This window comes from Arachis hypogaea, chromosome 15 (genome assembly GCF_003086295.3).
Source record: "Arachis hypogaea cultivar Tifrunner chromosome 15, arahy.Tifrunner.gnm2.J5K5, whole genome shotgun sequence".
Classification (NCBI taxonomy): domain Eukaryota; kingdom Viridiplantae; phylum Streptophyta; class Magnoliopsida; order Fabales; family Fabaceae; genus Arachis; species Arachis hypogaea.
Window position 1 is genome coordinate 5703690 of NC_092050.1, and position 71150 is coordinate 5774839.

The window sequence follows — 71150 nt, forward strand, 5'->3', positions numbered from 1 at the left end:
ACAAATTAAATAATAGTAATTAATTAAGAAGAAATAATGAAATAAATGTGAAGCTTACAGAGAATGATAATTCCAGCAAGCCATGTTCCAGATTTGGTTCTGATAGCAGGACGGCCATGCAAATCCACACTCCCATCAAGAGTCAATTCTTCTTGCTCCTCATCATCATTCAACTTTCCCTTAATATATAGACACACCTTTTAATTAAGTTTCTTAAGAATCAATTGAAATAATGTTATGCTTTTTCTATATGAAACTTAGACTCACCTCTAACTCTAAGCAAGCCATTGATATGATTGATATGATGATCACAAACAAGTTTAGTTTGATTAAAAAAAAAATGCAGGGGAATGAAGAGTGAGGGGGCAGGGAGGAAGGTATGGTATTAGTTGATTGTAGTAATGTTACATAAGAAAATGAAAGAGTGTGATGCTATAAATAGGGGAAGTATGGATCTCATGGACGGCCCAGATTTCGTGTTGTGATACAGTGGGGACATCCACTCTACACAATCACATGGAACATATAACAATAAAAAAATTTGGTTCAAACGGTCTAAAATTATTTGTTAAAATAATATGTATAATTTTAAATAGGTTTAATTATTCTGTTAGTTTTTATAATTTTGTAAAATTTTTAATTAAGTTTTTATACTTTTTTTTAATTGGATATCTGTACCATTTTTTTTCAATTGAGTCTCTACATTTTTTTCTTTTTATTTGAGTCTCTGCACCAATTTTTTGTTTAATTGGGTTTCTAATTACTACCAAGAGGGACCTAATTGAAAAAAATTAGTGCAGAAACCCAATTAAAAGAAAAAAAAGTATCGGGACCTAATTGAAAATTTTGCAAAATTATAGAGACCAATAGAATAATTAAACCTTTTAAATATAATAAATATAATATTATAAAATTATGGATGTTATATTAAAACAAATTTAAATATTGTCTTCATAATATTATCAATATATAATCATCCAAAACTCCGTAAACTTTTTTTATCTGATTTGCAATTAGACAAATTATTTTTGTTTTCATGCCCCAATAGAAATACTAAGTTATGATAATTTTAGTACTTGATGTAACGTCTTCTTTCAATTTTTTTTTAAGAATAAAATATGTTGACATGATCTTGCATTATCCCTAACCTAGCTAGGTCTATATATATATAATTGAAAAAAATGTGAACCAACCAACCGATAATAAAACCTATCAATGGAGAATTGGAGATGAAATTTATTTGGTTTTGATATATATATACACAGGGGATTGATTTATTATTTTCTTAATTAATAAGTTCTTGGTCTATATAGTGAAAAACACAAAAAATACACCATCTTTAATTTTTCTTTTCATTTTTATTCATCGGTCATTCTCTTTATATCTTCTCCATAATAATCAAATCATGATGCAAGCTAGTAGGTGAGAGAATTCAGAATTGTGATGTAGGATGCATATGTTCGCTAATTTGATATTCTTGATAGTTTTCAACAGCTTCATTTTCACATTTTTAATTTGAAGCTTGATGTACTCATTAATTAACCATACATATAAACATCATTAATAAGTATCTGGTGCAATATAAATTCAAGGAGTATGGAATAATAATCAAACCAAGAGAATATATTTCATGCGAATATTGATCTAGCAAGTTTGTCATATATATTTAATTAAACAAATTTTTTCCACCACAAAATAAAAGAAAAAAAATTCTAATGGTTATTTGTATTATTCCAGGTATCTAGGGTTAATATTATTTATCCGTTTGTAGCTTACATGCCTAATACGAATAATATATATATTATGTGTGTGTGTGAGATGTATGTGCTTACTTAGAGTGAGCTCACAAGAATCACAATAAAATGGATGAATAGTGCAATATTCCCGAGAATAAATAATAAACATACATATATATGTATAATCACATTTTTCTGCTATGATTTTGTTTGTTGTAATATCTTTAGCTCTATTATTATAGGGATATGATTCCAATATTCGGCATATATATGCTTAATTATTAAATTCCTCGACAAAAATTAAACAAGCTAAGGGGTTTAGAATTGGAAGTTATTTCTTCCCCTAGTGGGGAACAATAATGCATAGCACCGATTGAGCATAATATTGAAAATTGATTATATATGAATATATGTTGACCTAATAATCGATATCCCCTCAAGCTGTTGGGACCTTATTTGACACCTCGTAAATTAGAGGTGTACATGATTCGATTTGGTTTGAAGATATGCTTTAGATTCAAATATTTTGAGATTAATTTAGTGTGAATTTACTGGATTAAGATTGAATAAGAAGCTTAAAAATAGGTCCGGTTATTATTTAAGATTGAGTTTAAGTCAAGGTGAATTCGGCTTCACCCGATCCATGTGCATCTTGGAGAGACTAAAAAATGTATATATATTTTAAATTAATTTTAATATTATGTTATATTAATTATAAGTTTATTATTTTATTTTTAATCATATTTGTTGAATTAAGAAATAGATCAAAGAAGCATGAAATTAGAATATAGACAAATTCAAGTTTAAGTATGATTGTCAGCTTCTTTTAGAATAAGTATTTTTTTTCTTCTTTATAAATGAGTGAATCATAATTTTTTGACATAAAATTTATTAAGATTCGGACTTTACTCGATTGAGATCCGATTTTAGTATGATCTGAAAGTAGTGTGATTTCGTTGGATTTATGATTGAATAAGAATCTCAAAAATAGATTGAAAGTCATTATTTAAAGTCAGATCCAGATCAATGCAAACTCAATTTTCACCCAATCCGATATACACCCTTATCGTAAATTAAAGAACTATTAACTAGATTGAGTTGTCATTTTATTTGTCTAATAAACAAAATTTAGGAGTTTGAATTTCATTTTATATATATAACTATTCATTAATTAACGATAAACTCCTAAAAAAAACTCAATCCACGATAGAGTAATATCTTGCCTGCTAAATTGATATATATTTTACTAAATTATTTACTTAATAAAACTTTATTGATATATAATGTATAATTGATTGCATCACTTGCTTGATCATATATTCATATTACGAATAGAAGAATGATTTTTTACCATCTAAATCCACATTTTGTGTTGAAATCCTTATTGAATAAATAAATATTTATCACAAATAATAAATATTGAGTCTTTCCCTAATTGTATCCACTAACATATTCACGTTTAAAATATAAATAAAGAAAATTATTCTTGTTAACAAAAGTATATATGGCCGTCAAGTAACCACAACAATATACAAGGATATGGCACATGCAATGTGTCGTTATGGAGTTACTTTCATATATAAAGTTCAAGTAAAACCCAAAAATATCTTGGAGCTACTAACATTATTGTTGTGATTAATTATGAGGTTGATGTGTAACGGCGTGTGTTAATTAAACAAAACCGAACAAAATTGCGCTACAAAAGACTTTCCATTTCAAGAATTAACCGAAATTAAATATAATCAATTATTATTAATAAGGAAGTTCAAGAAAGCAAAGCAAGGCCAAAAAACTGTTCTCATGAATCATGATTAGTGTTAAATTCCTATCAAATCCTAAAAATAATGTGGTAGTGTCATGGATGCACCAATTGCATATCAAACAACGAAAGAGAATTAGCCCAAAAGAGCTGGCGGGATCAAATGAAGCACAAACTCATGAGAAGGAATGAAGAAGCGTCTACGGCAGTTTTTGCTAGCTGCTTCTTTTTTCTTTTTTCTTTTTAATATATATAGTTAGCTTTAATCAGATATTAGTTGTCAACCGTCACAAATAAATTTATGAAAAAATATAAGTAGACAATGAAAATATTAAACAATGTGAACAATAGATATATTGAATGTTCATTTCACTAGGTGTACGGATAGTTATTTTAATATAAAAATTTAGGTGAATAATTTAAAGATGTAGTGTATTTTTATTTAATTGATGGTTGTTCATATTGTTAAAAAAATCATTAATTACCTAACATAACCCTAAATTTATTAGTTTTGAGGCGGTTATTCTAATTATGTTGAAAATTGCCGCTAGACCTTAAAAAATTTGCCTCAACCTTCATCTTTAGTATAGTGAAACATCTTAAAAGCTGTGTTATAATTAAGCTTTTATAGTTATTATGATGTTTCATCTGATGATCTTTGAGAGTAAAATACTTTTTAACTATTAAAAATTAATAACAAAAAAAATTTCAGAATATATATATATATATATATATATATATATATATATATATATATATATATATATTTGTGCGTAAATTAACGGTCCAAATGTTTTATTTAGATTCTATTTTCCAAAAGAGAAAATGTTCAAAATAAATGCTAAACACAATTGTCAAGCAACTAATAATAATCTAATGGATTTATATTTTTTAAATTTTGAAATTTATTTTAGAAGGTCAAATGTGATTTTTTATTATTTATTTTGTAGATGAGATAAAAAAATATATAAAAAAATTATTTAAAAATAAAAAATTATATTTTATTCTCTAAAATAAAAATTCAAAATTTAGAGAATTTAAATTCTAACGAGTGTATTGTCTACATGGATCTATAATATAATCAGTGTATCTTCTAGCCAATGTCATCTAAAAAATATATGACAAATACTTGTAGGGAAAGAAATATCTTTATGCTTAAAGGAGTTAACAATTAAGACAAAGATTTATATTGCTAGCTGCATATGCAATGAATGGTAGCTTGCGTCTCTTGTTCAAAACAGTTGGAGAGCCCTATTGCTAATTAATAACGGTCACAGCTTGATTATTGGCTTCTTATATATTAATTCTGGAAATTATATATAAATTAGGAATTGTATTCTTTATTTCTTTTATGATATTTGTACTCCTATTGCCAAATTGTAAGTAGTGACATTGACAAAGCGATAACAACTAACATGAGAACAATTAACATTAACTAATTATTGGCTAAAAATAAAGAATAATATTATATAACTAATAAAATTTGTTAGAAAAGTAGAAAAGAGTAATAAAAAAAATTGTATGTATAATTAAATTGTGTGAGAATGAGATAATATATAAAAATATTTATAGATGTTAAGAGAATTAAAATAATAAAAATTATAATAAATATTATTAATTAGTAAGTAAAAATTACTAAAATATTTTAGTATAGTAATTAGAGTGTAGATGGTGCTAGTAGCACTTCTTTCCTACTCTTATATAAATACATCTTCTATTTTTATATTTGTGATTAACAATAATAGAACGATTTTTATATATTTTTGTTCAATTTCTAATTTAAATTTTTCTCTCTTCATGCTTCATTTCATATGGTATCAGATTATTTACGATCTATGGCCAAATCACTTGAAATTTTATATACATGTGATCCCATTAACAATGTTTATAAATGATCCTAATGTGGTAGTTAGAATACAGATTGTGCTAGTAACACTTCTTTTAGATTTTTGTATAAATATATTCCCTGTTTTGGAACAAATAGCAGAGACGTGTATATTAAGCCAATTTCGATCCAGTTATTTGACAAATTTCAAAACAAACTCAGACTGCATTTTAGGCCGTCATGAGTTTGGACCGGAAAAGGTATAATATATGTAATTAACTAGTGAGCAAAATTACTAAAATATTCTAATGTAATAACTAGAATGTAGATTGTGCTAGAAATACTTTTTTAGACTTTGTATGAATACATCCTCTGTTTCTATATTTGTGATTAACAATAATAGAATTATTTTTGCATCTTTTTGTGCAATCTCCAATTTATATTTTCTCTCTTTTCGTGCTTCATTTCATATGGTATCAGAACATTTACGATTCATGACCGACTCACCTGAAATTTCATACACAAGTAATCCCATTAATAATGTTTATAAGTGATCTTAGTGTGATAGTTATTAGAACACAGATTGTGCTAGTAATACTTCTTTTAGATTCTTGTATAAATATTTTCTCTATTTCTGAACAAATAGCAGACGTGTTTACAAAACCAATTTTGATCCACCTGTTTGACAAGTTTCATAACAAACTCAGGCTGCATTTTAGGCGGCTTGTGAGTTTGGGGGAGGGTATAAAAAATGTAATTAACTAGTGTGCAAAAATACTAAAATATCCTAATATAGTAGCTAGAGTGCAAATTGTGCTAGTAACACTTCTTTTAGACTATTGTATAAATACATTCTATGTTTCCATATTTGTTATTAATAATAATAGAATTACTTTTGCATCTTTTCGTTCAATCTCTAATTTAGATTTTCACTCTCTTCGTGCTTCATTTCATATGGTATCAGAGCATTCACGATCCATGGCCGATTCACCTGAAATTTTACACACAAGTGATCCCATTAACAATATTTACAAGTGATTCTAGTGTAGTAGTCAGAGTGCATATTGTGTTAGTAGTGTTTTTTTTAGATTCTTATAAATGCATTCCTTGTTTTTGAACAAATAACAAACGTGTTTATTAAACCAATTTTAACCCAGTTGTTCGACAATTTTTGAAACAAATCCAGACGATATTTTAGGCCACCATGAGTTTAGGGGGAAGGTATAACAGATGTAATTAATTGAGCAAGAATCACTAAAATATCCTAATGTAGTAGCTAAAGTGTAGATTGTACGAGTAGCACTTCTTTTAGACTCTTATATAAATGCATCCCCTGTTGTCATATTTGCTCCATATTTGTAATTAATAGTAATAGAATTATTTTTGCATCTTTTTTATTCAATCTTCAATATAGATTTTCTCTCTCTTCGTGCTTCATTTCATATGGTATCAGAGCTTTTACGATTTATGGTTGACTCACTTAAAACTTCACACACAATGATCCTATTAACAATATTTATAAGTGATCCTAGTGTAGTAGTTAGAGTACAGAATTTGCTAATAGCACTTCTTTTAGATTCTTGTATAAATACATCTCCTGTTGTCTTATTTGTTTCCATATTTGTGATTAACAATAATAGAATTATTTTTGTATCTTTTTATTCAATCTTCAATTTAAATTTTCTCTCTCTTCGTGCTTCATTTTATATGGTATCAGAGCTTTTACGATTCATGGTCGACTCACCTGGAATTTCACACACAACTGATCCCCTTAACAATGTTTATAAGTGATCCTAGTGTAGTAGTTAGAGTACAGATTTTGCTAGTAGCACTTCTTTTAGACTCTTGTTTAAATACATTTTTTGTTTTCATATTTGTGATTAACAATAATAGATTTCTTTTACATCTTTTTGTTTAATCTTCAATCTAGATTTTTTCTCTGATCTTTTCATGCTTGATTTTATAAAAATGTAATATCTTATAATAAATCTCTAAAATGCTAAATAATTTTAATGAATATTAATTAATCATAATATATTAAAGAACTAACTTTTTTATGCTAACATTAGTCAATTTTTTAAAAAAAATATTTTATTTGTTTTAAATTTTAGATCTTAAATCATAAATTTTTAATTTTAAAATTTAAATTATAAACATGACCCTAAGTTGGCTAATAATATAGACTAATTACAAAAAGTTATTTCTCAATATTTTTTCATATTTTTATAAAAATGGAAGAGAACCAAAAAAATCTTATTACCAAACTATTAGAGGAGATGAATTTTATTCGCCATATAGCCTAAGGTTCAATTTGGTAAAATCTTTTGAAAGTACATTTTCAAAAGCATAAGTAGTTTCTTATTTTGTATTTGTCAAATAAAAAATACTATATTCTAATGTTTGTATATTTTAAGAGATAAAGTACTTTTAAAAGTATCAAAGATAAAACTTTTAAATTGACTTGTAGTTATAAAAAATTAAAAAGTCTAATATAATTTTATATATTTAATTAATTTATAAATTTAACTGTTACATTTATGTCTATTATAATATTTTTAATTATTATTGCTTGTATTTATTGAAAAAAATTAATTTAATTTATCAAACATAAATACAATAATTTTTAAAAAATTATATTTTAAAAATTAGTTTTTATAAATTATTTTTAAAAACTGAAAACTTCACCAAAATAAGTTTAAGCATCACAACTTCAATTCACAAGGCAATACTCACTACAGAACAAATATATACATAGTGTTGGCATATTTGGTGATTTAAGAAAAAGTGATGGAACTCACAAAACTTATTGTTCATTTTTGTTTTTTCTATATTCTCTGTACACTTTGAATTCGCATGAAATTAGACACCCAATTCACAAGCCATTCAATCTTGCATTATATTGGTCGGGTAATGCTACATTAATTGTGTGAAAAACATTCAAGCTATAAGCAGCAAGAGAAGAACTCAAAACAGTAAGAACAGTGAGGAAGGAAAACTTGTGATTTTTAAAGCTGAAAATTTATAATGGTGAATCTCACTTAGTTAAATTACGGCTACTACAATATATATTATATAGTAATAATGCTAGTAGCTTATAACTAACTAGTGTCAGGTGGTATAAATACAACAGAAAACTAAACTAATTAATAATTTACATGTCAGCAAGTTAGTTACAAAACCGAGCTATGGAGTTGGTTTACAATGCAAATTGGTTACCAAATTCTACTTCTATTAACTAATTGGATTAAGGTAAATATTCAAAAAATTAATTAAAAATTATTATAATAATTTGATATATTTAATTAAATTATTTAATACTGTACATGTTAATATCTAAACTACTATAGAAACTGTTGTATGCGTTAAGCACGACCTAATAACACTCTCCAATATCCTATTTTGCCTGAGAAATTAGAGAAAAATAAATAATAACATAAATATATTATATATCAAAAAAGAAAAATGTCCCTTCACACATAGTGTGGGGCGCAATAATATAATATATATATATGATGGTAATGTTGTCACGACAAGTCAATTTTGAGGAACACGCTCTCATGCCAATGAATTTCCCAACATATATTATGACCAGTCTCTTTATTTCTTTAGTCTTAACTTTTAAGATCATTACAGTTTTGTGGTATCCTAAGGTTAAGGATTGGCCATTAGAAAGTTAGTAGTTGGTAGGACCGATTTTATTTATTTATATATTTATTATTATTTGCTCTACATTAATTATATAAAAATATTTAAAAAATAATAAAAATTAATCTAAAATAGTCTATAATTTTTTTTGTTTTGTACTTCTTAATTATTATTAAAATAAATAAATAATTTTAATATAAATATAAAATTACAGATATTATGTATATTAAATTAAATTATTTTATACTTCTTAGTTTATCTTTTTAGTATTATTTTAATTATATATTTCTCAAATTTTTTCTATTTTTTTAAAAATTGTTTTTATTTTTCTTTTCCTTCTTATTATTTTTTTTATTTGATATCCAACGCCAAAAGTAAGTAGCAAAATTATAGAACATGTTGTATAATTTGTTAAGCACTAAAGCACTAAACGTAACAAGTAGCATACACACCCTTGAACTAAGAATTTTTTTCATTTTATTGTAAATAAAATGTTCCATGTCTTGTCATATGCATCCATGTTTCAAATCTTAGTTTCTCTCCAATTTTTTATTCTAGATTCGATCACAAGAGTCAGATCCCACCCATCACTATTCATATACACATCAACGTCATGACCAAATTTAGTTCATTAATATCAACATATAGTGATAAATGTATCATGATTACTTTCATGATCAATAATTACATGTTTTTTGTCGTTGATGATTGATACACTACTTGTGCTTATTATTCATTTCGGTTTCTCTAATTCTCTTCCATGCTTAATTGGTCTTTCTATATGAGGCTCATTAATTTAGATATGCGAGTCATATATTTTTTTTTTTGTGACTAAATAGAAAAGAAAGAAAAAAGAGACAAAACCAAATTAATTGGCTAGGGTCATATCTAAATCTATTAGATGTTGAAGCTCACTCCATGGTTGGCTCCAATTCGAGTGAATGTCCGCGACAGAAGCAGCTGCTTTAGCCATACAATCTGCAACACTATTTGCAGTCCTCTGAATTAAAAGAATAGAGACTCTCCAATTTCAATTCATAACCTCCTGAATATGCTTTGCCAAATCCCATTCCGAAATATCCTTACTAAGCATTCTTTGGTTTACCAAGAAAAGAGCTTCTAAACAGTCTGTTTCACAAATAACCTCACGAAATCCACTCTCCCAAGCAAGAAGTAAACCTCTCCAAATTGCATACAATTCAGCAAAAAGAACACTGCACACTTCGACTTTTCCAGTGCAACCTTTCAACCAACATCCATCAGGATTGCGAATAATACAACCAAAACCAGCATAGCCAGAAGGAGCAAACCAACTAGCATCACAATTCAATTTAACAGAATGAACTGGAGGTGGAACCCAAGGCAAACAAAGTGAAGGAGGAGACAGAGATTGATGCATAGCAAAAATAGTGTGAAACCCCCTTACTGAACTACGAATCAAACTCACCACTTTACTAGCACTCCATGAATCATCTATATTAAATAAGTCATGATTTCTGCTTCTCCAAATCCACCAGATAGTCGAAAAGAAAAGAAAAGCATCTCCACTCCTTGCACCTCTGTAGAGCCAATCATGTAAATTCGAGTTATCTGAATACAAGCCTAAAAGGGTCCAGACCTCCTTGGCACTAGGGCACTCCCGAAGACAATGAAGAATGGATTCAGAACCATTCTGACACCGATGACAGGTGCTAGATAAAGCTAAACCACGACCCAAATGAAACTCTGCTGTAGGAATAGCATTATGGAGACTGAGCCAAATCAAGAACTTATACTTCTCAGGAATATGCAGACGCCATACCCACAACCAATTATCATGCTCATTCCAGTCAAACTTTCTTTTGGCTAGCCAACTGTACCCACTCCTAGCTGAGTAGAGTCTAGAAGATGCCACACCCCACGACCAACCCGAACTCTCTCCAGCATTCAAATCCGGATTATAAGCATTCAAACGCTGTTTATCATCTTCTGGAATGATAGAGAAAATATCATGGAGATTCCATTAACCATCTTTCCAAACGTCTCTAATAGTTAAATCAGAGTCAGATATATGTACAAAAGGGACATCTTGAGCAATTGGGCCCTCAATACTCCAATTGTCAAACCAAAAAGATTGATCAAGTGACCTAACGCACCAAGAGAAGGCATCCTTAAGAGCACCAAAAGCCTTTGAGATACTCTTCCAAACATGAGAAGCATTGCAAGGGACAGGGCCATCTAAAACTCCCTCATTCCTCAGATACTTCGCCCTCAATAGAGCAACCCAAGGCTTGTCCTGACAATGAAAATGTTGCCACACCAATTTACCAAGTAAAGATATATTAACACACGCAGGGTCTCTAACACCCAGGCCACCAAATTTTTTTGGAGTGATCACGGTCCTCCAATTAACAAGAGAAAGACCTCTACCATCAACTTGACCCTTCCAAAGGAACTGTCTCATCATAGAAGATAATTTATCGCAAACCCAATTTGGAAAAAAGGATACCTGCATATGATAGACAGGAATGGATGCTGCAACAGAATTGATCAGGCAAAGTCTCCCTGCTTTATTTAGAAGCCTTCCTTTCCAATTAGCTAATCTTCCCCTCACCTTTTCAATCACCGAATGAAAAGAAGCCCTACTGGTACGGGAATGATTAAGGTTAACTCCAAGATATCTTCCTAAGTCCAAAGCAAAACGTATTGAAGAAACACTAGTAAAAATATCTCTTCTACGAGCAGTCACATTTTTAGAACAAAAAGCTTTAGACTTTTCAAGATTCACTTTCATGCCAGATGCCTTGCAAAAAATATTAAGAGAATGCATGACCATTTGGACCTGACTTTTTGTAGCCTGGCAGAAGAGTAAGAGATCATCTGCAAACATCAAATGCGAGTCATATATGTTATGCGCTGATATGGATTATTGGAATGCTATATATAAATATGGAATAGTTTTTGGTAAAAATTTGGTAAAAAAAATTGGACTATTCGAATTCTGTAAAAAAAAAATGGATAATCAAATCGAATGGTCCGAATTATAAGAGACAAAAAATTTAAATTTTAAAAATAACTAATCGGACTGTTCGATTAGTTTTGTTTTTTTTTATTCTAAAATCAAAACGGATTCTTCGATTAGGCTCTTTTAAAAAAAAATCAAAACGGACTCTTTGATTAGATTTTTTTTTCTAAAACTAAAAACGGACTCTTCGAATTCTGTTAAAGTACCTCTGATACCACATGCAGGGAAAGTATCCCTCTTCTCCATAACATTGTATCACCCCACCCTCTCCTCCATATTAAAAATAAAAAGTGTCTATAAAATGTGTATGTGTATTATACTATTATTATATTATCAAGATAAAAAGTCAATATCTAAAGAGAATGTATAGAAAACAATGACAATGGTGAACAAAGTGAACAATAGATTTAAAAAAAAGATAAAATTAAAACTAAAAATTAAATCATTAATTAATTATTTAATTTTAAATTTTAAAATTTAAAAAATTAAGATTAACATTTTTTCTTGTGTGAGTGGCCGACTCTAAAGTATAGCTCGTTTTCTTGATGTTCGAGCTCACTTTTTCTTAGACAAGAAGGATGAGACATCGGGTTTCTTCAAGAACGGCGACGGTGGGCACCTGTAAAGTAAGGGCACTCCAATATTCAAGTTAATAAGAGTAAAAGATAAATATGAAATTATTTAGAATGAATAACGTACCTGTGACCTAGTGAGTCACTTATATTTATAAAGTTGTTGTGTTTAGGAAGGTTATAGGTATTTTCAAAATTGCTTTGCGGAGCTTTATCTAATTATCTCGTAACTGTATTTTAGTGACCTTGTTTAGAGAGATTTGCGGAGAGATTTCTGTGCCGATTTTGGGTAGTTGTTTGATTTTATAGGATAAGTCCTTTAGGAGAGCAAAACACGTGCTCTCCACATACCTATGATATAGCACGTGTTTATTTAGTTTTAACTAGATTCTGATTTATAGTTTTACCTGAGTCGAGTTATGGTGACTAGATAAGCATTTAAGCGCATTCACACTACGTACGGTTTTTTCCTAATCTCACACTCGCTGTCATCGTGACCACATTCTCTCGCCGCCGCTCCTATTCACGACCACAGTACTACCACCACTGCTGTTTACGAGTTAAGCGCCGCTGCAGCCATTTCTATTTTGCAACCACGTTCTTTCGCTGTTGTTCGCGATCCGTTAGGGGAAGGAGGGTGCCGCTACTAAAGGCTAGTGAATAAGAAATTGATTGAGTCAAAGAAATTATTGGAAAGTTGATATAGAATGTTTATCTGGGGAAGAGGATCTTTTGCACCATCTTCACGTGCCACTCATGATACATATGATACGGACATCAACATTGTTACACGCCGATACCGCCTAGCCTTTTCGCGAACATCCGATCGAGCCGTAACAGTCCCGAACAGCCTTCTTTGCGCTGCCCACCCGCTGCCGGCCATGTAGCGTCTCCTGCAGCCCACTGTGTTCATTGTCCCAGTGTCACCATCCGCGATGGATCTGATCAACATACAGGGACATACGCGGCAAATGGAGCTTGATCATAGTTACTTCTTCTGTTCATTCATATCCTTCTTCTATTTCAATGGTCAGTTTAGGATGATCATTTTAGTAGATATACAGATAGTTATTTTAATTCTTATATGGATGATTATTTTGATTGGTTTGGGTTTAGTTATATATAATTAAAATATGTTGGATGTTCAATTTATTAAATATGCGGATGATTATTTTATCCTTAAGTAGATGGTTATTTTTATTATGGGTGAGTAACGTCAATAACGACGTGTGCCAAATCAGGTAACAACAATAAAATAAGATGATTATTAATAAAGATAAATGGTGACAATTAATTAAAAAAGATGAGAATATTAAAATAAAATAATTTAATAAATTAATATTTAAAATAATTATTTTTTTTAAAATAACTAATTAAATTTTTTTATTCAAATAATTTGTAAAATATTTTTTATTTATTTATATATATATATATTTTTATATTTATATTAGACTAAATCTGCATCCCATTATTCACATTATTATCGAAATTTTTATCTAAATTCACGTACCACGGCCTCTTCGATCTATCCATAATTATCTCTCTTGCTCGGTAAAAAATATAATCAAGTGTCAAATTATTCTTGCTTTTGGTAAATCTATTTATTAAGCTGCGTTTATCTATACATATGATATACATGAAGATAAAAATACAGAAACACAAAATTATATATAATAAATAAGATATAAATAAAAATATTATATTTAAAAATATTAAATTAATATATTTTAATTTATAAATTAAAAAAAATATAAAAATATTTAAAAAAATATATTTTTTTCAATTTTTATAATTTTTTTATTATTATATTTTTTATTTTTTATATAAAAAATAAAATTAAATTAAATTTTTATAATTTATTATAATTTATTATTAAATAAAATATATAAATACTAATTTTTATATATTTACTTTTTATATTTTGTTTTCCATATCTTATTTTGTAGATTTTTCGTAACTAAACCCAGTTTCAACGTCACACGTGAATCTTCTCTTCCTTTTCTGATTCGGTGGGTCCCATAATTTTGTCATGTGTGTATCTAGCTAGTGTGGATAGTTAATTAATTAATTAATTAATTAGTCCATCATAGTATATTTCATCTTTTTATTTTTAATATTAGATTAATAATAATATTTTTTAAATTGTAAATTACTGTCATATTTTTTTAAAATATGAAATAATTTAATTTAGGGAATAAAAATTAGATTATCTGATTTTTGAGAAGTATAAAAATTAGATTTTTTGATTTATGTATTTTAAAAATTTTTAATTTTTTAAACACAAATAAAAGAATTCAATTTATGTATGTTTTATAATTTTAAAAAATACTAAAAATTAAAATATTAAAATATATCCATCATCTCATTTTTATATCTAAATTTTGCAGTCTCTTCCATTTCTATATGAGTATGTATGTGACTATTGTAATCGTATCTTTTAAAAAAAAAATAGAATAAATAAACATTAGTAAATAATTTGATACTAATGGTGGAAAGTGGACACGGATCTTCCTAACTAATAGCCACTGAGATCTGGAGACTGGGAATATATATACATTGGATTAGATTTGTTTTCAATTAGGTCGTCCCACAAACAAATCGTTTTCTCTAGAATGTTTGGCTCACTTTTCCTTTTTCTATTTTACTTTCACATTTTATTATGGTATGAAGTGAGAGACCTGTCTCGTCATCTTTTTTTATCACACATACACCTAGCTCAACAATATTTAACCTCATAAAAAATTTATAAAAAAAAAAGAAATTGTGTACCATTGTGCCATATTATTGTCATATGCAACTATATACATTGAATTTTAGGCGTAGGTTACTATTTTTTCAAAAAATTTAAATCAATAAAAAAATATATAAATAATTATATTTTTAATATATTTTTTAAATAAAAATATTTCTTAGATTTACATTAATTCTTTTGTCTAATTTTTTAAATTTTATATTAAAATTATCTTTCGAAATTTAACACAAATCAAATTTCAAATTTTTTAATTATAAAAATTTTAATATTATATTATAAAAATTATTTTTTAAAAAAACTTAACTAATAAAAGGACTACATATATAAATATTTATATTTCTAATTAACATGTATAATCCTTGGTTGTATCTAATGCATCGGTAGTAATGTACGATGTCTTAATAACGAAGGTCAAACAATGGAAATCTAATTGATATAATTATTTATGTTTTTTTATTATTTTAAATGATGAGATAAGTGGTTTAATTTTATGATAGATCTAATAAGTATTATTACGAAACATGATAATAAAAGGGCAAAAAACAGAAATAAGTTAATGGAGCAAAAAAATAACATAAATCAGCCAAATTGAAAATTGATTAACGAATCAGCTAAAACACATTATTATGTAATTCGAACTAGTTTGGTTCGAACTACAATAACATATCATTCGAACTTACTTGGTTCGAACTACCACTAGCATAATTCGAATTAGGTTGGTTCGAATTACACACATGAACCACTCTCCAACTAATTCGAATCGAGTTGGTTCGAATTACTCACAAATTGTCTCAAATAGTAATTCGAACCAGGCTGGTTCGAATTATTCACAATTTGTTCCAAACACTAATTTCTGTTACTAGCATAGTTTCTGCGTTATGTCTTAATTTAACTCGTAGAGTTTGTTATTCTGGTGTGCATTCAACATATATTTCGTTTAAAACTCCGGAAACAAAACATATTAAGATCCCATTCATAGTACATCGCACTAACATTAACAAATTATATCACCTACCAACTACAAGTAAGAAAACCGATAATAGTGGAATCTAAACGCGAAATTGAAATGACAAAAGTACCAAAACTAGCAATACACCTAATCATGTCCCCGTGTGTGCTCTACTCCTCCAAGCTGTGGGCAACTCCGACGTGTGTGGCCGGTCTCTTTGGCCGGTTCAGGTCTGCCTCGTCCATATTGGTCCGTATCCGAGTGGACCTTGGACGACCCTCCCTCGCATGCCTCTTATTCGGGTCTGGGATGATAGTCGGCCCGTCATATGGTGGCCAGAAACCCTCCGAAATGGGAGGTGTGAAACCCATCTGATACACACTGAAGACCAAACTAAGACGATACACCTGGTGGACGTAAGGCTCCCATGTAAGCCGTGAGTAGGCACAGCATGCCAGTGCGTGAGACACGGGAAATGAGTGCCTGGAAGTATCCGCAGTCACATGTCTGAGATGCAAGCGAGACTCTGTAGCTACCCAGTGAGAAAGAAACAGTCGGAGTTGTCTTTGCGACGGTGAACTCGGAGTTATCCCTGTCGTACAAAGTCACCGTGAAGCACCTAGCCGTCTTCAAGTTGGCCTCTATACACTTCACCAAGTGCTGACTAAATTGTTGTCCGGTTCCCTGTTGCGCCTCAGCCTCTCTCCCTTTGCGAACAAATAATTCGGCCAACCTTCCGTATGTTGCCTTCACTAGCGAGCACACAGAAAGGTTTCTAACACCCTTGAAGATGAGTTCACACACTCAGAGATATTTGTCGTCATGTGTCCGAATCTACGCCCCTCATCACAATGCTGTGTCCACAATGAATACTCAATCCCGGTTCGCCCAGTCACACATCGCCGGGTCTTCAGACCTCAGAATATCAAACCAGTAATGGAACTCGACCTCAGTTTTAGCGTACGCCACATTCACAAGTAGCCTCCTTGCATCTTTGCCCTTGAAGGTTAGGCTGAAATTTGCCGCTACATGTCGAATGCAGAATGTCCGGTATGTAGACGGAGGTAACCATTCTCTGTCAGGAGCCTCAAATGCGGCCTTGATGCCGTTATGCCTGTTCGATATAACCAGCAGACTCGACTGCGGTGTCACATGCTCACGCAGGTGGGAGAGAAAGAAGGACCACGACTCAGCATTCTCACCCTCGACTAATGCGAATGCCACAGGGAGTATGTTGGAGTTCCCGTCCTGTGCAATCGCGACAAGCAACGTTCCCCCATACTTGCCATAGAGATGGGTGCCGTCAATACTAACTAGGGGCTTGGAATGACGAAATGCCTCGATACACGGTGGAAACGTCTAGAATAGTCTGTGAAAATAAGCTTGAGACTCGTCTAGCTATGCACCGACACGAACAGGACTCGTTCTAAGGACTGCAACAGTACCAAGCATCGTCAACTGGACTCCTAACACCCACCTTGGTAGCTCGTTGTACGACTCATCCCAGTCACCATAGATGAGGGCAACAGCCTTTTGCTTGGCCAACCAGACCCTCCTGTACGTCGGCCTAAACCCAAAGTGTGCGGCGGTGGTATTTAGAAGCACCTTGATGCTGACGGATGCATCAGTCCTAACAATTGACATAATGAATGCCGATATCACATGGTAATCCAAACTCCTGTGGTCGCTGGAGATGGAGGTGGCGAGACACGTATGCGGTCCGTTGTACCTTTTGACCTCCCAAAGGCCCTTGCGCTGTCGGAGACTCAGACGAATCAACCATGTGCACCCATTCCCGAACTTAGAACACTTGCCCACATACCGACGATAGTCAGACTCCACGACCTTGTACTGTACCCCTCGACGGATGCTGTAAGTCTTCACACTTAACAGGGCCTCTTCTTTATCCTGAAATTGCTGACCAACCTGAAATTCTGTCAGACCTGCAAACCCTTCACCATCTCTAGCGCCAAATCCAGCCGGCTGCCCATGAACCCCCTCCTGCCTCATGGCATCCAAGTCCAAAGAGAAAAAATGTGGAGGGTACTACTGTGTGCCAGAGCTAGAACCACCGGCCGCCCCAGTAGGCTCACTTGCTTCGACATCATCGCCACTGTCATCAGCAATCATATCCGGCTCGACATCATCGTCCTCTGGATCATCCAACAATCCATCTCCAACCCTAGCCGGTGCAGCACACCGTAAAGAGGTCCGCGAAAATTTCTCTATTCCGACCTCGTCGCCTACACTACCGTTGAGATCAACAGCAAACGAAGGGGAGGCGACAGGTTGGACGGGTGGCTCGTACGCAGGGATGGAGGAAGAAGCAACGGCAGGTCTGGAGCTAGAACCGGCTATCGTGGCTAAAGTCGTGGTATTCCGGTTCGAACCCCCGAGCTGGATACCACGTCAACCAACTTTGCCAACAGTTCTGGTGTCCTCACCTCTAGAAACTGTCGGCAGTAATGAAACATGACCTGCAAGTCCTCATCACTCCCGATCGTGAAACAATCATACTTTACGATTTCCTGGAGCACCGTGGTTGGAATGCGATAGAAAAATTTCTTAATCCGTTTCACACCTTCAAGATTAAGTTTCAGCAGTACAGAGCTAACAAGGTCCTCATACCTCGTCGTAGGCCTGACGATCATACACAGAGGATCATTATCAGTGAACTTCACACCGAAATGAGTTTTCCTCTTAATGGATTCTCTGTGGTGAACCAACACTACGGAACTCTCCTCACTAGCCATCTCACCCCCTCTAATGAGAGCAACTCATGTTCACACCATATATATACAGGTCTGGTCCTCACTAATTCGAACCATCCTGGTTCGAATTAGTGTTTTGTAATTCGAACCTACTTGGTTCGAATTACTTTGGGAAGCTTCCACCTATAAAATTCGAACTCATCTAGTTCGAATTATGTATGTTTTAAGTTTGAACCAAACTGGTTCGAATTAGTGTGAATTTTGCCAAGTAATTCGGGCTGATTCGGTTCGAATTATACGCAAATACAATTCAAACTAAACTAATTCGAATTGTATAAAAAAGTGCCTTGATTGATTGATGAAACAATTTTCAACTTGACAGATTTACGTAATTTCTAGCTTCCCTTGACTTATTTATGTTTTTTGCCCATAATAAAACATAGAATAGGCAAATCAAATTTTAAGATATATATTCTCAAATGTGTGGGATTACCACCACCCACCAGCTATATGTTATCATTTAAGTCACTTCTCTAATTCAATAATAATCACACTTTTGTGTGTTTGCATCTTACATATCAGATACGTCAGGTCACCCTTTTTGGTGGGGACAAAATAAAATAATCAATTATTAATCCATAAAAATGGTTGCATTCATAAAATTGATATATCAAAAAAATTAGATATTAGAATATAATAATATATTACACATATATACATCAAATATTTGAGTCAAGTATTTTTTTTAACTATAAAAAATAAATTAATTTTTATGTATTGATAATGTAACAATCTCACTTAATCATATTTATGCGTTTATTAATTTATATAACTTTTTAAATAATAAATTTAAAAATTAACTACTTTTATTTATTTGACAATACACATACATAAAAAATTAAATTCATAAAAAAAAAGTTTTCTGCTTTGTATAACTGTGCCCAGCTTAATAATTAAACGAGAGTTAAATTATATAGTTGGTCCTTACATTTTCATAGAAATTATAAATTGGTTAATACATTTTAAAAGTTTGTAATTGGGTCCCTAAAAAAATTAAAATTTAAAATTTAGTCTTCACAGATCAAAAAATGTTAATTTAATAGAATATTCTATTAACATATAGAATATATTGAGAACATTTTGTTAAATTAAATATTTTTTGAACAATGTGGATTAAATTATAAATTTAATTCTCTTTAAAAATTTAATTATAAATTTTTAAAACGTAGAGACCAATTTATAATTTCACTAAAAATATAAGGACTAACTCTGTAATTTAACCTTAAACGAGCATCCTACGTTATTCACAATGCAAGGTTACAGCTTGTTAAATTAAAGATGCCTGTCACAGTATACTACATCGCAAGAAGAAATTGTGCGGTTATTTAGCGGCAATTTATCTAACTGCCGATAAATGAAAGGATTGTGGCGATTCAGTTGGTATTGGTAAGCGTGCAACAAAATTTGATAATTTAGCAACGCTAAGAAATAAACAAAAAATAGTTAATTTTTTTTATAATAATTAATAAATATTAAATAAGATAAGTTCTAACTGTTTATGTGATTTTTACACGGTAGTGATGGTGGCCTCATGAGTTAGCGATGTGCATTATCGATGATAGATTCACATTTGTTCTCAACCGTTTCAGCTTCACATTTTTTTACGCACGTTCTATTCGTTTTCTCTGGTTATAAACAAAGTTCTCTACTAAACAAATTTATACTAATATTATCATAAATTTATAGACATTAAATTAAATAAGATAATTTTGAATTAAGTTTTTCTAAAGCTTTCCGTTCGTTCCAAGTGTTATAAATGGAAACTTTAATTTGTGTTATAGGAAGCATGTCTTATTACAATTCTTTATCGTCCCACTCTTTCATTTTAGTGGTTTTTGCTTGGCATTGTGTCTTCCACGGAACATTGACTGATGAAAGTTGTTTCAATCAGTGAATTCAGAGCAACACATTTAAATTAAATATTTAATAGTATAGAATAAAAAAAACAAATCTGATTTGATGAGATAATAAAGTTAGGCAACCAAGTCCAAATAAATTGAGACAAATGATTTTGTCAACGAATGGAATTAAAAAAGTCGTGACATATATCAAAGAAGGAAATTAATTAAACATTGAAAATCATTATCTATCTAAACATTTCTCAAAGTATTGATCTGATGATTAATTCTTTGAGGACCTTTAATTTGTTTTGTTATGCCATTAAGGCTATCAAGTTAATTTGTACGGAAAAGAAGCTATGAATTATTGAAGGCAAATGGGAGTGCTTGAAACGCTTCAAACTCTACTAAAACAAGTAAAGCATAAAGCTTTCTAGTTTCTATCTAGACCTAGCTTATTTATTTAATATTTGATCAATTCATTTTCATCATCGTTGTTTATGTGAAGGAAAACACCACTATACTAGTTGGTCATATTGTTACAGCTACTGCATTTAAATCCGGATAATGTGTAAGTGTAACGAACGCTATATATGTATGTGGTCCAGCAACTTTATCCATGTTATTACAATTTTAATTTCGGATAAAGATAAATTAGTCTACATAAGTTGGTAACTTGGTATCACATGAATTATAATTAATTAGGGTAAGTTATCATTTCTAGCTAACATAAAAGATTTGAACATTAAGAATGAAATATTATCTATGAAATGTTGGGTTAGTTTTGATAATGGATAGTTTATTGAATATTTTTGTTAAAGAAATAGACGGATTTTTCAGCAAATAAACAAAGGAGTTGAAGAAATCACCAATATGTCTTTGAATAGTACTAACGAGTGGAGCGGTGGGAATCCCTTTAGTTGTTGATGGCTATGTTGGAGATGACATGGGGATGGATTTGTATTTTATGTTTGTTAGGTCTGTTTGTGTTTAGTTGTGACACTCTGCTTGCTCCACTACTATTGTGTTGAGCTGTTTACTTTCAAAAAAAAACTAATCGTAATTTTTTATGGGTATTGAATTAATTTATATTTTTTAATATACGCACAGTATTTTTGATAAAATTTTGATGGAGCTAGTTAGGGGTGAAGGGTGCAATTAAAGAGCATATATATGTATATATAAGCAAATAAAAAGTGAAGATGAAATATATAAGCAAATAAAAAGTGAAGATAAAATTCAACTTAATTAGAAAGAGCCTTCTTCACATGGTAGTTGTTCTTGTTCATATATATGCATTGGATATCATGCTTATATTATCACTTGTGGACAAAATTAATGAATAAGCAAAGCACTATATACATCTCATTTATTTTCTCACTTTAGGTTCATTCCCCTTACCCTTATTATTTAGGATATATATATATTCTTCCACTAATTTAGGCTGCCTAATAAGCTAGTTTATTTCTTGAATAATAAGCCCATAAAAGAAATTAAACAATAAATAAAAAAGTAAAAAACAAAAGTACTCAAAGAAAGTTACACTTATGGTTTTTCATGATGGTAATCTTGCTGGCATTCAAAACCAAATATGGTATCTCTCTAGACATGTTTTGATCTGTTAAAGATAGGCTATAGCACTTTATGCATCATGACTGGGTAAAAGGAACATATTTATTGGACATTTTTATTTTTTATATTTTGGTACAAGATATGATGAAAATAAAACACAGAAATATTAAACAATATCACATTTCAGCTCAGCGTCAAAATAGTGTTGTCAAGAGCCAAACACAGATAAAGCTCAACATTATAAGCACAATGTAGAATATGACCAGAAAAGTGGCAGATACTTCTAATATATAAAAATCTGTTAATGATGTTTTTATATACAATATATACAAAAAAATATGTTTTTATTATTTACAAGGTATTGATTATATTTATTTTTCTTTTACTTGGGATATAATATAATAATAAATAATTGTGTTAGGGCAAAATAAGTTTGGGACTATGTTGGTTATAGGAATTCTGGAACTCCCCTGTCTCATTGGTAGAGAAATTGGTTCCAATTCCATAATCAGTTTTTGTTTGCTGGAGTTATTTGTTGTATTTGGTTTGATCGTAATGCTTTTGTTTTTTGGCCCTGGATTTTGGGCCAGCCAACCGACCCGGCCCAAAGAAACGATAGTAATGCTTTTATTTTCAATAATGAGACTCTTTTCCCTGAAGTAAACAACACCGATCGTGGAAGATAGTTGGGCTTAAAATAACCCAAATTGTTGGGCCTTCTTTTTTGTTCGATTGGCTTATTGTTATCCAAGAGAAACCCACATCACGTCCAAAAACACAACAACCCACATTGACCCCCCAAAAAGCCTATACATGAGAAAATGCCGTTTATGTCCAAAACGAAAATATAAGAAAATGCATTTTTCTTTTTAAGACTTTTAGATTATTTATCTATTTAACATTTAATTGTGGATAATTCCAACAACAAAAATATCATTTAAATATGGATAACTCTTGGCAATGCATCTTCTTTGGAAAAAAGAAGGTTGTGGATAACTCTCGCAACTGAATTTTTCTTTTAAATAGAACTTCCAATTAAATTTGAATTTGAATTGTGATTTATCGTATTATCATATTCATAATGCTAGTAATATAATAAATCTATTTTTTTTGGAATAAAAATTTCAAATATACAGGAAGATGCATGTAGTATTTGTTTATACTTGTTTTAAATATCATTATTTTGAAGTTTCACAAGATAAGACAAACAAAAAAAAAATCTTAAATCTTAAAAATAAAAAAATAAAAGGATAGCTAAAATTCAATTTGTTGTAGAAGATTATCGAATACAACGAATTGAATAAAACAAAATTCTCATTTACATTTAAAAAGGTTCTCTGAAATATAGATAAATTTAAGTATATTAGATGAGCTGTAGACACATAAGTATTTTTGACTTATGTGTGTAAGATAAGAAGAATGGCAAAAGGGTAATTTTGTTGGAAAAGAGGGAAATTTAAAGCGAGCGAGTTTGAGGCCGAGAAGAGAGATCAAAGTGTCAATACAATTTCCAAATCCAAATTCTCAAGACCTCCAAAAAAGGTACCGACGTTTCCATCGCCTCAAAATTCCCGTGTGCTTTTTCCCTAATTATTTTTTTTCTTTTTTCTTTTTCTTAATTTTAATCGCATCTCTTTATTGTTACTTTCTCTATCTATGTATGAATCGATCAAAACTCGATTGCTTAGTTTTTTTTTTTAATTGTTTATCTTTCTTCTTAGTTTTCTCTTCTTTCTCTACTTCATCTTCTGCTGCAGTTCTCCAAGATCTTCTCTTCGTTACTGTTTCCTTTTTTTTCTTCGTTGACTAGGACTTCAATTGTATTAGGGTTCATGAAATCAATTTCATGCTGCCGGTGGTTTTTGTTGCTTATCGGTTATATTGGATGTAAACCAGTTTAGCTAGGTTTACTTCTGTTCGAGGGGAAATCAAAAACAAATAATTAGTAAGCTGATTAATGGTTTTAAGTGACCAGCCCTGATGAAAGTAGCTGAATTACAATATTACATGTAATTTAAGCACTGACAAATAATTTGTAATTAGCTGTTGGGATTGAATTAATTGGGGATTTTCTTTCCTTTTTCTTTGGGCTTTGTAGATGAATGTAGTTTGATTTGTTGACCAGTCAATAGTCAAATATGGTAGCTTGTTGCAAGTGGCAAGTGGCAAGTTGCAACCTTTGAAAAGTAGGTTATTAGTTATATACACTAGCTTTGGAGGTTAACGTCTATTTTATGCTTAGAAAGCAAGTTGATTACAAACGTCATTCTCTTTTCATATTTCTTGTTTCACTATCAACACCTACATATTGTTCTGTTTAATCGTTAATGCATTTGGTTGATCATGCTAGTGGAATATCCACATTTCCCCACTTAATGTTTCAGTTATCCTTTTATAATGCTTCATGTATTGTTTTTGCTAATTTAATGATAAACCTTCTCTGCTCAAATGGACTTTTATTAGCCTACTGAATATGTGATTGATGCTCCACTCAGTTATTTTCCAGCAATGGCATGCAAATACATATGGCAACATTGGAAGAAGTGAAACACATAATGTTGTGTATGGCTGTGATCCTTTATATGATCTCTGAAAATGTGTTTTTGGATTTGAATTTGTAGGGAAAAGCAGAAAGTTATATGGATAGCAAATTACCGAGTAACAAGGCATCTAAGGAGGTGGCACGTGAGTTGCTTATCGCTATCTCTAACGCGTTACCAGATAAGAACAAGGACTCAAACTTTGTGTCTGAAGACAAGAAAGCAGATGGATTTGCAATGCCAAACGGTGACTTGGGTGACAAGTTTAGGTCTGAGCTGATTTCAATTTCCTATGCTGAATCTCCTGATGTCAAAATCTGATATGTTGCAGCACCAGATGAGAGTCTAGACTGTGTTTTGTTATATGTATGTTGCTTCTTTGTTTGTCATTGAGGTGTATTGGCATTCCCTGAGACCTCTTTGTACTTGCTGCTTTCATCTTATGTCACATGTTTGCTTTGTGTTTTATAAAAATGACTGATATCATTTTTATTAAAGTTCGAACTAGAGCATCAATCAATGTTAAATGTTTTAAAGTTGTGCCAATGAGGCCTGAGTATTGTGCTGCTCTTTGTGATGGTGATATTGTGAATCTGCCTTCCTAGAATAGCAACCTTTTTTTTTTTTGGTAAATAAAATAGCAACCTTTAATTGATTAAGAAAGAAGACTGTTAGGTTGTTCTGTTCATACTTTTCTGGTTGGTCGTAATTCCTCGGCCTATATGTGGCGGCGGCAAATAATTTGGTGATGGATTGTGCCTTTGCTGGTCCAAATGGGCTAATTGGGCCTTATGATTGGAATTGTGTTTATCCAAGCTTTTCTTTGTCTCCTTTTGTTGGGGTTTTTAATTTTTTGTTACTTTGGGCCTTGTGGGATTTTTTTAAAATTGGGCTAATTCACAAGTCGTCCCAATAGTGGCGAGTACAGATTTTCTGTCTGGGTTCGTACAAATCAAATGGACTAAGATATAGGTTTCATAACTCATATATAATCCGATTTGGCTAATGAGTCTTAGTTCACATGGCATATTTTTCACTCCTCACTTCAATAAAAAAAAAAAAAAATTGTCCACTATTATCTGAAACTATTCTTAAAGAATGATTAGGTTATATTTACAACTTTATAACCATTGTCTAGGTGAAGATGTCAAAAAATTACCCAAACATTTGGACCTCATCTCCATATCCAAAATGCATCCAGTTTTAGATAACTATTTGAATTGGTTCCCATAACTTCTCACGCTATCGATCCCTTTTTGGAGAAGTATCTGTCAACACTTTACACCCATCTAAAGTTCATATATTCTCTTGTAAAATACATCCATTTGGCCAACTTATTACAAGTACATGAGTCAATTCATGAATCTAGAACGAACAAACAAAGTGGACATGAACAAGGTTGTCGTGAAAAAGAAGATGAAAACTATATATATATATACGTAGAGACTCAAGTACGAAACGACAACTTACGTGCAAACCTAATAAGTTGACAATTTCTCACATACATACAAACTACTAATATAAATGTCAATCTATAATTAAAAAGCAACTCCAAATTAAATGCATACATATGAATTTCTATACGCCACTTCAATTCGATGTTACCATCCAATCCAACAACCTTGGTTCTACTTCTACAATAACTAGAATTACACTTACATCTCTTATCAACATGACCGACTCATGCACATGGGAATAAAATAAATAATGCTATTTTATTTTTAAGAAAGATTTTAGTTCAATTTCTATTAGTAATTGTTATGCAGATATTTAGCAATAAAAAAATTAATAATGACTTTGACAATTGCAAATAATCCAAGTGATTCGAAAATTTAATATCTAGGATCGAAAAAAAAATTAATCAAAATCTTTGCTTTATCAATAATAAAGAAAAAAAAATTTGCAGAGATAAACAAAGAATTAAATAAAATAACTTTACTTGAACAACTTAATATAAATAACACTTTTCAGTCTCAAAGTGTTATGAAAATAAAAAGAACCTTTACAGAATTTTAAAAAGTATCAAGTAAAATAAATTAATTTTTGCAAGAAAAATAAATTGCATATTGTAAAGTGCAGAAATTTGTAAATAACAATAAAGTATATGGAAAGAAACAGAAAATTAATTTGAGACTAAGTTCAGTTTTAGTAACTAACTTAATTAAGCTCTTTTTGATAAAATAACTTAAATAATAAATGACCCTGTTAAAAGTAATTTATAAATAAATTATTTTGTGTTTGAATTTTTAACTCTAAAGGTACTTATTTTATAGAAATGTGATGAAAAGTAGAAGTATTATGAGAGAAGTCATTTTTTTTTAACTTCTCTATAAGCTCCTATATAGCTTCTTAAAAAGTTACAATTTAGTTTTGAAAATTGCACCAAACATTAATACTACTACTTTTTATAAGTCAAAAGTTAGAAAAAATTACTTCTAAAATTTCTCAAACGGCCCTAAGTCTCAAAAAGTCGCTAGAATATAAGAATTAGTATATATATATTATCCACTTTAAAAACTAGTTTATATTTTTTTCTAAAAGATTTTCAGTCGAAACCTGTTGATCGATAATTTCATTTGTCGAAAAGAACTTCATCGACTAACACTAATTAATATGAGTGTTATTTTAAAAATATTATAAAAAAAGCCTTAGATATAGTTTTTACAGGGTATTGGAGTAATATACATCTCTCTTGATATTGTGATAATCAAAGTAAAATTGCACTCTTTAGGAGTCAAAATCATCAAACCAGATGAGTTATAAAATGAAGTCTACTTAATTCTTAACTTATGATATGTACTACTTGCTTATCGATGAATTAAACTTGACACGTAATCGATTCACCAAGGGAGAAAAACAATTAAAAACCAAAATGTTATTGCTGAAATTAGATAACTTGTACTGAATTCCATTTCATTTCTGTTCATTTTTTCGCATTTCAAAACAAAGTTTTTCGATAGGAAAAAGAAAAAAAAGTTAATCTACATTATTATTTCTCTTAACCCAGTCTAACCGTACGTTTTTATATTCTTGCATGAGTAGTTTAACTCGGTTTCTTGCTTGAATTAATCAACCAATTAGGGTGAAAATTAGGAAATTTGAACGAGAGGTTACATCACCAATCTTCTTTGGAGGGTTAGACAAGTTACTACATAAAACGTATATTTAAGATAAAAAATAAAGGAAAAGTATAAGTAGACAATAAAAATATTAAACAATGTGAACAATAGATATATCGGATGTTTATTTTACTAAGTTTACAGATGGTTATTTTAATATTAAAATTTAGATAATTAATTTGGAAGTGTAATATATTTTTATTTGATTGATGGTTGTTCATGTTGTTCAAAATAGTCATTGTTTACCTAACACTTCCCAAAAATAAATAGGTTCCTAACTTTTTAATAAGTAGACACATAAATTTATGATTAATTTAAAAATAAAAAATATCTCTGATTTTCTAAAATATGAAATATTTAAGTTTTTTTGTCTAAAATATACAAAAACAAATCGTTCTCCTAAAAAGACTTAAATGTCTCTCATTTTGAAAAGTGCAAGATATTTTTATATTTTTAATTAGTCGATGACTTATTTATTTTTAAGATAAAAAATTAGATACCTATTTATCGTTTACTCTATATTTAAATACACGATTTAATGCCATTATTAAAGCATTCCAAATTAAATGTTCGTTGAAAAAAAATGTCCAATAAAATATTCATAAAACCATTAAAAAAAGAATCATATTCAAATTTAATGGAGAAGAAATATTTTTTATACAGAGTATGATCATTTAAATGTTCAAAATCAGTTTTCTGTCTTCTAAACGTGCAATACATTATTTCTTCTTGGAAATTTCTTATTCATGCGTGTGTGGTTCGTTGAAGATTGAAGTAGGCGTAAAAATTAAAATACTCCTGAGTCCTCAACGTATACCCTCTTTAAAATTCTTGACAAAATGTGAGAATTATTTCTTCACATTATATATTTTTAAATATAAAAGGACTTTCAACTTTCAATAAGCACAGAAAAGCACGTTAGAAATGAATAATTTATCGGTGGGGAAAAGTCTCAAAGTCTGATAATCAAGGGAGTTAATCTTATTTAATCTTTGTAAGTAAAGAAAACTTGGTATGCACTTCGAATCGGTTACCATGTAAATATCAATATATATATTCGATGAGTTTATGTTTTCACAACTCATATCAAAGAACCTGTTGCCACCTGGCAGACACAATTTCACAATACGCTACTCAATCGGAAAAAACAACAAATAATGTATCATAAAATTATTAAGCCATAAATAGAATAAGAATTGGTCAAAAATGAACCATCACTATGAACTTGTCGATAACTTCCGGACAGCTTCATCGATTTTGATATAGTATCCATGATTGCATGTGCATTTATTATTGAAGTCAAAGCTATATCATTTAATTCCTAGCTTAAGTGATGATTCTGGTTTTATATATAAATATAATACTGTTAATCAAGACTTAATTAAGCAAGGAAATAATAACCGATGTCCCAAAATTGAAAGGGTATCGTGGAGAAGTGTTCTTAAGACATTTATAAAATAATAAGATTTTAATATAATATCTTTAAAATACTAATAAATGAGATACTAGCTTGGTAGCAAAATAAACAGAGTTATTTACCAAACAACGAATCCGTACCCTTTGGGAATCATGGTATATATGATATAATTAAGCAAGATTATATATATAGGATGATAAGAATGGTGTGGTTAATGGTGGTAGTAGGTTTGTTGGGAGGATATGCATTTGTGTTTGGGTTGTTGAGAAGGATAAACAATTGGTACTATGTTTGGAGAGTGGGAAAAACTAAATACCCTCTTCCACCTGGTGATTTGGGTTGGCCTTTCCTCGGCAACATGCCTTCCTTCCTCAAAGCTTTCAACTCCGACCCTGATTCCTTCATCCATAACCTTCTTTCCAGGTCCCATCCTCCCCTTCTCTAATTTTAAAATCATACACATATACATATATATCTCTAACATGTTTTTCGCACAAAAATCGATCTAATTTCTATTTTCTATCTTTTTTCTAAAAATATTAATTCAAAACCTATAAATAATTATGTATTAAAAAATTAATATTTTGAATCTAAGTACATTAGTTCTTTAATGTATAAATAAATTAATGATTATATCAAAATATTTGATGTGAAGTTAATAATTTAAGATGATTCGTATTTTATATATATATATTTTATTATTATCAAATATTATCACGTGATTAGTAAGGTGTAATTTGATTGAAATGTAATTGTGGAATCCTACGTATATGCAGATATAATAATGTTAAAAAAATAATCAAAACTTATTTTATTTAATATTTATTAATTATTCAATTTTAATTTTTTTATTAATATTCTTTTGTTATTAAACATTTCCATATAGATATGGGAGGACAGGGATGTATAGAACGCACCTGTTTGGATGGCCGAGCATAATAGTGTGCAGCCCAGAGACATGCAGAAAGGTGCTAACTGACGTTGAGAGGCTCAAGCTTGGATACCCGGCTTCAACCATGGCGCTTGTAGGCAAGAGATCATTCCACGGCATATCAAACGCCGAGCACAAGCGCCTACGCCGTCTAACCACTGCTTCGATGACTGGCCATGACACCTTGTCCACGTATGTTGGTCTCATAGAGGATATTTCCATCAAGTCTCTCCATGAGTTGAGCAGCATGGACAGACCTTTTGAGTTTCTGGTTGAGATGAGGAAGTTCGCATTCAAAGTTTTTACCACTATCTTTTTTGGCTTTCATGATCATGATCACGTTGACCTTGACATGGTAGACAACTTGTACACAATCTTGAATCTAGGAATGAAGTCTATGGCGATCAATCTTCCTGGCTTTGCATTTCATAGAGCACTCAAGGTCTCTTTCTATAAATGTCTTCAACTAATTAAGTACACGGTAAAAACTTGCGTCTGTTTTTATGTGAAATTTATACTTAAAAATCGATTTGATAAATTTAATTAAATTATCATTTAATGATTTTTAATTCTCTGTTTTATGTAAAGAAAATTGCATATAAGTTTTTTCCTAAATGTACAGTATTTTGTATATAAATTTTTTTTTCTAAACTAGCAGGTCGTAAGTTCATTCATTTATTTACATATATACAGAGAGTTTAAATATTGTCTTCTACCTATAATAATTTATTAACTAGTAAAGAATTCTAAAACAAAATTCAGATTTACAACCAAATTAAAAAATATCTTAAAAAAGTAAATATAATTTTTATGGAAAAAAAATAAAAATAAGAGCTAAATTTCCATTAGAGGTTGAAAATGAAATATTATTTGTGATTGAATCAGGCACGAAAGAAGCTTAAGAGGATTCTTGAAGGGGTGTTGGAGCGAAAGAGAAATAATAATAAAAGAAAGGATGAGATGATGAGGAGAGATTTGATTTCAGTATTGATGGAAGTGAAAGATGAAGAGGGTAGGCAGCTGGAAGATGAAGACATCGTAGACTTACTTGTCATATTCTTGTTAGCCGGTCACGAAAGCTCTGCTCATGGCATCTTGTGGACCATCATCTACCTCACCCAACACCCCGTTCTCTTCCTTACAGCTAAGGTACGGGTAATGTTAGCCAGACAAAAAAATAAAAAAACAATCAGAACTTATCTTATTTAACATTCATTAGTTGTCGTAACAATTAACGAATGTTAAACAATTAACGAATGTTAAATAAGGCAAGTTATGGCTGTTTTTGACTAATTTTCTTTGGTTATCAAACATTTCTACTAAGATATCCTCCCTACTCCCTACTACTATATACTAATTCAACTCATGTTACTTGTTTTTATTCTATTCATATTCCATCATCAGCGAGAACAACAAGAGATCATCAACACAAGGCCTTCCATGCAGACAGGATTGGACATTAAGGAAATTAAGCGGATGACTTATTTATCAAAGGTATATATTTAATTTATTTTACATCCATGTCAAACCTAAGCTTTAATTAATTAATTGCTTTCAATTATTGTTAGGTTATTGATGAGATGCTGCGCAGAACAACTATCTCCTTTGCAAACTTTAGACAGGCAAAAGTTAATGTTAACATTAATGGTTAGTTATATATTCAGTGGTATCCTTTAATCTCAATGTTTATTTACATTTATTGTCACAAAATTCTTAACCGTTTAAAAATTGCAGGTTATACTATACCAAAAGACTGGAAAATCTTGGTTTGGAATAGAGGTGTTCACATGGATCCTGAAACTTATCCCAATCCAATGGAATTTGATCCTTCCAGATGGGATGTATGTATGATGACCATTAATTACTTTTTATAATTTAATTTAATTTAATAAACAAAAAGTCCATTAATCTAATGTATATATGTTACTAAATTACTAAAATGTGGTGCAGAATTACCATGCTAGAGCAGGGTCTTTTCTTCCGTTCGGATTAGGAAGTCGGTTATGTCCTGGAGGTGACCTAGCCAAGCTTGAGATCACCATTTTCCTCCATCATTTTCTTCTAAATTACAAGTTAGTAAATGTCTTAGTATTATTAATTTACTGATTGAAGAAGGCAAGTAGTACTTAGTACTTATATTATATTATCGTTGTTTTCTAAAAATGATTTTGATTATGCAGAATGGAGAGAATTAATCCTGATTGTCCGGTGATTTATTTACCGGTGCCAAGGCCAAGTGACAACTGCCTTGCAAAAATTGTGAAGGCCACATAAATCGCAGAAGATACTTAGCGTTAATATTTTTCATTACTCCTTCTAAATAATATCTTTGAATAATTGAGCCCTCAGGGGCATGGAATTTTAATATTCGTTTTAGCAAATAGTCCAATAAAACAAAAATGGAGAGAAATGAAATCGTTGGTAGTTGGTAGTGCATTTTGATTTGATAAGAGTTTGTCCACAAATTAAATTAATTTCAATTAAGAAAGCAGAGTTATGAAAGCACTATGGAAAAAAATTCCTCTTGCCCAACCTACTTCAATTTGTATCAACATCAAAGTCTGAGAAATACCATCTTAATATGTATAATTTAAATTAGTTGTGACTTGTACTAAGAATAATATTAACATATTAAAAATATAACTATTTATATAAGATAAATTTTCTGATGATATAATTTTAGGTGACTGATGTTTAACTGACCAATAATATATTGAAATGTATAAGTGATGAGTCTTATCTATGCATGCATCGACGCTGCTCCAAAGGGCCTCTTAGTGTTGAGGGCTGTAAGTTTGTGAGGTTTACTACAGGAACAGGGAGAAAATTTTGACTTCAAAAAAATGGTTGTGACATGGACGGACAAAAGTGTGAATGGACAAAAATACTTGTTTCGAAAAATGTTTAAATGTCCAAAACATATGTTAGACAAAGAATAAATTTGATTTTTAGAAATGAATTAAAAACAAAAACTAAGATTTTACCAAATAAAAAATAAAAACTAAGGTGGAGAGGATAACGTAGAGGAAAAAAAATAAAGAAGGAACTTTTATTTATTTTAGGATTAGATTGATTGATTCTTTTAATGGTGAAATTTAAAGAAACCAAAGTAATCCTTTAAGACCTGAATTGAAAAACTTACACAAAGACGTGTTAGTACGAAAATTTTCTTATATTAATTAAAAGTAAAATTGTATTAATTAAAAAAATACTAATTTACCTTCCGTTGTAATTTTTTTGGAGATAATAAATTTTTTATATATAAAAAAATTTAAATATTTTTTGGTGAAAAAGTTAGTAGTAACTTTTATAAAATATAAGTTAAATTATACAGTTGGTCATACACTTTTAGTGAAATTGTAAATTAATCTTTACACTTTAAAAGTTTATAATTGGGTCCTTAAAAAAATAAAAATTTGTAATTTAGTCTCCGCCATTCAAAAAAAATTTGATTTAACAGAATATTCTCAGCATATTCCTATTTTAAACATGTGAGCTGCACATGTGTGACAATAGGGACCAATTTGTAATTTTAGCGAAAATATAGAGACCAACAGTGTAATTTAACTATTTGAAAATGATCAAAAACTCCCTAGGCTATCTGAACCCACCCCGCCCCTCTCCGACTCTCTCACTCTTACTTTCTCACTTTACAAAATGGTACCCCAACCCCAACTCCAGCGCTCTTTATCACCTCGCCTCACCATTGACGTGCCTCTTGCCTCCATTGCCGCGCATCGGATTCACCGATAAATTGAGTTACTATTTTTATATTGATTTGTTGCTATTTTTTCTTAGATATTGACTTGTTCGCTTTGAGCATGTTTGGGATTGGAATTGTTCTCTTTTATTTATCGGTGTTCAGTATCAGGATTGGAAGAGAAGAAAAAGTTGTTGGATGAGAGAGGTGAGTTGGAGGAAGGAGGCGAGACCCGACCCGTGAGCACAAATGCGGTGAATTCGGCATGACAACGGTGAATCGAGGTGAGTAGGGGTGTTCGCGGTGCGATTTGGATTGGATGATTTTTTTAAAAAATCCGATCCAATCTGATCCAATTTTGAGCGGTTTGGATTGGATTAAATTTGCGGTTTTGTAAATTAAAAAAATTAAATATATATAACAAGTCTCAACATCAAATTTTAAATAACAAACAATGACATAACAAGTCTTAAACAATATCTTAAAAAACCAACGATAACATAACAATAGAAATAAAATTATAGGTTAGTTAAAATAAATAAATAAATCACATTTTGAACATAAAATATTTATTAAATAATAATACATGAAAAATATAAAAATTTATAACAGATTGAATATGTTATAAGTATAATTGTAAATATAATAATAAAACAATAATATTATAACACATTATGCGGTTTGGATTGGATTTGATTGGTTATGAAAAGTAGATTCGAAATCCGATCCGATCCAGCGGTTTGCAAAAAATAAAATCCAATCAAATCTGAATTAGTGCGATTTCAATCGATTTTCAATTTGGATTGGATTGGATGAGCGGTTTAATTTAGATCTGTTTGGATTTGAACACTCATAGAAGTGAGGGACAGAAAATGCTGGAGTTGGGGTATCGATTCGGAAAGTGAGAAAGTGAGAGTCAGAGAGCTATAGTGGGACGAAGTGGGTTCAGATAGCCTAGGAAGTTTTTGGTCATTTTCAAATAGTTAAATTATACGGTTGGTCCTCATACTTTCACTAAAATTGTAAATTGGTCCCTGTTATCAAACATGTGCAGCTCACATGTTTAAAATAGAGAATATGCTAAGAATATTCTATTAAATCAAACACTTTTTAAATGGTAGGGACTAAATTACAAATTTTAATTCTCTTTAAGGACTCAATTAAAAAATTTTAAAATATATGAACTAATTTGCAATTTTACTGAAAATGTAGAGACCATATATGTTTTATTATTTTAATTTAAAAATAATTAATTTTTTATTTTATTATTTTATTACCAACTTTTTTTAAGAAGATATTGATTTATAAGAAAAAAAATTCTCATGTTTCCTATCTCCCATTGTATTTCACAAATAATAAGCTTTAAATTAATTTGTAAAAAGGGATGTGAAAATTAAACCATTTTAGGAGCATTTTTTTATAATTAAAATGTAACAATGATGTTAGAAATTTATTTTGTAACTCACTTTTTTTAATTTTTAAAAGTATAAATTTCACAACAATTTATGATTAAATTAAAATTGTAAAACTAATATAGTATTTAATAATAAGAAGCTGATAACGATAAGTTCATATTTTGGGATAGTAAAATTAAATTAGCTGAAACACTAAGTTAATTGAAATCAATTTCATAAGAGGAGTGTTGGGGTGAAGATCTTATCATTTGTAACTATTAATTAATTTTTAATAGAATTTTGCTATAGAGTCAATAGAATATTTATACAATGTGTATAATAGGTTATTTATTTAGTTTAATATGAATTAAAAATGAATATTCGGGATAAAATATTACTCATTTCTCAAGGGTATGTCTAAAACGAGCTCAACTATTATGTGCTTATTGAATGAGCCACACTTATATAGGCCATTAGATTTTATTAGATAAAAATTAAAGGCTAATATAAAACAAGAGCATTGATGGACTCTAATAAATATAGAATATCCTAGTACATAAATAAATGTTTTAAATGGCAATATTTTAATACACAATACTTTAAACGACAACAAAATCTTTTATTCTTAAATAATTAAATATAAAATATATGAGTATTTTTTATTTATTAAAATTAATTATTGCAAAAAAATTTTATAATATTAAAATAATATTTTAAACTATAACTAGCATAAAACTATAAAATTATTAAAATTTATTTTATATTACTTGATAAATAATTAGATAATTATATTCAAAATTTATTAACTTACTACTTTTATTAAAGATATTATTATATAGTATAATTTTTTATAAAAATATTTTTAAAAAATAATTTATTTAAAATATTATATATAATACATAAAAATATTATTTTTTATTTTTTAATTTTTTTAGAAAAACAAAATAAATAATATAATTTTAAATACATACCTAAATAAAAAAATTAATATTTTCATGTATTATATATAACGTTTTAAATAAATTTTACTTTTACAAATATTTTAATAAAAAATTATATTATATAAGAATATATTTAATAAAGTAATTAGTTAATAAATTTTAAATATAATAAAATAATTATTTGTCAAGTAATATAAAATAAACTTTATTTATTTCATATTTTTATGTTGTAGTTTAAAATATCATTTTAATATTATAAAAAATTTGTATATAATAATTGATTTTAATGAATAAAAAAACTTATATTATTTTGTATTTATATTTTATATTTTTTAAAATAATTTTTTTTTTATCTTTATATAATAAAATATGTGATAATCTTCTTATTAGGGGTGGTAAAACGAGTCGAATTCGTCGGGCCGACTCGCCGAACTCGCTAAAAAATATGGGTTGGGTTAGAATTTGAAACCTGTCAAATTAAAAAAATTCGCTAAATTATGTATATATGTTCTAACTTCCAATTATGTGACTTTATTTATTTTATTTTATAATTTCGTATATATGTTCAACTTATGTGACTTATTTTTTAAAATAAAGATGGTTCTATTGACAAATATTATTTTAAACAAATTTATTGAAGTTAAAAATTTTAAAAATAATAATAAAAAGTTATATTATAATTTGACTATTTTTTATTTGTAATTAATTGTTTAATTATTATTTTTTAGTTAATTTTAATTAATTTTATTTTTCAAAAAAAAAACAAAGTCAAACGACTAGCATTTTGTACCCACTTTAGTTGGTGGGGCGGGCTGGCCCGTCCCGCTTAAGATGCGGGCCTAGGTGAGGCGGGGCGGGTTGGGGCGAGCCGGCCCGCATTGCCACCCCTAATATATATATATAGGGGTGGTAAGTGGGGAAGCCCGCCCCGCCTAGTGAGGCGGTCCCAAAATTCTAGCCCTCCTCGCCTAGCGGCAGGCATAGCCTGCCAAATATCCTCTTTTTTTTTTTACTTTTAACTATTAAATAATATATATAAAGGCATAAAAAATCTCTCCTATTTTTTACTTTTAACTATTATAATTTCTAAAAGTATAAACAAATTATAATTTTTATATTCACAAATATTAAAGTCTTTGTAATTATAAATATCTAATAAATATAAATATAAACCAAGTTTTCATCCAAAGAATAATTATAAATATTGTTCCCAAAGTAAAATAAACATAATCTAAAACATAATTATAAATATTGTCTCTAAAACAAAATAAATATAATCCAAAACACTCAATTTTCATGTTCATTCTCTTGTAAGTTAGGTTGGGGGAAGTTGGGTTTTGACAAAAAAAATTGTAAAAATACCCCTTGCTAAAAATAATAAGCCCGGCGGGGAAACACACCCTGCCCCGCCAAAGCCCGTGGTTTAAGCGGTGCGAGTTAGGCGGGCTTTTGCTATTTGGCGGTCCCAATTTCTGAGCCCAGCCCGCCTTTTTTGGCAGGTTACGCACACCGACCCGGCGAATTTAGGCCCGTTTGCCACACCCCTATATATATACTATTTAGTAATTTTTTATATATTAAATAATTATAATCATATAATAACATTGAAATCAGAAAACATATTAAATCTATTATAGTATAACTATTTAAAATATCTTTTTTATATAATATTTTAATATTATAAAATAATTTTACATAAAAATTTTGTGGGTTTGGCAAATTTTTTTAATTTGACCGGTTTCAAATACTACTCCGATCCACCTTTTTTAGCGAATTCGGCGGGTCGGCCCGACGAACTCAATCCGTTTTGCCACCCCTAATATATATTAAGAAGATTATCACATATTTTACTATATAAAGATAAAAACTTTTTGATCTAAAAAATATAAATTAAATAAATACAAAAAATATAAATTTTTTTATTCATTAAGATTAATTATTATGCAATTTTTTTTATAATATTAAAATAATATTTTAAGCTATAATATAAAATATAAAATAATTAAAATTTATTTTATATTACTTGACAAAAAATTAGATTATTATATTTAAAATTTATTAACTAATTAATTTATTAAATATATTATTATATCATATAATTTTTTATCAAAATATTTATAAAAGTAAAATTTATTTAAAAAATTATATAAAATACATGAAAATATTAACTTTTTTATTTAGGTATGTATTTAAGATTATATTATTTATTATATTTTTCTAAAAAAATTGAAAAAAATAAAAAAGTTAATATTTTCATGTATTATATATAATATTTTAAATAAATTATATTTTTAAAATATTTTTATAAAAAATTATATTATACAATAATATATTTAATAAACTTAGTTAGTTAATAAATTTTAAATATAATAATTTAATTATTTGTCAAGTAATATAAAATAAAATTTTAATTATTTTATATTTTTATGTTAGTTATAGTTTAAAATATTATTTTAATATAATTTTTTAATATTATAAAATTTTTTGCAATAATTAATTTTAATAAATAAAAAATACTCATATATTTTATATTTAATTATTTAAGAATAAAAGATTTTGTTGTCGTTTAAAGTATTGTGTATTAAAATATTACCATTTAAAACATTTATTTATATAGTAGGATATTCTATATTTATTAGAGTTCATCAATGCTCTTGTTTTATATTAGCCTTTGATTTTTATCTAATAAAATCTAATGGTCTATATAAGTGTGGCTCATTCAATAAGCACATAATGGTTGAGCTTGTTTTAGACATATCCATTTCTCAAACACAGTATACTCATATTATCCAGAATAATCATTCGGATACTAGGAATAATAAATATCTGATATCCTATTAAATTGGACATCCCTATATTCCATTATATATATTATACAAATATTTTATTAGCTTCTTATATTTTTTCTTTTTAATAATATAAAATCAAGAGGTGACCAACCAAAAAATAAACAAAACCGTTTAATTAGAATTACTTTTTGAATAATATGTTTGAAAAACTGCTCCAAGAATCACACGAAGCACAAACCAAAACTCAATTCTTCACGGAGCCGAGATGCATTTTGATTGATTTTTGACTGATATACTGTTGATTCTCTAGCATTTTTATAAAATTATTCATTTTACTTTTGTTATTAAATACCGATTAAATTTTAATAAAAATTGCATACTTTCTCATTTCAAAATACCCATACCCATCGTCCATTTTCTCAGAGAAAACTAAAGACAGACCCAAACTGAACCCTATCAGCTACTGAAACCTACGTTCTCTATCGCCCAGGTACTCTCCGTCGGCCATATGGTGCCGTAGCCGCCGGACTAGCCTAACCTTTTCCTCCCACTTCTTCCGTGGGCGTCGCTCAGGTTAATGTAAGCCATGCTGACGGTCTTTTTTTGCCCACGCACCTCAACGAACTCCGTCGCGGACTCGTGTTCCTCTTGTTGGAGTCGCCGCCGTTTGATCTCTCCTCGCCGTGTTTCTCTGTTAGTAATCTCTCTCAGTTAGAAGTTTAATTAATTTTAATTAGAGATTCAAACTATTTATTCCTATTCATTAACAATTTCACCATGTTTGATCCAATCAACTCCTCTGATCTACTCTCTTAAAAAATACCACGTGTTCCTTTTAGATTAGACATTTGTCCTTGGCCACCTTAGCCTTTGTTTTGGTTTGGCCACAGACTTCGCCTTCATATAACACTTGTTCTTGGCATAAATAATTTCATTCCATTACATTGTACAACTGCTTCAAAATTCAAAGTTTAGAAGAAAGGAAAAAGCAGTTGTTCATTAAAATAACAAGATGATGATAATATAAGATAGTGAAAAAACAGTTAGTCCAATGCATATTAAAAGATATTCAATGTGCAGCATCTTCTTCTTGGCAGAATTTAGTGTACTCCTTTGGTCCCAGCAAGGAATCCAATTCAGCTGGACTAGTTGGCTTTACTTTTATCATCCATCCACCTTCGTACGGGCTCGAGTTTATCTTAATTAATGTCACAATAAGCATCATTGTTAGTCTGCTAATTAATATATATTCACTAAGTAAGTAACTAACAAACATACCAGGCCAGGGGTTTCCTTGAGAGAAGCGTTAACCTCAATGATTTCACCAGAGATTGGAGAGTTGACATCACTAGTTGCCTTCACACTCTCAACCGCTCCAAAACTACCTCCTTGTTTCACTGAACCACCCGGTTCAGGCAGATCTACAAACACAACCTCTCCAAGATGGTCCTGATTATGCAAATTCAATTCATTCAATCCATTACTTCAATTTCATTGTAACTAACTATACGTGTAGTAATAACAAACCTGAGCATGGTCAGTGATTCCAATGGTGGCCACTGAGCCTTCATGCTTGACCCATTCATGTGAGTTTGCGTACTTGAGTCCATCCAACACTGCAAACATGATAGTTAATTAAGCAAAACAAACATGAACGAAGAGAATAATGTATGGTAGAATGTTATATATACCGGTAGAGAAGCATCTGGAGAGAAAGAAGGGAGAAGGGAGGTGATGAGTTCTAGAAGCTGCTGAAGATAGTTTGAGTGCATTTGCAGTTGAAGAAGCCCACAGCCTGAGTGCCATGGTTGTAACAAGAATATGATAGAGAGATATGTGTGTGTGTTTTATCTCTGGCAATTTTTTCTCTTTATCTTGGATGTATGGTAGCCAGCCAATTCCTCATCCTTATACTTTGTGTTTGCACCGTCTCCTCTATCTTATGCTTCTTTAATGTTATCCATACAACATATGCTGCTATTACTCTCTTTAAATAAACTTTAGACCAATTTAATTCTTATCAACCAATTGCTCCCTTCACACCACATAACCACAGTACTTACTTTTTTTTTTTGGTTTTCACCACAGTAAAGACTAATAATGCCTTCTTTCATTGTTGGGCTTTCAAAGCCCAATATACCCTTGGACAAAGAAAAAAAATAGGGCTTATTTCTGAACGACAACTTCATGTTTTAATGACATATAAATTGAAAGAAAAAGAAGGGCTTTTTTTTTAATAGCCAATTTTTGAATCAAATTAAAATCACAGTTGAAAATGAATAGACTGCAATGATAAATAGTATTGATTAAAATTTTTAAATTAAAACAATTTAGGTTGTCGAGTAAGTTTGTGTAGCCAGCAACCATTGGTCGAATCATTTGTCTTTTTAAAGAGTGTTAGAAGTTTGAATTCCACCTTTTGAATGAAGATGACGTGGCACTCAAACTCCCATTCTTAAAAATCCCTTAGCAAAATGGCAACCCATCAAAACATTCCGCATTGAAAAAGAGACATTTAAAAACTACCAACCCAGGTCCAAACCTTCATGCGCTAGAGGAACCCCTAACATGCATTTCAACTAGCTTAATTTGCATCCAAAGCACTGTAAAATAATAAAGAATCTTAAAATGAAAATTAAATTTCACAACTTTTGAATCAAAATGACATCTTGTAATCAAAACACACACTTTTCGCCAACAGATAGATCAGAGGCACAAGATCCTCGAGTATATCACAATCAATCTTCATCAAATTGCACGCAATATCTGTCATCTTCTCCCAGACTCCTCAAAAATCATGTGAAGCGCCAAGGCCAGTAATGAGAACGGCACAGGCGTGCCCATCTCCCAGCAAGCCACTAAGCTAGGATCGAATTTCGAAGGCTTCGCCTTCAGCTGTGGAACGCGCTTGTTCAGCTCCTGCAAGACAGATGAAGAGGACACATGGCGTGTCTTGTCGAAGGAGGGACTTCTTTCTCCGGTTCTTGCTTGGGTGGGTCACTGGCAGCGTAGGAACGGTTTCGGAGGGTTTGGGGTTGTTAGGGTTTAGCGTGGAGGTTGGTGTGGGGAGTGTAGAGGATGTGGGTTTTCTGTTTCTGGGGAGAAGAGCTGTGACTGTTCAGATTTCTTCTTCTTGGCAGCGGCAGCGCGAGCGCGGACTTGGTTTGGTCATTGTGTGATCGGGGAAAGGGACACAGAGGATGTGAGCCGAAAGAGAAAAAAGAGGTGCGAAAAAGGAGAGAACTTTAACGATGTAGTTTTGCAATATTTTAGACGCCTACAATTGCACGACGTTGTTTATGTAGTGCCAGTTGTCATCAAAATTTGCTAGTTTTCAGTGACAGAAACACACACAAGTGTCTATTTTTTTTGTGATTTAAATAAATAAAATAAAATAAATAAAATAAAAAACTGCTTAAATAGATCCGCTCAAGTTTATTCTTAATTTTTTTTAAAATAAAAGAAGTTTTACATGAGAAAATTATAATTTTATTATCATTTTTGTTTGTCTGCTACTGTATTTATATTTTTCATAATCAAACGAAAGTCAACACGCCATTCTAATGCATAATATCTCTTATTTTGAGTACCAATGGATCAATAAATCCAAAACCATCTTGAAATTCATCTCACAAATAACATCTCGTTGACCTATATCTCAAGTCAAGAGATATCCTCTCCAAATAACAAACAAATCCCTTTAAAAAATATTATTATTCTCAATCATTCTCAAACACCACTTTTACCAACTCTCATTCCAATCTCTAATAACACAAGCAAAACCAACACTATCACTTGAATCAGAATAACTAGCATCACAATTAATCTTAAAAGTACCAATGGATGGAGGATTTTAAAAACCATTTAAAATAGAGGGAAGGGACATACGTTGTAATTCAAAAATATTCCTAAACTCATTTTCTGAAGTTAATGCCAGACAAATCACTTTTTTCGGAGGCTTAGTTTCATAAAGATTAAAAATGTCATTATTCCTTACTCGCCATATCCACCAAAGTCCCGAAAAGAACTTGAACGGATGCTCTCTGCTATGATACAAGAACCAGTTCTTCAAATCCAAAGGATGACAAGAAATATCCAACTTATACCATACAAGCTGAGCTTTTGGATAATCCTGAACACAATGTAAAATCGATTCCTGGTTAGAAAGACATTTTGGACACCTATCCGATGACGACATCCCTCTTCTGAAAAGAAAGCTTGTACTAGTAAGAGCCTTCTTAAGACACAGTCACGCCAAAAACTTGTGCTTTTTCGGAACAAGTTGGCGCCAAAATCAAAGCTAATTCTCCCACTCCTTCCAACCAAACAGCTGCTTACACAATCACAAGTAACCATTGCGTGAGTCATAGACTTTGGTAGCAGACCCAAACCAATATCAACCCACTTCCGGACCTGCTTGCACATCTGGATTGTAAGAAAGAATTATTACCTTTCAAATTTTGAGATAAAATAGAATAAAGAGTATCTAAATGCCACCTACCAACTGACCAAATATCTTGTATCCGGAGATTCGAATCAGAAATGTGAACGTAATCTATCTCATTAGATAACCGTCCTTCCTCCTCCAATTAGAAAATAAAAAAATTTGGTTCAAATCCTCAATATACCAAACAAACACATCCTTCAACACTTTCCAAGTCTTGCAAAGACTCCTCCAAATGGGAGAGTTCTTGTTCTTAGGACAACTTAAACATTCATATAGAGATGATCTGTATTTGGCATCCAACAATTGGATACATAACTTGTTTGGCTGCTGGAAAAAATCCAAACTAGCTTCTCAAGAAAAGCAATTTTCACACAATAAGGATCTCTAATCCCAAGCCTCCATATTTTTTTGGAGTAACGAGTATCTTCCAACTAATAAGATTCAATCCTCTTCCATCAACTTGTCATTTTCAAAGAAAATTTCTCATTATAAACTCCAATTTACTAATTATTCATTTGAGAAAAATAGAAACTCACAAAAGGGTCAATTTGAGTCATACCTCAAAATTTTCGGATATAAATCAAATCAATTAGAATTTTGAGGGCTAAATTAATTTAAAAATCAAATTTTAGGATTTATTTTAAATATTAACTCTCATTAAATTGATAATAAAAAACTAATTGATAGTTATCATTTTAAAACTTTAATTGGTAATTTAAAAATAGTTATTGCCATAAAACTATACACTATATTTTCTCTATATTACACTAAATTTTCTTTATTGTAAAAAAAAATCCAATGAAAAAAAAATCTTACCAAGAAAAAAGTGTATAATCTCCCCCTCTTGTTAATATTATTTAATATCTCGAAATTGACGCATCTCAATTTGATGTACTAATCTTTCAAAAAAAGGATTTTAAAAGCGACTTTGTAAATAAATCTACCAGATTATCGCTTGAGCAGATCTGTTAGATATCAATTGTTATTTGATTTTGAAGGCCATGAGTGAAGAAAAATTTGGGAGAAATATACTTTGTTCTATCACCTTTGATGTATCCACCCTTAAGTTAAAAAATGCATGCTGTATTATCTTCATACAAAATAGTTGGAGCTATCTTCTAATCAATCAGTCCACATAATGACAGAATATATTGGATTAGACTCCTAAACCAAAAACACTTGCAACTTGCTTCATGTATCACTAGTATTTCAGCATGATTAGAGGAGGTTGTTGATATCGTCAGTTTCATGGACCTCCATGATATAGCTATATCACCATACGTGAATAAGTATCCTATTTGAGATTTCACTTTGTGTGGATCAGACAAGTATCCAGAATTTGCATAGTCAACTAATTGTGACTTGGATCCATATGGGTAAAACAATCTTATATCAACCGTTCTATAAAGATATCGAAAGATTTATTTGATTCCATTCCAATATCTTCTGGTTGGAGAAAAAATATACCTTGCTACTAAATTTACAGCAAATGATATGTTAGATCGCGTATTATTAGCAAGGTATATTAGCGCTCCAATGGCACTAAAATATGGTATTTCATGACCAAGAATAATATCTTCATTTTCTTCTTTAGGACGGAATTGATCCTTTTCCACATCCAAAGACATTAGGATAATTGGGGTACTTAATGGATGTAGGGGTGGCAGTGGGGGCGGGTTTTTACCATACCCGACCCCGCCCCGCCGTCCCGTCACTCAAGTACTGCTCGCCCCGCCACAACCCGCGGGTAGTAAATTGCAGTACCCGAACCCGCCCCTGGGGTACCTGCCCCTACCCTACCCGCCGCTATAAAAATTAAATATTTTAATTTTTACATATTCATATCTAAATTAAGACAAAAACTTAAAATTCATAGATAAATTAAAATACAAACATAAAAATTCATACAATGTTATTAGCTCAATTAACTTGAAAAAAAAAAGTGTTAGATCACTACAAATTTAACACCATAATAAAAGAAATTACAATATTATATATAAAGAAATCTTCAACCCTTATTCTTAATCACTTTCAACATCTTCATCATCATTAAAAGTTTGCAAATCAAGATTTAAACTTGAAAATCAAAAGATATAACAATTAACAAATTAATTGGTACTATGTAAAATTAACAAAATAATAAATTTATCTACTGATTTATTAATATTCTTTTGTTCCTAATATAATAAGCTGACGCACATTACTAATTCTAATAGTTAACATTACACTATAAAATAGAAAAAATATCGAAAGATTTATTCGATTCCATTCCAATGTCTTCTGGTTGGAGAAAAAATATACCTTGCTACTAAATTTACAGCAAATGATATGTTAAGTCGCGTATTATTAGCAAGGTACATTAGCGCTCCAACGGTACTAAGATATGGTATTTCATGACCAAGAATAATATCTTCATTTTCTTCTTTAGGACGGAATTGATCCTTTTCCACATCCAAATACATTAGGATAATTGGGGTACTTAATGGATGTAGGGGTGGCAGTGGGGGCGGGTTTTTACCATACCCGACCCCGCCCCGTCGTCCCGTCACTCAAGTACTACCCGCCCCGCCACAATCCGCGGGTAGTAAATTGCAGTACCCGAATCCGCCTCTGGGGTACCTGCCCCTACCCTACCCGCCGCTATAAAAATTAAATATTTTAATTTTTACATATTCATATCTAAATTAAGACAAAAACTTAAAATTCATAGATAAATTAAAATATAAACATAAAAATTCATACAATGTCATTAGCTCAATTAACTTGAAATAAAAAAAAAAGTGTTAGATCACTACAAATTTAACACCATAATAAAGAAATTACAATATTAGATATAAAGAAATCTTCAACCCTTATTCTTAATCACTTTTAACATCTTCATCATCATTAAAAATTTGTAAATCAAGATTTAAACTTAAAAATTAAAAGATATAACAATTAACAAATTAATTGGTACTATGTAAAATTAACAAAATAATAAATTTATCTACTGATTTATTAATATTCTTTTGTTCCTAATATAATAAGCTGACGCACATTACTAATTCTAATAGTTAACATTACACTATAAAATAGAAAAAAATAGCAGAATTTATGGTTTATGCAAAACAATGAAGATTTGATAGGCACAGTTATTAGGTGATGACCAATTTATTATTTTCCATCTCCTTCATATCTCATGTAAAACTGCCAGAGCTCTTCGGGCTTAAAGTATGAGCTAACATACATATACTATATCTTGTAAAAAAGTTTAATTTAAATTATCAGCAATAATTGCATTGGCGCATAGTTAGAATTTATGATACCTTATAAAGAACCACATCAAAGTGTCTCAAAGAAAAACCTTTTGAGAAAGAGGCATAAGAATTCTTCTATCTATCTAGCAGTTTATAAATTTGCCATGAACAACTACATGCCTTATCTTATTGCATGAAATTTTGAGTGTGGTTTTAGATAATACATGTTATGATCTAATAACGGCAGAAGATGTATAGAGTAATATGCCATCTTATAGGATATAGAAAATGTTCAAGTTCAGTCAGATTAGATTTGAGACTTAGTTCTCTAATGGCTTTCTTCCTTTTTAGCATATAACTGTTAGCACCATTACTGCTAGCAAGTTTCATCTCTCTAGACCATTTATTGCAAGTAATGAGTTAACAATGTGAAAATCGATTTTGGCCCATATTTCTGTAATAGAATTTTTTATTCAAATAATCATTATCTGTAGCTCAGTAATCTTGAATATTGTTCAATTCTGTTTAAAGAATTTATCATGTGGGTGACTTTATATTTATTCTCCAGGAGAAATTTCAAATGCCTAATTCTCTCCATAATTAGATTGTTATCAAAACTAAATATGCACTACTTATCAATCAAAACAACTTTAATTTTTCAAATCTAGTAGAGCATGCTTGTGGGATGGCAAATCTGCAAAGACAGAGGGGTTCAAAGACTTACCGGCGGTCAGAGACAGAGAAAAAAGGCTCCGATGAGTCGGTGACAGACTCACATGCAACAACGACGGCGACCAAGTGATGATTCTGTAGAAGAACAAGAGAAGAACTTAGATCCACAATGATGGAGAGACAGAGAGCACGAGAGAGCAAGAGAGAGAGAGAGAGAGAGGAACTTATAGAGCTGTGTGAGCTGAGTAGCGAGGGCGAGGAGTTGCGCGACTGAGCAGCGAGGGCGAGGAGTTGTGCGGCTGAGCAGTAACGGGCCGATGGCAAGCGGGAGGTGAGCAGCGACAGCAAGGAGCAGTGGGACTAAGTGGTGACGCCCCGAAATTGCGACGACGGCAATGAGCTGCGGAGCGACGGCACAATGGCTGGGAGGGGATGAGAGGCTGAGCTGAGGAGCAAGGAGCTTTGGTTCTATGCCTATGAGGAAGAAGACGACCAACTAGGGATTTGGGGACTTGGGATCTGATGGTTGGTGAACTGGAGGCAAACCCTAATCTCACTCTCATAAAAACATATATATATATTAAGTACTCCGGGGTGGGTTTACCCTGACCCGACCCCGCCCCGCCCCGCTAAACTACCCGCCCCGCCCTCGGGTCGGGTTTAAACCTGCCCCGCGTGGGTAGAGGCCGGTCGGATACCCGCGGATTCGGGTACTCCTGCCACCCCTAAATGGATGTGACTTACCCATATAAAATCTCTTCAAGATCTTTTCTGTGTATGTTGTTTGATGAATAAAGATCCCTTTTTTGTATGCTCAATTTGCAGGTCGAGACAAAATTTAGTCTTTCCGAAATCTTTCATCTTAAACTCTTCTTTTAGAGCTTTTATAGTTGTTGGAATCTCTTCAGGAGTTCCAATGATATTTAAATCATCAAGGTACACAACAATTATAATGAATCCAGGTGCATATTTTTTTTTTATGAAAACACATGGACAGATATCATCATTCTTGAATTCGTTTTTTGGCCAGATACTCAGTAAGACGATTATACCACATTCATCTAGATTGCTTCAAATTATATAAAGATATTTACAATTTGACTAAGTATAACCCTTGTGAATATTCATTGGATGGTTTAGATATCTTTAGTCTTTAAGGGACTTTCATATAGATATCACGATCTAATGATCCATATAAATAAGCTGTTACCACATCCATTAAATGCATTTGTAGTTTATGATATGCGAATAAACTGACCAAATAATGCAATGTTATTGTATCCACTATAGGAGAATATGTTTTTTCATAATCTATACCAGGCTTTTGTGAAAAATCTTGTGCCACAAGTCGAGCCTTGTAGCATACAACTTCATTTTTCTCATTTCGTTTTCTCACAAATACCCACCTGTATCCAACAGGTTTTACATCTTCTGATGTACGGACTACAGGTCCAAAGACTTCACGTTTTGCAAGTGAGTCTAACTTAGCCTTCATAGCTTCTTCCCATTTTGGCCAATCATTCATTTGTCGACATTCTTCAATTATTCTTGGCTCAAGATCCTTACTTTGATGCATGATATTTAATGCCATATTATATGCAAATATTCATTGACAATTGTCTTATTTCGCTCCCATTTTTCTCCTATAAAGACGTAATTTATCGAGATTTCATCATTTTCACAATTTTCAGGTACCTGAACGTCTTCTAGCGTTAAAATTATATCAGAATTTTGGACAACTGCATGTGTCTTTATTATGTCTTTATCTTTTTCAACAGAAGTAGTATTTACCTCTTTTCTTTTTCGAGGATTTTTGCTTTTGGAACCGACATGCTTGCCACGCTTCTGACGTGAATTTGCTTCGGTGGCAATTTGTCTGACTGGGTCATCAATTCGAATTGGAGCATTTTCAGTCAGTATATAGGATTTAGTTATCCTTTTCGTATCAGAAAATGCATCGGGCAATTTATTTGCTATTCTTCGCAAATGTATAATCTTTTGAACTTCTAGTTCTCATTTCCCTGATCAAGGATCTAAATGCATTAAGGATGATATATTCCAATTAAGTTCCTTTTCATGAAACTTTTTCTCTCCCCCTAATATTGGAAATTTTGATTCATTAAAATGACAATCCGCAAATCGGGCTTTAAATGCATCTCTAGTTTGTATCTCAAGATACCTTACTATAGAGGGAGAATCATATCCAACCTATATCCCCAATTTTTTTGGGGTCCCATTTTGGTGCAAAAAAGTGGTGCAATGGGAACATATATCACACACTCGAATATTCTTAAATGAGAAGCATTTGGCTGCTGACCAAAAGCTAATTGCATAGGAGAAAACTGATGATAACTTATTGGCCTCAAACAAATAAGTGTTGCGGTATGTAAAATAGCATGCCCCCAAATCGAGGTTGGGAGATTTGTTCTAATAAGTAAGGGTCTAGCAATTAATTGGAGGCGTTTAATAAGTGATTCTGCTAATTCATTTTGTGTGTGAACATGAACTACTAGATGTTCAACGCTTATTCCATTAGCCATACAATAAGTATCAAAGGCTTGGGAGGTAAATTCACCAGCATTATCAAGACGAACTGCTTTGATTGGATTTTCTGGAAACTGTGCTTTTAATCAAATAATTTGAGCAAGTAATCTCGCAGACGCCAGGTTGCGAGATAATAAGCACACATGTGACCATTTTGAAGATGCGTCTATTAGAATCATAAAATATCTAAAAGATCCACATGGTGGATGAATATGTTCACATATATCGCCTTGAATCATTTCTAGGAATTCAGATGACTCAAATCCAATCTTTATTTGTGATAGCCTTAAAATTAGTTTTCCTTGAGAACATGCACCACAACAAAATTCACTAGATTTAAGAATCTTATGGCTCTTTAGTGAATGTCCATGGGAGTTTTCAATAATTCTCCGCATCATGGTTATTCCCGGATGACCCAATCGATCATGCCAAGTTATGAATTCATTTGGGTTAGTAAACTTCTGGTTTACAATGGCATGTGATTCAATTGCACTAATTTTGGTATAATATAACCTAGATGAAAGTGATGGTAACTTTTCTAATATAACCTTTTTATTTGAATCCTGAGTTGTTATACAAAAGTACTCATAATTTTTCTTACTCATAGTTTCAATATGATATCCATTTCGGCGAATATCTTTGAAGCTTAATAAGTTTCTCAAAGACTAGTAGACAATAGTTCATTATTTTTTATGAATTTTGTTCCCCTAGAAAATAAAATTATATCTCTTTCGGAGCCTTCTATCACATTAATAGTATTACCATATTCTTCTTTTGGCACAAGATGAGCAAAGAATATATTACTTTTGAGAATGGTGTGCGAACTTGCACTATTCGTAACGTATACATCTTCACTATATATCCTTACCATTTTTTTCAAAGACAAATAATAATAAAATGAGTAGAAAAATTTATGCAGTAAAATTATTTTTTTGATTGAAAATATTTTTCTAAGAATTATAGTATATACTAAAAATTTTATTATTATTATTATCTTGGCACATTTAGTAATCTTGAAATTCATAAATATAAATATTTTATCAAACGTTATTTATATACATCACACTTGAAATTCAAATGCATAGAAAATAAAATTTAACAAGAAGCTTCTTACATTATTTATTTACATGAATACTTAACAAACTCACATATTAAACTTTTTCATCGTTGATCAAATGGTCAATATTTTTTTCAGGATCCTCAAAGAAATTAGATACATCATAATGAGTGGTGTAATTTTCAGCATCATCTGAAACAAAATTCGACTCCTTTCTTTTGTCGTCCCTCTTCAAAGATACTTGATAAAAATCAACTAGGTGTCTTGGAGTATGACAGGTACGTGACCAATGGCCTTTTCCACCATAACAAAAATATTTATTATCTGTTGATTTATTTTACCCATTGTTTCTTTCTTTATCCTACTTCTGGTAAGATCCTTTCTTGTGAACATAATTTTTTTCTTTCTATAATTTTTCTTGTTACCAAAATCTTGTCATTTACCTCTTCTGTGATAATAATTTGTCGCATTTACGGGCTCTTAATAATTTTTATTACTCCTTTTGCATTGTAGTAAATAATATCTTTGAATAATTGAGCCCTTAGGAGCCATGAAATTTTAATGTTCGTTTTAGCAAATAGGCCATTAAAACAAAAATGGTGGAGAGAAATGAAATGGTTGGTAGTTGGTATTGCATTATGACTTGGTAAGAGTTTGTCCATAATTTAAATTAATTCCAATTAAGAAAGCTAGTTCTGATTCTGAAAGTACTACAGAAAAAATGTTCTCTTGTCCAACCTACTTCAATTTGTATTAACATCAAAGTCTGAGAAACATCATCTTATTGTGTATAACTTAAATTAGTTGTGACTTGTACTAAGAACAACATTAACATTAACATATTAAAAATATAACTATTCATATAACATCTTTTCTTAGCATAAATAATTCCACTCCATTACATTGTACAGCGATTTCAAACTTCAAAGTTTTGAAGAAAGGGAAAAGCAGTTGAAAGAAAGAAACAGCTGTTTATCAAGATAACAAGATGACGATGACGACGATGATATAAGATAGTGAAAAAATAGTTAGTCCGATGCATATTAGAAGATATTCAATGTGCAGCATCTTCTTCCTGGCAGAATTTAGTGTACTCCTTTGGTCCCAGCAAGGAATCCAATTCAGCTGGACTATTTGGCTTTACTTTTATCATCCATCCACCTTCGTACGGGCTCGAGTTTATCTTCATTAATGTCACAATAAGCATCATTGTTAGTCTGCTAATTAATATATATTGACTGAGTAAGTAACTAACATATACATACCAGGCCAGGGGTTTCCTTGAGAGAAGCGTTAACCTCAATGATTTCACCAGAGATTGGAGAGTTGACATCACTGGTTGCCTTTACACTCTCAACGGCTCCAAAGCTGCCTCCTTGTTTCACTGAACCACCTGGTTCAGGCAGATCTACAAACACAACCTCTCCAAGATGGTCCTGATTATGCAAATTCAATTTGTTGAATTCATTACTTCAATTTCATTGGAAATAACTCTATGTGTAGTAATAACAAACCTGAGCATGGTCAGTGATTCCAATGGTGGCCACTGAGCCTTCATGTTTGACCCATTCATGTGAGTTTGCGTACTTGAGTCCATCCAACACTGCAAACATGATAATTAATTAAGCAAAACAAACATGAACGAACAGAATAGAGTGTATGGTAGAATGTTATATATACCGGTAGAGAAGCATCTGGAGAGAGAGAAGGGAGATGGGAGGTGATGAGTTCTACAAGCTGCTGAAGATAGTTTGAGTACATTTGCAGTTGAAGAAGCCCACAGCCTGAGTGCCATGGTTCTAAGAAGAATATGATAGAGAGATACGTGTGTCTGTTTTATCTCTGGCAAATTTTTCTCTTTATCTTGGATGTATGGTAGCCAGCCAATACCTCATCCTTATACTTTTTGTTTCCACCGTCTCCTTTATCTTATGTTTCTTTAATGTTATCCATAAAACATATGTTACTATTACTCTCTTTAAATACACTTTAGACGAATTTAATTCTTATCAACCAATTGCTTCCTTCACAGGACAGAACCACAGTCAAGACTAACGCCTTCTTTCATTGTTGGGCTCTCAAAGCCCACTATACACTTTAGACAAGAAAAAAATAGGTCTTAGACAGTTTCATCTTTCTATGACATATAAATTGAAAGAAAAAAAAATTAAGAATCTGTAGAGAGTTCGAATGTGCATTCAGCAACTCATTGGTCAGCGATAAATTGTTAAATGGAGCTTAAATTCGCAGCGGATTAAACTTTAACCTGTTAAAGAATACCGTGGACAATCAAATAAAATTTTGATAATAACAAAAAAACGAATTCATAGTTATTATTTTAAAATTTTAATTAACAATTTAAAAAGAGTTATGGCCATAATCTTGAACAAGACATAACTATACATTATATTTTCTCTTTTATTACTCTAAATTTTCTCTGTATTTATTTCCCTGTTCATATAAAAATTTAGTTATCTCAAATCATATATTTGTCCATTAATATATCAAATTTTTACAGCAAAAAAAATAGGCTTTATGGATTCAGAAGATTGCAATCATTTGAGCCAAAGCAAATATCATGCAAGGTTGGCCTATACTCAATTCCCAAAGTATAAATGTACAGCTTTTTTATTGTTTGAAATACCTTTGCTTCAAGTTCCAACAGCACCCACTATCTTCAAATTTTAAATGGTTTTGGCTCTCACTCACTTTTCTCTCCTGAGTTATTAATTAAGTTGAAAATATTTAAATTTGTTTTTAGATTAGTAAAGTAAAGTTTAACTTTGATAGTGAAAATGTAAAGCACGTCCATATGCATTTGTGCATGTTTGAATTAAAGTTTGTAAATAACAGTTTGTATAAAATTATTTTTATAAAATTAATTTTAAATAAAAGTGAGTTAGTATTAATATGATTTATTTTTTACAACTTTATATTAAAATAAATTATAATAAAATAAATATTATTTGGATTATATTGTTAAAAATCATTTTTAAGTAAAAATTTACTAAAGAACGTGAATTTAAATTATTATTTTATTATTTTATTTTAAATATTTAAATAAATTTTATGAACCAATTTTATAATAAAAATTAATATTTAATTATTAAATTAAAAATAATATATTAAAATTTACAAAATATATTTTATATCAAAAACAAAAATAATATATGAATAATATATCAAAATATACTTTATTAAATTATATTATTCATAATTTTGTTTAATACTCTAAGTACTCTTTTATTTAATACTATTTTAAATTATAAATTTTAATTATTTATCATTTTATTATTAGTTATAATTAATTTTTTATTTATTTTATTCTTTTTAATAGGATCAATAATTTATATTATAACAAAATTATAATAATAAACTAATATACAAGTATTACACTCACAAATTTTAACAGAGGCAAACCAAAAATAAAAAAAATTTATTCATAACAAAAAATACAAATTTTATAAAAAAATATAATTATATATTTAAAAGATTTGAGTACTAAAGAGATTACAAAAAGAGAAATAAAGAGTAGAATTGATATATAAGAAAAAATAAATATTCCAATATGATTTTTTAAACGTAGAAGTTATAACTTCTGACTTTTTATAATTGAGAACATAAAATTACTTTTACAGTTTAGAATAAAAAACATTCAAACATAAAAAGAAGACGTTCAATACACTCAAACCTATTTTTTTTAGGTTTAATTACTCTGTTAGTCTCTATAGTTTCGTAAAATTTTTAATTAGGTTCCTATCTTTTTTTTTTAAATTGGGTCACTGCACTAATTTTTTTTTTAATTAAGTCCCTCTTAATAGTAATTAACTTAATTTTATAGGGATCAAACTAAAAAAAAGAATTGGTATAAGGACCTAAATAAAAGAAAAAAAAAAGTATAGGGAACCAATTAAAAAAAATTTTAGTGCAAAGACTCAATTGAAAAAAAAAGTATAAAAACATAATTAAAAATTTCGAAAAATTATAAAAACCAAACAGAATAATTAATTTTTTTTAATGCTAAAATTAAACACAGCTTTAGAAATTAAAACACCGACTCACTCTTACGTCAGTTATGTCGATGAGGGATCACCAAACAATGACGTAATAATAAAAATTTAATTTTAATATATTATTAATATAAAATAATTTTTTATGTATATCTAATTATATAATATTACATGTGTATTTGCTTGCTTTACTAAGGACTCCAATAAGAATTGTATGTCTTATTCTTTACTAGTAATGACAGTAGTAGCAATCATCATTATTATCCATATATAGTGAGGTTCGAATTAATTGATTTGACTCATATTGTTGTTAATAACTGTTTAACATGGCATGAAAAAGTTTAAAATACTTTTCAATTTTTTGTTTGTAAAATAGATTAATTTATCTTAAAATTCATTTATATATTAGAACATAGGCAATGAAGTTGTTAATTAGGATTTAAAGTTAAGTCACTAGAATTTGACTTACTTTGATTTTAAAACTAACTTTATTATGAAATATAGTGTCTATTTTATCTATATAATAATAAACAATATAATGTACCCCATACCTGAATTTAATTTACTTTTCTTTCAAAACATCTCTGATCAACAATTCAACACAAACATGCTCATGCAATGAAAATGCTCATATCATTGAAGACTGCAGGAGCAAAATCTCATTGAGTGAGATTTGGTATCTCGTCAACCACCAATCAAATAAAATTATGTCACATATTATTTGTTTTTACCCTGATTTATTATTACACGTGATCGGATAAACTACGATTATGTGAATTTTTATAAGATTAGTAATTTTGTTTTAGAATTATTTATTTAATATTATAAGAACAACAAATTTTTGTCTTATTAAATGGAATCGACTACATTATTGTTTAATATTAATTGAATAAAAAATATATAGTTTCGCTAAATTAACATGTAGAAGTGAAAGAAAAAAAATAGAAAAATAAATTTAAATTGGCCTCTCAATTTTTAAATTGATAAGGTTAGCCATTTCGATTTTAAATCATTATAAAATAAGCCTCTGATTCCGAGAAGAGCACTTGTTACAACGCATGTGTAACTTGTGGGGTTGTAAGGAAGGTACCTTCACAGTTAAATACCTTGGAGTTCCCTTGGGTGCTAACTCAAAGTTGGTCAATACCTGAAAGCCTATAATTGACAAGATAGAAGAGAAACTAAGCCTATCGAAAGCTAAGGTACTAAACAAAACCGGGAAGCTAGTGCTTATCAAGTCAGTGTTAAATAGTTTGCCGGTGTATTACTTGAGCTTGTATAAGATGGCGAAGGCGGTTGCGGAGAAATTAATTTTCTTGCAGAGAAGGTTTCTTTGGAGCAAGGAGGATGGCAGGAATGGTATGGCATTGGTTCGATGGGAGTTGGTGCAGGCCCCAAAGAGGTTAGGTGGTTTGGGAGTGGGAGACGCTATGATTCAAAACACTGCACTCTTGTTTAAGTGGTGGTGGCAATTTGCGAAGGAAGAGTGTCCTTTGTGAAAAAAGGTGGTATGCTCCTGTAATAATCTGAAGCAGGATGAGTTAGTGGCCACTCAGATGTTACCTACTAGAGGAGACTATTGGAAGGATATATGCCAGATACAGATAACAGATCAATTATTAAGGGATAAGATGATTACAAGTTTGTCCATGGAGGTTGGTGATGGTCGCCGGACTCGATTCTGGGAGGATGTTTGTCTACATTGTGGTGCCTTGAAAGATCGGTTCCCCCGCTTATTCTCTGTTTCAAACCAGTGTGGTTCTTTTATTGGGGATTGTGGATTTTGGGATGTTCTAGAGTGGGTGTGGAACTTCCTACGGAGGAGAGAGCTCTTCGAGTGGGAATTGGGACTTGTGGATCAGTTGCATGAGACTTTGCGACCTGTGAAGCTAGTAAACACTGAGGAGGATAGAGCGGTGTGGAAATATGATAGACTTTGTATTTATTCGACTAACTCTTTTGTGCAGGTGCTACAAGAAGGAATGCTTGGAGAGGATATTACCAGCTACAGCTTCACTAGCTCCATTTAAAAAAATTTAGTTCCACCAAAAGTAGAGCTGTTTACCTGGTTTGTACTGATAGGCGGGGTGAACACGAAGGAAATGCTGAGTCGATTTGGGATCCTCAATCAGGAGGATACGAGGTGCGTCTTATGCAACAGGAATGTTGAGCAGGTCCATCACTTGTTTTTTGGATGCGATTTTGCCTGATAGGTGTGGAATGCTTGAATATTTGTGTTTGGCCGACTATGGTCTCTTCCGGAATTGATGAAGGACCACTTTCTAAGCTGGACAGAAGAACCGCGTAGGAAGGGGGATCATAAGCAGCGGTTGAGGTGTTTCTGTGCTGTCATCTAGAACATTTGGATGGAAAGAAATATGAGGATATTTCAGAATGAAAGTAGAGGTGTCAAAGAAATCATCAATATGTCCTTGCTTAGCGTTAAAGAGTGGGAAGATGTGTGCTCTTCATGTTGTTGATGGCTATACTGGAGATGACATAAAAGCTTCTTTATGTTGTGTTTGCTTTAGGTGTTGTTCATTTGCTTGTTTTTATGTTTGCTCCACTTTATTGTCTTGAACTCCTTTATTTCAAAAAAAAAAATGAAATAAGCCATCTCCTTCAACTAATCAGTCAATGAGATTAACAATTTTTTTTCCAGAATCTTAACTATCATGTGACATATTATTAGGTAAGTTGATATGATACCTAAAAAAATGTTTCATGCAATTCCTAACTACTAAAATAAAAATACAAAAATACGAGTTTTTGTAACTTTATAATGAATAAAATAGTTAACTAAAATTGTGAATTAACATGAAATAATCATATAACTAAATTATATTCTTATAAAAAAGACTAAGATTTAGTTTTTCTAATCATTAAAAGTTATCACGATATAACATTAAAATTTAATAGCACAAAATAATTTTTAAATTAGTCTACCAAATTGATTGAAACATTTTTTTGTGATATGCAATGCCAGCTTATCTAATAATATGTCTCGCAATAGTTAAGGTTCTAATGAGATTTTCGTTAATGTCATTGAAGTATCAATTGATGAAGAAATTAATTTGGTTGATAATTTAAAATAAAAAAAATTAATTTGATTATTTAAAAATTGAAAAATTATATTTTTATATTGATGTTACACATCTTAAGTACAAAAGATGGATAAAAAATAATCACAAAGATTAGATATTGTACACCGAAATGTGTAATACTTTAAAAAAAAAAAAAAACTCGAATGTATCCAAAATAAATTATATCTACATGAGTTGTATAGATTTAAAATGTTGTACACCTGAAATCAGGAAAAAACAATTTTAAATTTAATTGGTTGATATCTCTGAGCATACATATATGGTCAACTTGCCATATGTTTTTAAAAATATGCAAACAAACTCTCCAAACTACCAAATTCTTTCCAAATGAAAAACACATCTCAGCTGCACTAAAATATAAGTGCGAATGTGTTGATCTCGGGTGTTGAGACTTGATAATAAGGTAAAATTTAAGTGTAGTCGATTTCACATAAAGTTGATAGTTGAGAGTCATTAGATAAAAATTTAGTTAAGTTATCTAACGACTCTCAGTTATTAACTTTAGGTGAAATCGACTACATCTGAATTTCCGTTCGATAATAAAGGAATTTTTCTATCACATCCTAATTGCACGTCACGCAAATAGAGATTTATTATATATTTCGAGTATACTTAAGATTGGTTTAAAATTTCATATTTTTTGTTTCAAGTGTATACCACTTGAGATCTAATTTGATTAAGACCGCAATCTCAATATATGATATGTGACACATATAATAATAAATATTTTATGGATTATATATTTTGATAAATAAAATATTTAATTAATTTAAATAAAAAAAATTATGTTAGCAAAATATGTACTGCCTAATTTGATTGTTATATCTCTATTTATTATTATTTGATAAGAAATAAAAAGATGAGTAAGACAATTACGGTGCGTAGGCCAATAACGAAAGAAACCAACATGAGCAAGCTAAGAGCCTAAGACCCTTAAGAAAAAAGTCCAAATTTCAGATCACTTGTCCTTATGCTGTCATGTGAGACTCTGAGATGGAGAATGAATTATATTTTACATGACAAATTAGGAGTGTCTTTAACCATAGGGTATCAAACTGATAATTACTATGGCCATGTGGATATGTAAAGATCTATTAGGCTGCTATTGTTTTTTAGACAGGACAAAGAGATATAAACAGTAAGTATTTAAATTAAAAAGTGTTTGAATAGAAAAATATGAATATTAGATACTGAACTTTTAGAATAATTTTTTTTCTGTTTATTTTTAAATAAAAGACAATGATAGACATATAATTTAAAAAAGTGGATATAAATTTTTAATTTTTTTTAGATAATTTTTGTTATTTTATTATTATCCTTTTTATCATATCATTTAAGAAAGTAGATATGAATTTTTAATTATTTTTTATAGATAATTTTTATTATTTTATTATTATCCTTTTTATTCTCTTACGAGAAAACTCTAATTTAAACTTTTTATCTGTATCGTTGTTTTTAGAGAGATATTTTCTTTTTTTTGCTCTTTCTTTATCTCTGTGTTTTTTTTTTCTCTATGTTCTTCTTCTTCTTTCAATTAGAGTAAAAAAACTAAATTTAAAACGTATTGAATCTTTCAATTTACATAATTAAAAATTTAGAAGCAAAAAAATAAAAAAATAAAAAAATACAAAATAATTATATCCACACAGTTTTAAATGTTGGTTGGTTTCCGTAGACTTGATGAGCGAAAAAGAAGACATCTACAACAACGTATTCCTCTAATCCCTTCTTCGCGAGTAGTGGTTGGCGGAGAAGAGAGTGTACTTGTGCTGGTGGTGGGTTGCACTCATTTCAAAAGTTTTAACTGATGAGAAAAGATAACACTAATGGTTATATTTGTAATATTTTCTAAACCTCCATTGTACACATTGTACAAATATTTCATTGACTTTCTATACCTTTTCTTTTGTATAATATTTTAGTCTTATTTATGTGTATGAAAATATAATACTAAATATTATATTAGTATCTTATACATTATATTTAAACATAATATATAAAAAATAAATTTTAATGTCTTTATTCTATTGTTTTGAATATACTACTCTATCGTGTCTAATAAACACAGTTTTAGACTTACCTAGATGCATGAGTTATTAATTTTTTTTCTTTTTGAAAGCTTTCTAAAAAGGTCAATGACATATAGGTCTTTTTTTTTTAATACACTTAGTTCTTTGACTTCTTTCAATTAAATATTTTTTAAAATCTAATTAGAATTTTTGTACTACAAGTCTACAATATCGATATAGATCTTTTTTATATTGAATATTCATTCACATAGTTGTATAACATTGTTTTGAAGTATAAAAGGAGTGGGCAACGGCGCATCAAGGAGGTTGAAACGGGTTGAAGTGTATTCGGACAGACCTATCTTAATTTCTAGAAACAAATACTTTAGTTCGGAATTTAATCTGATTTTAGATGATTACAATTCGAAAATTTTGAGTCAATTAAATTTAGATTAGATAATATATATGTTTAAGAAGGTATAGTGTGATGTAGAGCTTAAAGCCATAATTTATTAAACATTTCCCTTACACGTATGTTATATTAAATTATTTTAATTTAATACAAAAGTAATATTTTATAATATGTAAAAGTATTGCTTAAAACATAAAAGTCTAACCATTCAACTAAAATTGAACTTCTAGTACTTGGGAGAAATTTTTATTTTGAAAATATACTATTTTTACTCATAAATATTCATAAGTCAAAATATTAGCATAATTATTCACACACAAAATTGAAACTAATATTCTATTCTAAAAAATAAACTCTATATAATAAAAATATCTAAATCCTAAAAAATTATTTTAATTCTAAATTATCCTTGTTAATATTATCACCGCCACTATTATTATCGTCCAAAAATCTCTTTTTTTTTTCATTTTCTTTTTTTCTTTTTTACCGTTTTCCATCAAAATTAGGATATTTAATAAAATGCTTTTCTTTCATCTTCACTCACTTAAAAGAGAATAAAAAAATTTTTGGTTTCAGTATTTTAAAGTTTAATTTTGAATCTTCTTTTTTTCATTCTACCGTTTATATTCGAAGATATGAAGATTGAGAATTTTAAATTTAAAAATGATTGAGGATCGGAGAGCACACTAATAATTTAAAGTGTTATTACATAGTAGAGAGTCTAAAGCCATGAAATTTTAACATAGAGAGAAGAAGAGTTGATTAAATTAAGAGTGGTTTTCAAAATGGTCAGAGGCCACACTTGAGATGGTATAGTTATATCCAACTACTTGTTCTATTAATGAGAAAACTCCAATGCCATGCTTAAATATGATGCACAAGAACAAGAGAAGCAAGGTAGCTCTTCTTTTATTCCTACTTCTTATTCTATTATTTAGTGCGTGTTGATTGGTATTTTGAAGGTTGTTTAAAATGTTGTTTTGGGTCTGGACGTGATGCCTAAATCTTATTTGGTGTCGGTATATTTGTGCAATACCGAAATGTCGTCTGTTCGAATTTCTCGTGAGGAGGTGGGGTGATACCTGTAAGAGATTCCGATACTTAAGTCAGCAATAGTACAAGTAGATTTATAATATATTAGATTTTAAGTATACTTGAAGTGTCAGTATATTTATAAGTGATAAGCTAATAACCACCGTTGAAATAACTCCACTATTGATGGTGAATAATCGTCCGTTTTAAGTAGGAAATTGTTAGGATATTCTTCTAGAAATGGATGAGAGATAGTAGAAATTAATTATAACTCCTTCAAAAAAAAGTTACTTCTTTGTGGTGTCTTGTTTGACCTTATTTGGCGACGATTTTTTTGGACTTTCTCTACTTTGGGTCTAGCTTATGTTTTGTATTGGGCATGAACAATTAGCTTCTTAAAAGAGATAGAGAAAGCTAAAGTGATGAAATGAGGGTATAAATGGTGACTATGATAATAATAATAATAAAGAGAATTTTAAAATAGTCATTTGTTAGGATTTGAATATTTTTATATTTTTGTTATACAAAATTTGTTTTTATGTGTAAAATATTATTTTTTATATTTTGAATAATTTTATCGACATTTTAAATATTCATCCACAGAAATGATAATTTTTTTCTTTGTAATTTGCGCTTTTTTTTAGATTTTTTCAATTACAAAAAACCTTTTTGTGATGGGATGGATTCAACTTCTGGTAGAATTTTTTTTCTTTAACAAATCGACCTTAATGTATAACAATCTTAAACTTTTTCACATTTTTGCAAAACTTTCTTGTATTTTGCGAAAAACAAAGATTCTGCAAACATGTAAATCACTCCAAATTCTATTTTATTGAATTACAACAAAATTAATCCCATTTTAAAATTAATTTTACGTTCAACTAACATTAATTTTGTTTAAAATATGAACTCTTTAAAATATATATAAATTCAGGTTGGCTTATGATAGCCCAACATGAAAACGGCAAGACGAAAGGATTTATAATAAATAAAATCCAGAAAATTAAATTAAAGGAGAAATATTCTAAGCCACTATATTAATATGCAGTAAAAAATTATTTACTAATAAAATATAAAATATATATTAAAATTTTAAAATATATGAAAAATATTTAAAATAACACATGTAAAATATACATAAATACATAATTATAAATTTTGTGGTTAATTTTTGTATATATATAATAATTTTATATTTAAATTATTTTAAAGTTGAATAATTTAATTTTAAATAAAATAAGAAACAACATTTTAAATAATTTAATTTCTCATATATATTTTTAAAAATTAAAAATTAAAAATTAATATACTTTTTTAAAAAATATTGGAAATTTTTTATTTTATTAGAAATTTTGTTGTGTATAATAAAAGTAGCACTTAAACCAAATTGGATTGATCTAGTGGTTAGCTTACTAATCCGCTTAAATAGAGTTGGCAATGAGTAGAGTATAGTAGGATTTGGACCCTACCCTACCTCTACCCGTGGGTAGGGTGTAGTAGTGGGGCGGATTTTTTTCCTATCCGACCTTGCCCCGCCCTCCTTGCACTCCACTATTACCCGCCCCACTCCTACCCGCGGGTAGTAAGCTACTCTACCATAACCCGTCTCCATGGATACCCGTCCCGCCTCTACCCGCTCCTATAAAAATTAAATGACATTTTAATTTTTACATATTTATATATAAATTAAGATAAAAACTTAAAATTCATAACTAAATTAAAATACAAACATAAGATTTATACTTAAAATAAAAAAAAAAGTCCATACAATATCAAATAACTAAATTAAAATATAAACATAAAGAGATTACATCATTAAAATATAAAAAAGTCTTCGATCCTTATTCTTGATCACTTTTCACATTTTCATCATCTTAAAGGTTTGAAGGTCAAGATTCAAACCTAAAAATCGAAAGAAATAGCAATTAATAAATTAATTACTATTATGTAAAAAATTAACATAAATAAAATATTAAGTAATATATCACATTTATTTCCTAAAGCTACCTACAACCAATTTGGCCACACATTAAATCTTCAATTATGCTTTTCTTTGAGCTTTTTGCAATGGGGAGAAATTACACGACCACTTGTACTAAAAAGAGATTCAGAAGCAACAGTGGATACCGGAATAGCATATATATCCTTGGTTATTTTTGCCAAAACTTTAAATTTCATTTGATTGTTCGTTCACCATTTTAAAACATTAAAGTTATGATCATTTGGAGGATGAATTTTCTCCTCAAGATAATGATCAAACTCAATATTTACACATGAACCCCTTGTCATTTTTCTTCTTTTAAGATACACCATATAATCATCGTCCCCAAATATGCTTATATTTTCACTTTCATCAACTTCTTTTGTACTAATACGTGACACATCAGAACTCATTTTTTGATTGTATTCATTAACCAACTCATTACACAAATGATGAATTCTGTCAACTTGCTTGGAACATTCTATTGGATTTGGATACATTTTTTAAAATTAAAATTTAACCCCAACCATCTTGTACCTAGGATCTAAAACAGCAACAACACCCATAATGCCATGAATCTCATCCCAATACTTCTCAAATTTCTTCTTCAGGCTAGAGGCCATATTAGCAATTAAAGAATTATTGAAAAGTTGCCATTCATTCAATGAGACTTTTATTTTACATACTAGAGTAAAGTAAAGATTGGCAGTCAGCAATTTAGAACCAGAAAACAGTGGAGTAACATCATAAAATAACTTCAATCTATCATATATTTTCTTGTCAAATTCCCACTCCTCATTACTTGGTACAGTTTTATATTGGAGTTCCTGCTGCCTTAACCTAGGAAAGATAGCTCTATACAACAATGCAGTTTCTAACATCAAATAAGTTGAGTTCCACCTAGTTGGACAATCAAGAACCAATTTCTTAGTAAATGGAATCGCTGTTTTAGCACACCAATTCACAAAAATTTCGTTCATTTTCTACGTTGCAGTCCAATACAATACATTACTACAAATCTTTTCAATATTTTCCTTAACTATAATCAAACCATCATTCACAATCAAATTCAATATCTAAGCACAACAACCCATATGCAATAATTTATTCCCCAACATCAAAAATAAAGAATCTAGACGCCCCAACAGTTCATCTATCATAGCATCATTAGTAGAACAATTATCCAATGTAACATTAGACATTTTTCTATTAACGTTCCATTCTAACAATATTTTCATCAATGTTTGAATAAGAACTTTACTTGTATGGGGACAAAGAACATAACAAAAGTTGAAAAATAAAACAAACAAGCATGTATTTTAGATTAACGACCTCAACATACAAAAACAATGCAAATGTATAAAAGTTTATGAAGTTTATTATGTTTTTGAAGTACCTCAATAGGCGCATTTGTAATTTCCACGAACTATTGATATAGTGAGTTGTGACAACCATGTAACCTTTTTTTTGATTGGAAGTCCACATGTCGCGAGTTATTACAACTCTACTATCATTTTCATCCAGTTGAAGAGTTAACTTCAGCTTCTCTTCCCCCAAACATCTTCAAGATGTCTTTCCTAACTGTGTTGCGACTAGGCATTTTAAATGTTGGTTGCATTGAAGCAAACACTCACCTCAGTTCATGGTGGTCCACACAACTCAAAAGATACTCATGCAGGATAATCATTTCGGCGACACACTTTCTTGTCTTTGAAGAGTCAAACACAAAGCCATCTTCATTTACTTTTTGCACTTGTGCTTGCTTTGCTAGTGATTCAACAATTGATGATTGCCTTGACTTCGCCACTTTTATTCTCTTACAATATTGGTCCATATGGTTTCTCAATGACTTGGTACCATTCTTCGAATTTGCATTAAGCATACTCTTGCAAAATTTATATTTCACCTTCCATTCACCATCAACTTTTAAACGATCAAGATAATCCCAATAAACATTCTTAACATTAGCCTTATTGTCACCTTCAACAGAAGTTGATCCTTCTGGATTTGAGGCATTAATATCCATTGCTTGTGGAATTTTTGAAGTTGGATTAGCATTACTCTGAACTTCAATTTCATTATCAGTAAGAGCAACATTATTGCTTTGTGTGTCTTCTCTAGCATTACTAGCCTTAAAATTATCTTAACAAACCTATATTAAAAACACAAAGCATATAAACTAGAGATATATACTTATGGAGGATAATAAAGAGATCATATAGCTAGATAGCATAAATTAAATATAATGGTCCTCTTTTGTATTGATTAAAATAAAACTCATTATATATATATATATATATATATATATATATATATATATATATATATATATATATTAGAAAAATAGAGAAATATCGAAGTAGTTCCAATAATTCAATAAATATTCTTTCTTTATTTTTTTCATTTTTTTCCTCAATTATTTCGGCTGAATAAATCTTTTTTATTAATTGAAAAATTCAAGTCAAAATTGGTTACTTGTATCATTAACTATTTTCCCTTTTTTGGATGAGAGGAACTTATCATGAATCCACTGATTGCTGCGGCTTCCGTTGTTGCTACTGAATTGACTGTAGGACTTGCTTCTATTGGACCTAGGGCTGGCCAAAAATGACAGTTACAAATTCTTATCCATAATTCAATAAACCAAAAAAGCAGTAAAGACAAAATCATAATAAAAGCAAAATTATATAAGTAACAAATGCTAACACCTATAAAGAAATTAATGTCTTGTACATAGAAAACTTACAAAATCATATGATAATATTGTATAAAGAATATCATCATATAAATTACTTAAGAAAGCTACTAATTGAAGCATGACGAGAGAAATGTAGTAGTTTCAGTCATGTAACAAAATCCATGCTTCTCAGTTTCTCAATTTTGTATAATTAGTTAATCAAATTTGCTGTATCATTAAAATGAATAATCAGTTACTCAAATTTTAATAATATGGTTCACTAAATACAAACTCAAAAAAAATATGATTCACTAAAATAAATAATCAGTTAATCAGATTTTAATAAAAAGTCAACCCAACACAATTTCTTCTACATGTATACATTCATTTAGTGAAACAGAACAAGAACAGAAATTAAAGCTACCTTTCTTTTTCTTATCTTTTTTCAAAAAGATCTGAAATAGAACAGAAATTACCTTACCAAACACAAAATTTCAATCACAACAAGAGAAAACAATAAAAAAAAAACACAAAACAAAATTTAATGGAAAAAATGTGATAAATGAACAATCTCCAATCAAACTCTAACAAGAACTATGATGATCATGATAAAATAAATAGAAACCATATAATTGAAGTTACCTGATCAAGCAAAAACAAATAATTTAAACTTAAAATTAAAAATAAATAAAAAATAACTAAAGGTCGGTATACATGTGAATTAAAGAACAAATCGATCAAAACCTTTCAAGAAAAAACAGAGAGAGCATAATGTCAAAGAAAGGGGAATATTCAGATTCAAACATTTAGTGATCTTTTAGTAGAAATGTCTTCCTTTGATTTAAACGAACTCTGTTTGTTTTTCCATTTGACAAGCATCATAAGTAATGTCTTTGTCAAATTTTATCAAAAGAAGACCTCTCACTAATCCTTTCTTGACAAGCTTGTTTATTTGAAACATACTAACATGACCCAATCTCTTGTGCCATAGCCACTTTTCAGATTCTTTAGAGTTAAAACAAGCAATATTTTGATCCTTTAGTTCATCAAGAGTAAGTCCATACACATTATCACAATGCTTAGCAATGAACAATTCATCATTGGTCTTTTCATTCACAATACAGCACTCCAATCTTTTAAAAGTCACCAAATAACCCAAATCACACAATTGACTTATGCTCAAAAGATTGTGCCTTAAACCATTAACCAAAAAGACATCATCAATGAAAGTAGAGTGATCATTACCTACTTTTCCAACAGTAACAATTTTATCTTTTTCATCATCTACAAAGGTCACAAAATCTCCATCATACTTGTTTAGTTTGATAAAGAAAGTTGACCTTCCAGTCATGTGCCTAGAACACCCATTATCTAAGTACCACGCATCTTTCTTTTTCTTGGATGCTAGGCAAATCTACATATGATTTCAATTGACCTTAAGTATCCAAATTAATTTGGATCTTTTGAAGTTAATCTACCTTAGTTGCTCAAGTGCATTAAGGTCACAAACAACATTCTAAATTTGGTTTCTTATTTTTTTTCCAATGAAGCATTGTAAGTAAGAGTGACCAGTTTTCTTACAATTAAAGAAATGATTTTCTGAAATATGTTACTGAAATTTATTTTTATTTCGATGCTAGAAATGATTAAAAGGTTGAGTTTTTCTGATTTTTTATGGATAAGTATTTCTTTTGATAAAATAATTTTTGTTGTTGCTTTTCCTTTTTGTAAATGCATCTAAACCAAAAGTTTTAAACTCATGTGGGCTATGAATTTTGTTGAAAGGTTATCAAAAACTGCATTATCTTTTGTCACATATCCTAACCCAGACTTTTTAAACAATGGTCTTTGATTTGCAAGTAATTTATCAAAGTTGTTGGAACTTTGAGCAAATTTTGCTAAATCATTGTTCAATCTTTTAATCATTTGATTTAATTTTTCATTTTCAACAATAAGCTCTTAAGAAGGATCCACAATGTGCTTTCTTTTTAGTTTCTCAAGTTCAGATTTCAGAAATCTGTTTTCCTCAATAATGTCCAAAGCACATTCGGATTCCTTCACCTTCTCTTTCAAAAAATCGTTTTCAACTTTCAACATTTCTTTTTCAGATTTACATTTATTGTATTTTTCCAGCAGTTTTATAGAATTTAGTGTGAGATCATCAATTATGACATGTAAATCATCTATGGGCAAGTCATAATAATTTACCTCATCAAGTTGATCTTCACCAACCATGAAGCAGATTTGAGCTTCGCATTCTGAGTCATCTTCCTCATCCAAATCATTTTCAAGATCTTTCCAAGATGCCATGAGCACTCTCTTCTTTTTTTTTCTTTCCTTTGTTCTCTTTTTTGAGTTTTGGATAGTTGTACTTGAGATTTCTAGCCTTTTTGCAATGGTGACAAGTCACTTTACTCATGTCTTTCTTGTACTCCTTTGAGCTTGAATCTTTGTACTTGTCTTTGTTCCTCATTAGCCTTCTAAGTCTCCTAATAAAAAACACAAGTTCATCATCTGAAAAATCGTCACTAGACTCACTTTCTTTTGATTCAACTCTTGACTTAAGAGCTATTCCCTTTTTTTTTTTTAGTCTTGGTTTGTGTGTGTGGTTTTATAGGCAAGAAGTTTTTTTCTTAACTCATCATAGGTTATGGGACTTAGTTTGTTACTCTCGGCTAGGACAGCGACTTTTGTTTTTCATTCCTTTGTGAGGCTTCTAAGGACTTTCTCACTAGGGTTTGTTCTGTGTGAGTTAAACCCATAGCATCAAGGCTGTTTATTATGATTGAGAATCTCTCAAACATTTCATCAATACTTTCTCCATCCTTCATGTTGAACATCTCATCTCTCTTTTCGCAACATATCAATCATCGTTTCTTTGACTTGCTTGGTGCCTTTGTGTGTAACCTGGAGTTTCTCCTAGATTTCTTTAGCTGTCTTGCATCTTGACTTTTCGATACTCCTCAAAACTGATAGCACAGTGTAGAAGATTGATGGCTTTAGCGTTCAGCTCCACTTTCTTCTTATCATCTTCATTCCATTTAGTTTCTTCTTTTGGAGTCGTCACTCCATCAACACTTGTTTTTGTTGGAATTTTAGGGCCACTTACAACAATCTTCCATTTGTTGTAATCAATGAATTGGATGAAGATCCGCATCCTCTCTTTCCAGTAGGCATAGTTCTTCCCGTTGAAGAAGGTAGGCCTACTGTTTAACTATCCTTCTGTTAGAGTGTAGGCAACTGTGGCTGTGTCCAAGTTATTCGCCATTGGACCTTGACTCCAAGCGGTGAAGCTTGATTCTTGAGACCTTGGCTATAGATACCAATTGAAGGTTATAGAAGGCTTAGAGAAGGGGGTTTAATCTATGACCTTCTTTTACTTTAATGAAATAAGCCTTTACTTATAAACTTTCACTTAGATTCTGTTTGAACTGTGCATCGGAAACTTTATGAGACAATTTCATTTTGTCTCATAAATATCAGAAAATAGAACATAAAGAAGGAGAAGAAGAATGACACCAACATGTATCCTAGTTCAGTTGCCTTGTGCAATGCAACATACATCCAGTCTCTACCACAACAGTGGTGAAATTTCTACTATAGTTAAAATATTGCATACACCAATTTTACAGGATTGACACAATCCTTTCCCTCTCAAGTTCTATCATAATTTGATTTAGTTATGCTAATACCTAACTCTCTACTCTAAATGCTAACCCAACTTAAAAAGGGTACCTCACAGGTACAAGACACAAGACATAATAACCAATCTAAAGAAATCTGAAATCACTCTAGACTTTTCTCTCAAGTGTTTTACTCAGTCTTTTTATCAGTCATAGGCTTTTTTTTTATTTCTCACATTCATCCTTTTTCACTCAAGAAATTACAGAAAGATATACATTGAAAATAAAATTACAATCTGTAAAATATGAAAGAGATTGATACTTCAACAGTCTCTATTGCTACGAGTTGAACCGGGTTGAGCAAACATTGATCAAGTTCTTCATCTTGGTGGAATGCTTCTTTCTCTAGATAGCACTGTCCAAAACGTTGAACCTTCTCAGGAAGCTCTCAAACGAAAACCTCACTCTCATTCTTTTTCTCATTGCTTTTAGAAAGAAGCAGATTTTTCTTTTGTATCTTTTTTCATGTTGTTGAGTTGCTCTCTTCCAAATCAACTCCTCGAGCTGTGTGCTTCACCAACTTACCATTTCACTATTTTCAATTAATCCCTAAATTAGGAATTTTGAAGCTGAGCCTTTTTACTTAATCGAAAGCCTCATGTTAGCAGTAAAAAAGTTGTTTAATGGTAAATCCAGATCTGAACCCCTGAGCTACAACTTTGTCCCCAAGTAACAATATTGGCCTTTGATTCACAACAGTGATTATCAGAAATCACTTTATCCATTTATCCCAAATTGAAGTAGCAGATAGTTGGAGAAGGAGTGAAGAAAGTAAATTGCATGCAAATGGAAATAGTTTGTTTTGGGTGATTTGACCTTTGCCTTTTGGATTAAGCTTTCTCTTTCTTTTCTCTAAGTCTGACCGGAACATATGTGAAGACCTTGGAAGGCATCAGCTTGAGTAAAGTACGTTGGCCTTGAATTTCGTTCACTTACCTTTCAGCCCATGAAATTCCTTTGTTATTTCTTATTTGGGCTTTGTTTGTAAATGTTGCCCACAAGAACATATTTCGTTTCTTTATTTCATTATGG

At 30.3% G+C, this 71150-nt stretch overlaps 4 protein-coding genes and 1 long non-coding RNA gene across 7 annotated transcripts in view; 2 read left to right on the plus strand and 3 right to left on the minus strand.

Annotated features, from left to right (window-relative positions):
* Positions 1-418, minus strand: part of LOC112747986 (protein NRT1/ PTR FAMILY 7.3-like) — a 5284-nt gene extending 4866 nt beyond the window's left edge. The window contains exons 1-2 of one of the 2 annotated variants that reach the window (XM_025796197.3): positions 268-418; positions 59-179 (exon numbers count right to left, since the gene is read on the minus strand). In XM_025796197.3, the coding sequence (XP_025651982.1) occupies positions 59-179; positions 268-288 (142 nt within the window). In that variant the 5' untranslated portion in view covers positions 289-418. The remainder of the gene's footprint in view (positions 1-58; positions 180-267) is intronic. The other variant, XM_025796198.3, reaches the window with a different exon arrangement.
* Positions 419-23472: 23054 nt separating this feature from the next.
* Positions 23473-25509, plus strand: LOC112747995 (uncharacterized). Its single transcript, XR_003174975.3, has 2 exons — positions 23473-23965; positions 25045-25509. It is a non-coding gene; the product is annotated as an uncharacterized lncRNA (long non-coding RNA).
* Positions 25510-29610: 4101 nt separating this feature from the next.
* LOC112747996 (7,8-epoxymelianol synthase CYP88A51-like) lies at positions 29611-32880 on the plus strand. 2 transcript variants are annotated; one of them, XM_025796203.3, is made up of 8 exons: positions 29611-29922; positions 30386-30911; positions 31316-31579; positions 31835-31924; positions 31999-32077; positions 32165-32271; positions 32381-32502; positions 32611-32880. In XM_025796203.3, the coding sequence occupies exons 1-8, from the start codon at positions 29693-29695 to the stop codon at positions 32702-32704; spliced, it is 1512 nt and encodes a 503-aa protein (XP_025651988.1). In that variant the 5' UTR covers positions 29611-29692; the 3' UTR covers positions 32705-32880. The 2 variants fall into 2 exon arrangements, with proteins under 2 accessions (XP_025651988.1, XP_025651990.1); XM_025796205.3 differs by having other exon boundaries at positions 29612-29922; positions 30386-30872.
* A 7272-nt stretch (positions 32881-40152) lies between these two features.
* Positions 40153-42517, minus strand: LOC112747997 (glycine cleavage system H protein, mitochondrial-like). Its single transcript, XM_025796206.2, has 4 exons — positions 40946-42517; positions 40782-40870; positions 40533-40703; positions 40153-40452 (listed from the first exon to the last, which is right to left on the minus strand). The coding sequence occupies exons 1-4, from the start codon at positions 41058-41060 to the stop codon at positions 40324-40326; spliced, it is 504 nt and encodes a 167-aa protein (XP_025651991.1). The 5' UTR covers positions 41061-42517; the 3' UTR covers positions 40153-40323.
* Positions 42518-52067: 9550 nt separating this feature from the next.
* LOC112747998 (glycine cleavage system H protein, mitochondrial-like) lies at positions 52068-53205 on the minus strand. The gene is made up of 4 exons (XM_025796207.3): positions 52891-53205; positions 52725-52813; positions 52476-52646; positions 52068-52393 (listed from the first exon to the last, which is right to left on the minus strand). The coding sequence occupies exons 1-4, from the start codon at positions 53003-53005 to the stop codon at positions 52265-52267; spliced, it is 504 nt and encodes a 167-aa protein (XP_025651992.1). The 5' UTR covers positions 53006-53205; the 3' UTR covers positions 52068-52264.
* Between the last annotated feature and the right edge of the window lie 17945 nt (positions 53206-71150).

What these genes read in the sequence shown, in the direction of transcription:
- LOC112747997 (XM_025796206.2), bottom strand. Translation starts at nt 41,060, where the DNA reads ATGGCACTCAGGCTGTGGGCTTCTTCAACTGCAAATGCACTCAAACTA. An exon ending in CTCCAGATGCTTCTCTACCG is followed by an intron (nt 40,871 to 40,945) that starts GTATATATAACA and finishes TCATGTTTGCAG; the next exon opens with TGTTGGATGGACTCAAGTAC. An exon ending in TCAAGGAAACCCCTGGCCTG is followed by an intron (nt 40,453 to 40,532) that starts GTATGTTTGTTA and finishes ACATTAATTAAG; the next exon opens with ATAAACTCGAGCCCGTACGA.
- LOC112747998 (XM_025796207.3), bottom strand. Translation starts at nt 53,005, where the DNA reads ATGGCACTCAGGCTGTGGGCTTCTTCAACTGCAAATGTACTCAAACTA. An exon ending in GAATCACTGACCATGCTCAG is followed by an intron (nt 52,647 to 52,724) that starts GTTTGTTATTAC and finishes TTGCATAATCAG; the next exon opens with GACCATCTTGGAGAGGTTGT. An exon ending in TCAAGGAAACCCCTGGCCTG is followed by an intron (nt 52,394 to 52,475) that starts GTATGTATATGT and finishes ACATTAATGAAG; the next exon opens with ATAAACTCGAGCCCGTACGA.
- LOC112747996 (XM_025796203.3), top strand. Translation starts at nt 29,693, where the DNA reads ATGATAAGAATGGTGTGGTTAATGGTGGTAGTAGGTTTGTTGGGAGGA. An exon ending in TTCTCTTCCTTACAGCTAAG is followed by an intron (nt 31,580 to 31,834) that starts GTACGGGTAATG and finishes TTCCATCATCAG; the next exon opens with CGAGAACAACAAGAGATCAT. An exon ending in AGTTAATGTTAACATTAATG is followed by an intron (nt 32,078 to 32,164) that starts GTTAGTTATATA and finishes TAAAAATTGCAG; the next exon opens with GTTATACTATACCAAAAGAC.